At 42.9% G+C, this 72,089-nt stretch overlaps 1 protein-coding gene across 3 annotated transcripts; it reads left to right on the top strand.

The window, feature by feature from the left end:
- The first annotated feature begins 34,360 nt into the window (after positions 1 to 34,360).
- Positions 34,361 to 66,430, top strand: Cep78 (centrosomal protein 78). Of its 3 annotated transcripts, none has more exons than XM_050159999.1 (16): positions 34,361 to 34,752; positions 37,221 to 37,393; positions 37,485 to 37,557; positions 38,665 to 38,768; positions 43,441 to 43,615; positions 45,772 to 45,885; positions 48,451 to 48,515; positions 48,830 to 48,941; positions 51,925 to 52,060; positions 52,399 to 52,444; positions 53,761 to 53,886; positions 59,524 to 59,601; positions 62,955 to 63,121; positions 64,299 to 64,467; positions 64,879 to 64,926; positions 65,813 to 66,430. In XM_050159999.1, the coding sequence occupies exons 1-16, from the start codon at positions 34,500 to 34,502 to the stop codon at positions 66,362 to 66,364; spliced, it is 2,391 nt and encodes a 796-aa protein (XP_050015956.1). In that variant the 5' UTR covers positions 34,361 to 34,499; the 3' UTR covers positions 66,365 to 66,430. The 3 variants fall into 3 exon arrangements, with proteins under 3 accessions (XP_050015956.1, XP_050015945.1, XP_050015967.1); XM_050159988.1 differs by having other exon boundaries at positions 53,758 to 53,886; XM_050160010.1 differs by lacking the exon at positions 64,879 to 64,926 and having other exon boundaries at positions 53,758 to 53,886.
- Positions 66,431 to 72,089: the final 5,659 nt, after the last annotated feature.

Here is a 72,089-nt window from a genome sequence, read left to right as displayed (position 1 = left end):
TTCTCTGTATTTCATCTCATTCTTTAGGATTGGACCGAAACGACATTCATTTGGGGAATTTCCTCAGTTAGGCGTGTCTCCCTGCACTTTTCTACTTGGTTCCATCACTGCTTAATATTGCACATGGCCATTTTTACCTCGATAGTGTTTGTCAACATAGGAATCATACCTGTAAAAATACATTTGCTTTCTTTTATTTTTCCTGACTTTCCCAACAAGATTGTCAAGTCCTTGAGCTCAGAAGCATCTTTATATTGTCTATTGTTGTATTTCAGACCTCGAGAGGGCCAACATTACTGTCACCAACTCAAAAGCTGACCCCCCCCCCACACACACACAAAAGTGTCATCAATGTCACCATACTGGGCACAGCAGAACATTTTGCTGCTAACTGTAGCTGAGTATCCACTGACCAGTCTGTCTCTATCCCTCCCTCTACCCACTCTCTTTCCCCTCCAGAAAGCACCATTCTCCTTTCAACTTCTGTAAATTCAACATTTTATATCCCATATATGAGGGACACGATGTGGTACTTGCTTTTCTGTTCCGGGATGATTTCATCTGACATGATGGTTGGTCTCTGAGTCTATACACATTGTCACAAATGGAAGGCCTTAATGTGGTGATATTTTATTTGTATTTTAATAAATAAAGCTTGCCTGAAGATCAGAGTGCAAAGCTAAGCTACTAGAGGCCAGAGAGTGGTGGCACACACCTTTAATCCCAGAACTCAGAAGCCAGAGGCAGGCAGACTTCTGTGAGTTCAAGGCTCCCTTGGGCTACACAAGATCAATCCAGAAACAGATCCAGGTGGTGGTGGCTCACACCTTTAATCCCAGGGTTTGGGAGTCACACACCTTTAATTCCAGCACTGGGGAAGTGGAGACAAGAGTGATAAAATGGGCAGAGAGAGGAATATAAAGGGGAAAAGACAGGAGCTCACTGAAGTGTGGAGTCTGAGGTTTGGTGAAGACAGTGCTGTCTGGGTAGTCTGAAAATTGTCCCTTTGGTCTGAGCATTGGTAGAGGTAAAAGGTCTCTCTAGTGGTTTACTGCTCTGCTTTTCTGAACTTCAGCTTGAATTCCAATATCTGTCTCTGGGTTTTTATTACTCATGCTACACCTTAATTCTTTTTTTTTGTGTGTGTGGCCAAATAGTATTTCATTATGCTAACACCTGTGCCCCAGCTTGTCTTGGCTTTAATTTGCATTTTTTTTTTAATGTGAAACAGTATGTAGTCTGTCTCCGTAAGTTCTCATTTGCCAGTTGTGTACCTTGGGGTGCATTGTCTCTTCAAATATGTTGCCCATTGCTGAAACATTTGTCTTAGTACTGAGTTACTAAGGCTTAACATGCGTACTAGATACAAATCCTTTATCAGGTTACTGTCTTACATGTTTTCTCCCAATCTATGGCTTGACAGTTCATCTTTTTAATGTTGTCCTTTGAAGACCAAATAAATTTCAGTTTGATGAATGCCACCTGTCAACTTCTTATTTACACAAGGATGCTTTTGGTATCACATCTAAGAAATGTTTGCCCAGCCCAAGGTCACAAAGATTTTCATCTCTTTTTACTGCTGAAAAGTTTATAGTTTCAACCCTCGTATTGAGGTCTATAATTTTTCTTGGGTGAATTTTTGCTTTGTTATGAGAAAAAGGAGTCTGAGTTGCCTTTTTTTCCACATTAGATGTGCAGTTTTGCCAGCCCTATTTATTAAAAAAGAAATTCAAATCTTATTGTTTACCTTGGAGGCCATTTTCAAAATGCATGGGCCATAAGCATGTAAAATTACTTCTGGATTCTCTATCCTAACCCACTCATCTCTTCCTGTTTGTGGTAGCACAACACGGTCTCCATTACTGGAGCGTTATACGGAATTTTCAGTCAAGCCACATAGGGCCTCTGACCTTGCTCCTTTCCACAGTGGATTTGACTGTTTGGGGTTCCTTGTGTTCTCTGCAAATTTTATGAAAACCTGTTGGATTTTTATAAAGATTGTGATGGGTTAGTAGGTCAATGTGGAGGGAATTAGCAACTTGCTATTAAGTTTTCCCAGAGCACAAGTGTGAAACATCTGTACTTATATATTTAAGTCATATTTAATTTCTCTCAATGGTCCTTCATAGGTTTCATTCATTTGGTAAATATAATTCCCAGTATTTTGAACCTTTTTGGTAGTATTTGGAAAGAAATTGTTTCCTTAATTTTGTTTTTCAATTGCTTGGTTTTTGCTTATAAAACTAAAATTTCCATAGTACGATTTCCCTTCATTCTAATACGAATGATTATCACTACAGTGAGTGCTGGGAACTGTGCCCAGAGAAGGGAACCCTTGTACACTGTGGCTGGGAATATACATTGGCATAGTCACTATGAAAAACAGTGCAGAAATTAAAACAGAACTACCATAGATTCTGGCAATCTCAGTTTTGGGTATATCGCTAAAGAAAATGAAATCAGTGTGTCGTGTCGTCCCTCACTGTGGCACTATACACATTAGCTAAGATATACAAGCAACCTAATCTTATCGGTGATGAAATAAAGAAAGTGTGGTGTAGGCAGAGGCTGTTTATTCCTGGGCACCCAGATCCGAAATAATCACACAGAAACGATATTAATTACAATACTATTTGGCCAATAGCTTAAGTGTATGTCTAGCCAGCTCTTACATCTTAAATTAACCCAAAGAGAATTGGTAAGACGTGAGTTCCAGCTGTGGACCCCACATGGTCCTACTTTGCTTTCTATAGCTCTGATAAACACCAAAGCCAAAAGCATCTTGGGGAGTAAAGGGTTTCTTTGGTTTACACATACTGATCACAACTCATCAAAAAAAGAGTCAGGGCAAGAACTCAAGGCAGGAACTTGAAGGCAGAAACTAAAGCTGAAACCATGGAGGAATGCTGCTTACTGGCTTGCTCCTATGGCTTGCTTAGCCTGCTTTCTTATAGCACCCAACACTACCTATGGCTCCACCCCTAGTTGTCTGAGCCCTCCCACATCAATCATTAATCAAGAAAATACCCTACAGACTTGCCTACAGGCAATTTGATGGAGTGCTGGAAGCAAAGACCTGTATTTTGAGATCTGCATTTTGGTTACAGCCATCTTAAGCTCACAAATTAAGAAAAGTATTTACCTCTATCCCCTCTGCAGGGTCTAGGGAATCAACCTGCCATCCTATCTCTAAGCAGAGACCTGCAGACACCAGGCTCCTGAAACTCATTAGCATTTTCTTTTGTTAGTTAACAATCACAGACCCTCGGCTTTTACTTATCAGCTGGGGATGTCCCTGGACCGAATTCCTGCTGACCTGAGTTTCCAAACACCCTTCCCCCCCCCATTGCCCATTTGCTATATAACAGCTTCTGAGGAAAGAATAAACGGAACAGCTTGATCAGAAATCCTGTCTTGCCGTCATTTCTCATGTCTCTTGCCCCTTCATTCCTCTCCCCTATGTTTATCAGGGATCACCAGTTCATATCCCGCTGAGCGGGATAATTGACCTCTGACCTCTACATGTGCACATGGTATGTGTATGCCCATACATACCTACATAGATCAAACACACACACACACAAATAGTTATAAACCTGATGCACACTTTCCAGTACACGAATTACTAAGTATTAATTGTAAGCAGCATAAGAACCTATCACAGTCTAGCAATTGAAAACATCACACTATTATTATTTCTGTCGGCTTGGGCAATGGGTCTGCACAAGCTTCATCCGGATCCTCTGCTCAGGGTGCCAAAGGCTGTAGTCAAGCTGTCAGCCAGAGCCACGGGTCATTTGGTCTGGGATGGTTGCAGGTACATCAAGTAGCACCTGTGTGAACAGCATAACAAGTTAGTATTTCTATGCAATCATCAAGCATTAATAAAAATGAAGTGGTCAATACCAGATTCTGCATCAAGCATGAGCCTTTTACAAATCTTTTGGAATAATGCTGTTGCTGTTGCTGCTGCTGCTGCTGCTGCTGCTGCTGGTGATGGCAATGAGGATGTTTTTTCACAGTCCCAGCTGATCGAAAACAAAATCCTCAGCAGATTAAATTTTTGGCAACCTGGCTTGTGTTTGCCTCCTAAGGCTGAAAGATTTCAGAAACGTCTATAGAGATTGTAGAAAAAAAATGTGTATAATATCCATGTCTGTCTGTTAAGGCCTCATCTTCTTTATCACTGTGCCCTTGGACGGCATTAATGTGAAAGCCAATTGATGTACATTAGGTTCTGTGGATAATAATAATAAAAAAAAACAGTAAATGAGAGAGCAGGGCTGGGGCAGAAAGTGTATTTCTCATCACCTCTAGAAGGGCCGCATTGCAGTGTAGGCACGCCTTAGTAAATGGGCACACTTCGTATGAACCAATGTATCCTCTGTACCATCATTAATACGGATGTGTTCACTTGTTTACAAAGTAGAACTGCTTGATTTTTTAAAAATGAGAGCCTTGCTGGGCTTACTGTTCTTAAGTGCTGTGAGCGCATGTCTCCTAGGAATGTTAGAAGTTTCCCCCACAAATTCTCACCAATATGACTGCATAACTAGGAGCTGAACAAAGATGATACCAATTGGCAGGTCAACATGGATGGGGTGCGGGGAAGGTTTCACAAGACCTTGACCCTACACAAAGAACTACAGGCAGCTAAGGGTGGGAGGAACAGTCTTCCCCAGGGAAGAGTGCACCGATTGGCTATCCAATACCAAATAGCCCTGAAAACATACATACAGGTAACATTATACAGACTGAGCAACTTGTATTTACAAATTCAGGAATATATTAGCTAATGAGAAATTAATTAATATTAATGAAAAAGAAGCCAAAGGGGGCCTATGGCAGGATTTTGGAAGGAGGAATTGGAAGGGGGAAATGATGCAATTATATTATCATCTCAAAAAACTTTTTCCAATGAAAAATGCTGTATTACTATTCAGAAGTAGGCTTTTTTTTTTCACTTGAAAACAGACACATTTCCAAATATATAGAAAATATCATCATTCTTTTAAGAACTGCATAAGAATTATTTACTTATTATTTATTGCATACGATTTAAAGTATGAACCTTCCCCAATCTGTTCCAAGTTTTTCTTTTGTTGGGATTTTGTTGTTCTGTGAGAAGAAGGGGTGTTGCTAGCCTTCCTAACCTTGTCTCGTGAGGAGAAGCACCTTGTTGGTGTGAGTGAGCGGTCTCTGATGGACAGCGCACTGAGCCGGATTTCCTGTTCCCTGGACGTCCACACTGATGCGCTTTCCCATGCTTCTACTGTGTTGGCCAGTCTTACTGGCGAGTGGGAATAATTTCTGTGTTTGAGAAATTCAAAAGGCACCTCTCTCTTGCCTTTTGAATTTGTTTTTAGGTTTTTCATCAAATAGTAAATTGTTTTCAGGTTTAATATTGCCAAAATTTTTAATCTTTTAAACATGAATTTTAGTGTTTTAGTGGTTACTTTGGCTTTTTTTTCTCCATTGTTTTTAAATTTTTCAAAGTCACATAGGTAGTCTTGGCACACTAATCCCAGCAGATCTCTGAGTTCAAGGCTACTCTGGTCTACAGAGTGAATTGCAGGACAAGCAGAGCTACACAGAGAAACCTTGTCTTGAAAAACAAAACAAAATTTCAATGTGTGTAGCTGGTGTGGTGTTACACATTTTTTTTTTTGTTGAGCATTTTCCCTACAATTTCCCTCTTGTCTTTCACATAGCCTCCAACCCTGCCCTGCTTTCTCTTAGGAATTTAGTTTCTACTTTCATTTTATATAGACATACAAGTTAGGATCCACATACAAGAGACAGTGGATACCCGGTTGTTCCATCACCACTTGTTGAAGAGATTGTCTTTGCCATGATGCTTTTTGCTCAGCATTGATTTGACTACTTGGGATCTTCTGAAACTCCCATATGAATTTTAAGATTCTTTTTTTCAGTGAATAGTGGTATTGACTTGCGTAGTTGGTTCTTTTGTTTTGTTTTTAACTCTCTGGGGACTTGCCACCCAGCTCCCAAATAAATATACAGAGAATTATTCTTACTTAGGAATACCTGGGCTTAGCTTGGCTCGTTTCTAGCCAACTTGATTTAAATTATCCTGTTTCCCGTTAACTACATTTTGCCTCTGGGCTTTTTAACCTCTCTTTATTCTATATATCTTGCTTTTCTTCTTACTCCATGGCTGACTGGCTGGCTGGGTGACTGGCTCCTGGTGTTCTCTCCTCCTTTTCTTGCTCCTTTTCTCTCTTATTTATTCTCTCTGCCTGAAAGCCAGCCTATTTCTCTCTCCTGCCTAGCTATTGGCCATTCAGTTCATTATTAGACCAATCAGGTGTTTTAGACAGGCAAACTAAGAGTTTTACTGAGTTAAACAAATGCAACATAAAAGAATGCAACACATTTTTGCATCATTAAACTAATATTTCACAGCATAAACAAATGTAACAAATTTTCAACTAATATTCCACAGTAAAACTGTGATGAAAAATTGTATGAAATCTTGTATGTAGATTGATTTTTTTTTTTTAAGGAAACCATTTTCACAGTTTCAGTTACAATCTAGAAACATTGAGGTCCTCCCAGCTTCTAGTGTCTTCCACCAACCAACCAATCTAGAAACATTGAGGTCCTCCCAGCTTCTAGTGTCTTCCGTACCATTTTTTGTCAGGGTTTCAAAGTTTTTCTTGTAAAGACTGTTCATTTCCTTGGTTAGGTTTATCCTGGGGTAATTTTTGAAGCAAATGTAAGTGAGATAGTTGCCCTAATTTTTTTTCTCAGAAGGTTTCTACATTGGGTATGGTAATTTTGTAACTCTCAACTGTCTTAAAGTTGCTTATCAAATAGAATTTTTCGGTTGGAGACATTGCATAGGAAACTTTATCTGCAAATAAAAATCCATTGACTTCTTACTTTCTTATTCATATCCCTTTATCTCCTCTTATCTTACCTCTGGATTTCTGGTTATCTACCATATAGTTATTTTTACTTTTATTTTATGTGCATTGGTACTTTGTCATGGGTATCAAGTCTCCTGGAACTGGAGTTACAGACAGTTGTGAGCTGCCATGTCCTGGGAATCGAACCTGGGTCCTCTGGAAGAGCAGTCAGTGCTACAGCTCAACAACTTTCTCAGGAAGAGTTTCCTGGGGAGCAAAATCCCTCTGGGTAAGAAACAGAGCAGCTGGCCTGTCTCTGGGAGGAGACTCAGCTTTGTGTGGAGGTAAGGAGGCAAGGGACCAATCATTACTTAGAGGCATACTTCCACCTACAGCATCCCATCCACGTGTAAAACCCAACCCAACACCCAGGGCATGTCGGGGTCTCTTGCCACTCTCCTTATCAACCTTATCCTCTTGGGCAAGGAGAGACCACGGTTGTTTCTTCCATTTCCGGTTTGGATTGCCTGAGATGTCAGAGGAGGACAGGCTTCTTTCCGGCTCTTCCGGGGCGCTCTTAGCTGTCCAGGCAAGTCAGGAAAAGCTGATGAGCCCTTCAGAGCCCAACAATATTCTAATGCTGTCAGGCCTCCCCCAGACTTGGAGAAATCCCCCCACATCAACCTCTTCATCGCTATCCCTCAGAGCTCTGAGAGAATTTCTTGCATTTAGTTATTGTCCCCAAATGCCCCTGAAGTGAGTCACAGCAAACAATAAATTAGTCCAAGGTTATGGGTTCTTTCAAGCGGCCAAGATGCCTTCTATTTTCTTTTCTATAGTTTTATTTTTTATTGACACATAAATTCTCTAAGTTTATGGAGCACAATGTGATGCTTTATTACGCAGATACCCTGGCATAAAGAAATCTTATTCAGATGTCTCCATGGAGTTTGCACCGTAAACCTAAAGAGGAGAAAAAATTCCCCAAACTTGACAAATGTAAATTTTCCTCTAATTCGCTAAGGGGAAATTAATGTCCCTAAACAAAATTTCTCTCCTTCACTGAACTCCAAATCTGACATAGATCATAGTCCGCTGTCCTTGCCATCTTCCTTTCCTGCCAGTCTTGGGTCACCCTCAAGGAGTCCCAGCTCCCCTTTTCTGCAGCTGTGGTCTGAAGCAGCTTCCACTAGGATAGGTGTGGTGGCCGCAAAACACTTCTACAATTGGACTAATCCAGACCAACTCATCTGACCACTCCAATGTTTTGAAGTTGCTAAGCATCAGCAGAACATGGCAGAGCTTTCCCGGATTGGCCTATACACAAAAAATTATGACACTTCCATGTCATAATTCATCACTGAGGGAAGTCAGGGGCTCAGGACAGGAACTGAAGCAGGGTCCGCAGAACAGTTCTGTTTACTGGTTTACTCAGCTTTCTTTCTTATATTGCCCTGGACCACCTGCCTAGGGGTGGCATCTCTCTGGGTGGGCTGGGCCCTCTAACAGCAATCAGATGGGTCACAGACTTGCCCAAAGGCCAATCTGAAGAAGGTGCCTTTTCAACTGAGGTTCCTTCACAAATGATTCTAGCTGGTCTCAAGTTGACAAAAACCAACCAACCCCACCTGTTTCACAGTCTAGGTGTATTGCCTGTAAGAAATGCACCTGTTCTGGCAGATGCTCAAAATCCTATTGAGGACTTCAAGTAAACCCAAGTCCTGGAGACAGAGTGTGGCACAACCTCCCAAGTTTCCTCTCAGCTCTTGATCTTGAGTTGTTTTCGTTTTCTTTACAGCAATCTAACAGCCGAGGGTCTCCATGTCTGTTTAATGGTCGTTGTTTAAGATCAGATCACCCTCCATTCCAAACCTTGAACCCCAAGCCCCTATGGTTGAGGTCATGAGCTAGGCTCACTTCTATGACTTGAGTTCCTGCAGAATCAAGAGGCCCCATGGTGGTGGGGACCAAGGTGGTGAGGGTTGGTGTCGATGAATTAGAAGACCTAATTCTAATGAATTAGAAGACAAGCCACACAGATCCAAGGCTCAGTTGCTTAGTCATCTTCCTGCATCCACTCCAAAATCAGATAAAGAATTATTTGGAGCCTCCAAGTGCTATGGATTGATCTTATTTATTTGCTTTTGAGACAGGGTCCCACCCTGTAAACTTGACTGTCCTGGAACTCAATATGTAGAGCAAGGTTGGGGGGAGAAGGGGGCTTGAACTCACAGAGACTGCCTGCCTCTGCCTCCCAAGTGCTAGGGTTAAAGGAATGTGTCAGAACACCTGGCTCAAGTACTAAGAGTTTAAATCCTGAATGTTGCAGAAATGAGTGTGCTGTGGTCCTCAGAAACAAAATCATGTTTCCTGTTTGAATTACTGGTCCAAAGCCATGGCTGAGTCACACAAGCAGGGGAAACAAGATCACTGCGGGGAAGAGTCAGAAATCTTTAATAAATAAATAAAATAAAAGAACTTTTGAAAATTGATCCACTTAGCTGGCTTAAGCCGGCTGTACACAGAAGCTCTTATTCTTTTGAGATGAGCATTATCCGACTCAATGCACAAGAACCTCAGCCTTCATCCTTATAGAGTACTTGGTCCCAAGGACCAACTACGTATAAACATCTCCGGTAGCCCACATTTAACCAACACAAAGGAATTTAGGGGAAAGAGACTTGGCACGCCATTGTGAAGGTATTGCTTCCCAATACCAAAGGATCCTTCCCTGATGCTCACCTCTCCTCTCTGTGAACCTTCAGATTAAGTGGGTACAGGAAACAGTATCAAAATAAAATGTGAAGAAACCTTTAATAGTAGCAAGAATCATGTACAGCTATAAACCTACACCCATGCATTACGCTGGTCTAAAGGCATGACCGTCTACTTTAGGGACTTTGAAAGACTCATATAGAGAGGATAGCCAGATGTGGTGGTGCTCATCTTGAATCCCAGCACTCAAGGGTAAGCAAAAGTAAGTCATTCTCTGTCAGATTCAAGTCAGCCCCGTCTACGTGAGAAAGTACCAGTCCAGTCAGGGCTATACAGTGAGACTCTGTCTCAAAGAAAGGAAAGGAAAGAAGGAAATGGGCCAGTATGATCACTCAGCAGGTGTTCATCGTATAAGCCTGAGCCAGATGCCAAAACTCACAGAAAGGTACAAGAAGAGGAACAACTGAAATCTCACACAAACACATAAGGCACTAATAATAGTAACAATATTAAAAAGAGAAGAGCCCCGAAAGGAGAGCCTAGTTTCCCTAGAAACTCATGACACTGCAGGCATACTCCCCGTTGTTATAGCAGGTGTATCAACTGATAATAACAGAACTATAACTGATGGATAGATTATAAAATGTATATGCATATGAGAAGATCATGTAAGTAAAACTTGCTAATGCTGACCTAAATTTGTATATTTCTTCAGGCAAACATGGAAGGTTTTGAGGGAAGTGCTGGGATATCTTGGTCTATGGATAGAGGTTATGGATTCTGAACAATGTTGATACTACTAGCACTCTGTTGGAGACACTGCTTAGTGCCCTACTATGAAAGATTTGGGTTCTCAAACACATCCAGCCTCAAAGTTTTTAGATAGGGACTCTTGTTCTGAGAAATATTTTTTGCAGTTATAGCAAGAAAGTTTCTATCAAAGTATGTAAGTTCTGTGTTAGCATAACTAAAATTTGGTTAAGCTTTTAAGCTGAATAATAGCTATTCCTCCCCTAACAATAAACACACACACACACACACACACACTATAATGCTATCTTTTAAAAAAGACTACTAGATCACAACTTCTCAAGGTATGACCTGAGAACCACCAGAACCAACTCTGAAATCCTGAAACAGATCTGGAACCACATGGGAATGTGTTTGGTTGAAGCCTAGAAGCTGAGGTCTGTTGTAAGGAAGAGGGCTGCTTGTTTGTCCTGGCTGCCTGGCTAGCTTACACCTAAAATAACCACACAGAAACTGTATTAATTAAAACACTGCTTGGCCCATTATCTCTAGCCTCTTATTGGCTAACTCTCGCATCTTGATTTAACCCATTTCTATTCATCTGTGTATTGCCACGTGGCAGTGGCTTACCAGGAAAGATTCAGCATGTCTGACTGGTGGCTCCATGGCAGCTCCACTTCCTCACAGCATTCAGTTCTATTTTCCCCACCTACCTAAGTTCCACCCTATCAAAAGGCCAAGGCAGTTTCTTTATTCATTAACCAATAAAAGCAACACATGAACAGAAGAAACTCCTACACCAGAGGTCCATCTTCCTCAGGACTTCTGAAGTTCTTTATATGTATCTCTCTTAAGTAGTTTACCCCTCTCTGTTTTCTGCTTTAAGTACACATGTACTTTCTATATGCATTGACAAAGAATAAACATTACCATTGCAAAAGTGAGGAAGAGCCAGAGAGCAGAGAGCAGGGCAGCAGGTTGATTCCCAGGGCCCCTCATTTCCATGTCTAGCATCTGGGGGTCATGATGGAGTCATCTGTGCTCGCAAGACTTGGGTAGTTCTTCCCTCCTGCTCTGTTGTTTACAACCTACGTGTTCTTTGTCTTGGGCTGGTTCAGTTCTGTGCCTAAGGCTTTCCTCAGTGGATGTTCAAAGGTCCTAACACCTCCCATGATCCTGCTTTCTCCATTACACTTCAGGTTGCACCTTCCTAGCTTTGTACAATGCCCTCTCAGGTCCTACTGTGGGAACTCTGATCCTGTTTTCCATTGGTTTGTCTCAGTGGCTTTCGGGAACCTTGACATAAATTCTGTGACCTCCATGGTTTTCATTTTACTTATCTACAAACCCCATACCATCTGAATGACCTTGCCAAATTTTATAAACAGTTTGAGATAGAGCCTATCTGCCTTTGAACCAAAATTACTGGGACCTCTTTATGCTGTCTTGGAGAAAACATTGTTTTTGAGCAGGAAACCCCTTCAGCATTATTCTCAGGTCAGGCTCTCTCCATTCAAATGAATTTCCATGTCTACAGGCTGGAGCTTTGAATGGGTGGGGTCTTGACATTGGGGCACCTTGCTCATTGTTCCAGAGGCAGTGGAAAGTTTCTCTTTAATTGCACAATAGCTTTAAAAATTATAGGTTCTTTGTCTGCACCCTCCTGGCTTACAACTCTAAACTTGTCCCTATTCCTTCTTTTATGAGACTTGACAGTTTTCATGTCGTCATGTGCTCTCTCTCTCTCTCTCTCTCTCTCTCTCTCTCTCTCTCTCTCTCTCAGCAAGTAGTAACCATGCCTGGGACTGAATGACATGCTACCTTGAAATTCATTTGCCAAGAAATTAGACCATTACTTTCTAATTTATCCTGACTCAAGTTCTCAAGACATAATCATAATTAATCCGGATTTTGCCAGAATGTAATGTTAATTACTGTGGTCCAGTTTGTCAGAGTACTTGACCTTCTCTGAAGCCTCACGAGTCAGGATCCACTGTCTGCTTGTCTCTAAGCATTCTATTCTTCCAAGCTCCTTCCACTAAATTCTGCTTACAGCAGCCTATGGTTTCTGTGGCCTAAGTTTGCAAAAATCCTCTTATTTTCCCTTCAAACCAGCCCCAAAGACTTAAAGACCACACGGTCATGTTTATTACAACAGGGCCCCATTTTCAGGATCAGTTTTCTATGCCATTAGTTTCCTTGCTCCTGTGGTAAAACACTTGACAACAGTCATTTAAGAAGGAAGGTTTTGGCTCACAGCCTGAGGGTATAGACCTTCACAGCAGTGGAATCATGGCTACAGAAACACGAGGCATCTGGTCACATTGCGTCAACACCCAGGAAGCAGAGAAGCAAATGTTCAGCTTGCTTTCTCCTTTTCAGTCTGCAGTCCCAATCTGTTGGAAGGTGTTATTCCAAATCTAGTCAAGTTCATAATGAAAGAATAACCATCACAGAACCTATCTCTTCTCCTTTGTAGGAGTTGCAGGTTATGAAGGTTATGTCTCCCTCTACAGTCTGTTGTTTTAACATGCTGATTTCTTTTGTGGGTGCTAGGAATTAATTGGTGTGGTCCTCTGGAAGCGTAGCCAGTGCTTTCAACCTCTGAGCCATCTCTCCAGCCCCTTAGCATGTTGATTTTTGTAGAGATGTACACTCACACACACAATTATATTTATGCTTCCTTGCATTATAATCTGATACAATCCAAAGGGAACTAATTTGTTCAAAAGACTTCTATTCAGATAATTAGTTTTTAAAAATTTGTTTATTTTATGTGTATGAGAGTTTTTCCTGCATGTATGTTTGTGTACCACATACGTGCCTGATGCCCAGCAGAAGTCAGAAGAGGACAGTGGCTCCACTGGAACTGGGATTACGGATAGTGTGAGCCACAATGTGCAAGCCAGGAATCAAACCCAGGTCCTCTGCAAGAACAAATGCTCTTAACTGCTGAGCCATCTCTCCAGCCCTGCAAAGAACTGTTTTAATCGGTGCTTGAAAATGAAAAGATTTCATAATTTCTTGTCATAAAACAAAAATCAATTATGGAAACACTCCTTTGCCATGATACTTGGTTAAAACTGGAACTGTCGAGGTTGCAGAAGTAGCCTGCCGTGTGAGTGTGAGGACCCGAATGTAGCACCCACATAAAAGCCAGGTGTGACATTGCTCACTTGTAACCCTGGCACTGGGGTGCAAGTGGGAGTGGAGACCGGCAGATCCCAGAGCTTGATGACCAGCTGCTCCAACCAGCTGGGGAGCCCTGGGTTCAGGGAAGGAGACTAACTCAAAACAACAAGTGGAAAGCGAAAGAGGGAGACCCAGTGGCAACATCTGGCCTCTGTATGCACGTGTGCACACATGCACATACACTTGCAGACACTTGTATACAACATGTACACACACATCACTGCACATGCATCGCAACACACCCCACCCTATACACACATTTTTAAAACTTGGAGTTGTTTAAATTTAAGGAAACCTCAAACATTGTTATAACAAAAATAAATAACATAATACCTACAAAGGAGGGTGCAATGTATCTAACAAGATACTTATTTTAAATTAACAAGGAACTATATAAATCAACAGGAAGAGAAGACTTCTATGTGCAGCAATCCTAATATTTTAGCTATGTTGTTATCTTGCTTCCTGGGGCTAATACCAGCCCCACAGAATTATTGTTACACCCTCCTCATATATCACAGAGCCAAGAAAACATGATGGAAATGCAAATGTAAAGAACTACTTAGCTACATAGAATTACATACTAGTCTGCTTTTGTATCCTTCTTTCTATTGTCTCGATATTTTATTGACGCTATAACTATGAAACGAGCTGGTTCCATATCAGACAAAGGAAAGTAGGGACTACACAGGATTTGTTAAAGTATACGAGGTAAGCATAGTTCCCCTCATTTGTTGGTTTGAATATTAACCCTCTTCAGGGCTGGCATGTTTCCTTTCCCGCTGAGTCTGGTTGAAGGCTCTGTGATGTCTTTCTGGCTGGTGTTCTTCTGAGAAAAGAGTCCAGGATCAGTGTGGCAGCACATTTCTCAGTAAAAATAGCCTGAGAACACTTATGATTAGGTCTCCTGGAAAAGACTTCCATTTTCATCCTTGACATTTATTCCTAAGGTATCAGTCTGGAGGTGGTAGGTAGTCCATTGGCCGACTCGGGGCTGTGGGAGTCCATTGGCCGACTCGGGGCTGTGGGAGTCCATTGGCCATCTCGGGGCTGTGGGAGTCCATTGGCCATCTCGGGGCTGTGGGAGTCCATTGGCCGTCTCGGGGCTGTGGGAGTCCATTGGCCATCTCGGGGCTGTGGGAGTCCATTGGCCGTCTCGGGGCTGTTCTCACTATTGATTTTGGACCTTTGAACAGCAGATGTTTTTAAAAGTCACATTCCAGGACCTGAGGATGTAGCTCAGTGGCCCTGTGCTTGCTTAGCATGTGTAAGGCTGTGGGTTAAAACTCTACCACTGTCAACAGAGGAAAAGGACGCCCACACTTGTGGGCTGGGAGGAAACACCGTGTTTGCATTGCTATCCTTGACATGATGCTAAGGAGAGGCCATGCCAGGGTCACCGAGCACAGAAAGGAAAACCAGTCTTGTGGGAGCCATCCTGAGATTCATTCATGCATCTTGTCATTGGTTCTACATAGAAGCAGCAGGAATCATTCTGGGGCCCTCTCTGGAAGCAAAGAACTACTCCCTGGGAAAGGGAATTTAAATGTGGCTCCTATAGAAAGCACATTAGCATAAGTAACCCACAATTTTAGATTAAAAAACTATCCAGAGAACAAAGGGAATAAAGTATAGAATAAGAAATCCAAGCTACAGTAATAGGCATCTCCCCATTTTCCTTTGCTTGTTTTCTCCTTCCCATGCCCACAATTACTTCTCAACTCAAAAGCATCACAAATCAAAATAATATGGAAGGAAACCCTATTCCTGTTTGTAAATAAATAAAACACCCAAGATGGTAAAAAAAAAATACCAATATTCTTGAAATTCAGTTGTAAAACTACCAGAACAGTATGTTCTGCTTTATTAATAAAGACCTAGCGGCTGTTTTACTAAGCCATAACTCTAGAGTATATTATATCCTAGCTATCTACAGCATTGTATGTGCTGCGAGCCTGTGACTCTCCTACCTGTATCCCAGACAACATTCTCCCACCATTACTATGAAGTTTAATATGCCTGCTACTGTGTCAGGCTCCCTGAGAAGGGGGAGCATTGTGAAGCTTCCTCACTGTGCTGGAGAGTGTTTTGTCAACTTGACATAAGCTAGAGTTATCTGCATGGAAGGAAACTCAACTGGGTCAGATTGGACTGCAGGCCAGCCTGTGGGGCATTTTCTTGGTTGATGATTGATGGTGAGAAGGACCAGCTCACTGTGGGTGGTATCATCTCCTGAGAGCTGGTCCTAGGGCATGTAAGAAAGGCAGACTGAGCAAACTGTGAGGAGCAAGCCAATAAACAGCATTTCTTCATGGTCTCTGCATTAGTTCCTGCCTCCAGGTCCCTTCCTCGAGTTCTGGCTGTGATGGAGTGTTACCTGGGAAGTGGAAGATGAGATATCTTTGGTCATGATGTTTTACCACAGCAATAGCAACCCTAAGACAGTGACTGTTTTTGTTCTTCCGGAATGACTGAACGTCTGAAGGGACTAGGATAATTGAGTTCTCTGTGGGTGTGACCATTCATAAGAAGTGCCGTGAGACTTCTCAGGAAATAATTCCATACTCCTCTGATCTCTTGCTCAAAGTTCAGTGCCACCCACAAGTTGCTCCTGAATTAGAAAAATCTTTGCGTTTACGACCTATACTGTTAAGAATGTTGGTGCCCTCGTGTGACCTACAAAAGTTAAATCTTACCACAGAGTGTGTGCATTCTTAGGAGAGTTGGGAACTGGGGGGATGGTGAGGCTCTCTCCTGGGATTGGGATCACATTTATCTCCACCACTGACTATCCATCATGAATGCGGTTTGCAGATATCCCTCCAGGGCTGACTAGTTACATAGGTTTTCTCTTGTGTTAACAAATGATTCCCAATGAGTTCTAAAATCCACGCTTCATGTCTCAACCAACCAAAAATACAAGAAAAATAAAGCGTGGAGACTAAGTTGATGGCAGGTGCCTGCCTCTCAAGCCACCTTTCACAATAATCTTTGGAGGGTTTTTTTGTTTTGTTTGAGACAGGCATGCACCACCACATCATGCTATCTTTTCTTTTTAACATGTGTGGGGATTTCACCCTTATGTATATCTGTGCACACATGTGCGCCTAGTATCCTTGGAGCAGAGGACATCAGATTCTCTGAGACTGATGTTACAGACAGCTGTGAGCCACCACATCGGTGCTGATAATCAAACCCAAGTCCTCATCTTTCTGCTGATGGAAACTGTTCTCCATTTCCAGGTTCCTTTACAATGCTATCTTTTTGCTATGACTATGTATGAATTTACAGTTTGTAAAGTATCTTTATCCCTTGATAAAGAAATTTGCTCTAATTTTTTGAGGATGTGAACAAAAGAATGAGTGAACCGACTAGGTTGCTCAGGACTTTATGACCCTATGGCTGAGGCCAGGAACCCCGGGAAAAGGAAGAACCAGCCCCTACCTTGAATGTGCTAAGGACAAGCACGCCACAGTGGTAAAATGCATGTATAGCTTTCAAGGGGGTGCAACGAATACTATATAAAGAGTGAAAGATGACTCGGGTAGCTGGTGAATGGCAGTTGCCATGGTTGCCACATGCACACCCCTCAGCCTTATGCCTGACACAGAATCATGGCCATGTGACTGGCACAAACATTGCTTATGTAAGTGGGAAGTTCCTTGAGAGTGTTTCCACTGAGAAATGAAGATGCAAAGCAAATGTCAAAAAAAATATCTAAAAAGGACAAGAGAATCCATTTATCAAGAAAAATAGAAAAGAGACCGAGTACACAGGGTAACCAAAGGAGAAACTGGATTGTGGGGACAGATGTTGGTGTGCAGGGAGGGAGAAGAAAATGATTCTAGAATGAAGGAATGATCAGAAGGAATTTGCATGTAGTCTAAGATATGTCATCCACAGCTTACGGGGCTAAATCAGTATCTGATTCCTACAAGAAGATTCAAATGCGAAGAGACAGTTATGTTTAGAAGCTGACTGATGAGGAGGCTGTGGGCAACGAAGTGTATTTCCTGAGGACCAGATTCGTGCCACCCATGAGAGACAGCTAGCCTGGAAGCCACAGGAATCTTCACAAGAGCCATCTGGGAGAGGAACAGAACTTGAGCAGAAGGAAGCTGGTGATGAGTTGCCAGGTGTTTAGGCATTGCCGAAGGAGCTGCAAATGGCCAGAAGGAAAGACATCCATTTGCCTGGGTGGAAAAAATGAAAAGCGGAGGATCCACAGGCAACGGGGATTTTCATGAGGATCCACTGAGAAAAGGGTAATGCAAGGAAGCCATTCATTGATGATGCCAATCAAGTAAGAACTTTTCTGCCTTCTCCATTTCCCCTCCCACCCCCAGGTTTTAGCCTGAAGGGCATGAAGATGACCTTAACCGAGACATAGAAGAAGATAGGTGCCAGGTGGCACAGGGGAGAAGCTGGCAACGTCTTGACATAATACAGGGCACTAAAGGAACCTTCCATGAGGACAGAGGAAGCATGAGGGATTAGGAGGACAAGAGGATGAAGTTTTCATGTTTACTAGCACGTGGGTTACACAAAGGGCGTTTGACTGTCTGTACTTAGTCATGTACGCATTGTCGAGCAGACACCCTGCTGCACTGCTGGAGTCCAGCTCATTTACCGTCTGTCCTCAGTCATTTCATCATCGAGCAGACACCTGCTGCACTGCTGGAAGCCAGCTCTGTGTTCAGTTTACATCATTTTGCCAGTTTCACTCTGGCGATGACACTCTAAGGCTTTCTCAGGCAAATCTAAGGAAGAACGAAGCCTCCACTGGCCTGACTAAAATTCTTTCTGTTTGTGGCTTTGCTTTTGTTTTGTTTTGTTTTTGAGGTAGGGTCTCTCTATGAAGCCCTGGCTGTCCTGGAACTCACTATGTAGACCAAGCTGGCCATAAACTCAGAAATCTTCCTGTCTCTGTTTCCCGAGTGCTGGGATTAAAGGCGTGCACCTGATCTAAGAACAAAATTCTTTTCTGTAGAGGAAAAATGACCCCGTGATCTCTCATATCACCCTACTCTTATTAATGAAAGAAGTCTGCGGAGGTGTCCTGGGGGCAGTAGCAGGACAACTGACTGTGTCAACAACTAAAAGACTGGGCACATGCTGTAAAGTGGTGATGGCCCTAAAGCCAAAGTGCTGGTCACCACATGCTAATGTCCCAGTACAGACCTGTTTCCATCCAGAAGAGTACAGTCTAGTGGGCTCTCCTTCCCTTGTAAACGCACAAGGTAAACAAGGTAACCGTTATAGAAGATTCTGCTCCAGCCAGCAGGGAGTTCCACCAACTTCAACGATACCTTACTTGTGTAACAGCAGCCTTTATGTTTCTGAGGCCCAGCCTGTCACAGCATTTTGTTTTAGAGACTCAACCAGACTAATGGAAGTTTTCTTATGACCGGATGAGTGAGAAAGGGGCCTGGGTACTTAGAGAAGGCTGGGGTTCGCTGGTCTTTCGAGACCTGGTGATTTACATGAAGAAAACTAGGGCACTTGCTCCCTGAGCACTGAGACATTGGGCAGCGCTGCTCCTTCTCTGCTCTGATTCCCTGGACAGAGCCTCTCAGCACCAGCACGGCTAGCATTCCGGGTGGTCTGGATGTCTGCATTCGTGACTGTGGACAGAGAGAGGGCCACTGTCCTGTGCACACTGCACGGTTCTTTTTTTTTTTCCCCTTTTTTTGTAGCATTTACTGATTATACCTACCAACTTCCAGTAGCACCAACATGCACAGAGTTACCACAACCAAACCTGCCTCCATGGACTGGGGATGTACTTGCTACTTACTGTGTGTAAAGCCCTAGATTCAACCCACAGTAAGTCAAGACAAAAACCTCCCAAGACAACCAATGTCCCCTGGGGAAATTGGCCCCCAGTTGAGAATCATGGATGTAAGTGGAGAAGCTCTGAGTTGATAAGGGTCCTAGTTAGGTTTCCCTTACTGTAATAAACACCAGGACCAAAAGAAAGTTGGGGAGACAAAGATTTATTTCATCTTATAGCTTGCAGTCAATGAGGGGAGATCAGGGCAGGAACTCCAGGCAGGAACCTGAAGCAAAACTAAAGTACGGCCATGGAGGAGTGCTGCTCACTGGTTTGCTCAGCCTGCTTTCTTAAACAACCCAGGACCAGCTCAGGTGTGGTACCATCCACAGTGGGATAGGCCCTCTCATCCATCAAACAACCTGCCAACATCATACTAAATGGAGGAAAACTCAAAATATTCTTAAAAAGATCAGGAACAAGTCAAGGATGCCCACTCTCTCCACTCCTGTACAATACAATGCCTAATGTCTTAGGGCAACAATGAAAGAAAAGAAAATAGCAATACAAATTAGGTAAAGAAGACAAAGTATCCGTATTTGCTAATGATATGATTCTATACATACAAGACAGGGAAAGACCCACCAAAAAACATGTAGAGCTGATAAACACTTTCAGAAAAGTAGCAGGTTAGAAAATAACCACACAAAATTCAGTAACCTTTCTCTATACCTAAACCAATCATACTGACAAAAAAAATCAAAGAAACAATCCAATCCACAATAGCCACCAATAAAATAATAAAACAAAACACTCGGGAATAAACCTTACCGAGGAAATGAAAGATCTCTCAGTGAGAAATGTAAGGCACTGGAGAAAGAGTGAAGAAGACATTGGAAGATGGAAAGATGTCCTGTGCTCAGGGATTGGAAGAATTAATCTTGAGAAAATGGCCATCCTGCCCAAAGCAATCAGTAGATTCAGTTCTATCAATCAAAAACCCAAGGCCATTCTTCACAGACTTAGAAAACAAAATCTCCAAATTTATGTGGCAAGATCAAAAGTTAAGGATTGTCAATGCAGTCTTGACCAAAAATGATACTACAGCAGGTATCACCCTACTTTATCTCAAATTATAACCCAGACTCACAGTATTGAAAATACACGATGCCAACAGAAAAACAGAAAGATGTAAGTGGACTAAAATAGAGGACCCAGATTAAGCCATACAAATACCTGATTTTTGACAAAGATGCCAAAAAGACACACTAAAGAAAAGATACCATCTTCAAGAAATGGTGCTTGGAAACCCATACTTCAACCTACAAAAAATACGACTGGACCCCCTTCTTGTACCCCACACAAAATTCAGCTGCAAATGGATAAGAACCCTGGAAGTCTGAAATTGCTAGAAGATAAATAGGGTATAGGCCCAGATTCATCTTTTCTTAGTAAGATTCCCATAGAACAGGCAGTTAAAACCAACAATTGTCAAGTAAGAGCTCATGGGATTAAAAGTATTTTATGTGGCTGGTAAGATGGATCAGCGGTTAAGAGCATTGGCTGCTCTTCCAGAGGGCGTAGGTTTGGTTCCCAGCACCTACGTGACAACTTATAGTTGCCTGTTACTCTAGTTCCTGGGGACCTGGTGCTTCTTCCGAACCCTGTGGGCACCAGACATGCAAGTTGTAAAGATATATATTCAGGTGAAACAGCCATACACATAAAGATAAAGTGAAGCGGTTGGGCGGTGGTGACACACACCTTTAATCTCAGCACTCGGGAGGCAGAGGCAGGCGGATCTCTGTGAGCTCGAGGCCAGCCTGATCTACAAGAGCTAGTTCCAGGACAGAGAAACCCTGTCTCAAAAAACAAACAAACAAATAAAGTGAAGCAACAACAACAACTTTAACCTTCTATACAGGAAACTCAATTGAGTGTAAAGGCAGCCCAGAAAATGAAAAAAATAAATCTTTGCTGGCTGAACATTTAATAGACTAGTGTCTAATATATATGAAGAATTCAAAAATTAAAAAATAAAGAAAACAACCCATTAGGAAGTGGGATATGGAACTGAATGGAAAGCTCTCAAAATAAGAATACAGTGGAGGCCAGGCAGTTGTTGGACACACCTTCTTCAATTCAACATAGGAGGCTGAGGCAGAGGCAGGCAGATCTCTGTGGGTCTGAGGCCAGCCTGGTCTACAGAGAAAGTTCCAGGACAGCCAGGGATACACAGAGAAACAGTCTCAAAAAAAAAACCAAATAAATAAATAGATAGGTAGATAGATAGATGGATGGATGGATGGATGGATAGACAGATAGACAGACAGACAGATAGATGATAGATAGATAGATAGATAGATAGATAGATAGATAGATAGATAGATGATAGACAGATAGATGACAGAGATAGATAGATAGATAGATAGATAGATAGATAGATAGATAGATAGATAGATAGATAGATAGATAGATAGATGATAGACAGATAGATGACAGAGATAGATAGATAGATAGATAGATAGATAGATAGATAGATAGATAGATAGATAGATAGATAGATAGATAGAATGGATAATCAACATTTAAAAAGCACTCAACATCCTGGGCTTCCTGTTTGAGAGTGTAATCTGAGGTCACCTGAAGATACCATGGTGCACACCTCTAAATCTAGCCCTTGGGCAGTGGAAGCAGAAAGATCACTAAGTTTGATGCCAACCTGAGCTAAGTAGTGAGAACTTGCATCAAAAATAGAATTCAGGGACCAGGGCTATGTTATAGAAATTCCTGGACGACTAATCTGTTTTCAGTCCAGTCATCCCCTTTCTATCCATGGGCTTGGTTCCAAGACCACCCCTCACCTATTCTATCCACCCCAAACCCAAATCCTTGGATGCTAATCATATAAAATTACCTTTAATAAAATGGTAGTTCATGTAAAATGGTAACCTGGACATATCCTCTTACAGACTTCAAATCATCAAAACCTAATACTATGGAGACGCTGTGCGCATGGTCGTTGTGCAGTGCCATGGAGACGTTGTGTGCATGTTTGTTGTGCAGTGCTGTGGAGAATCTGTGCGCATGGTCGTTGTGCAGTGCTGTGGAGAATCTGTGCGCATGGTCATTGTGCAGTGCCATGGAGACACTGTGTGCATGTTTGTTGTGCAGTGCTATGGAGAATCTGTGCACATGGTCGCTATGCAGTGCCGTGGAGACACTGTGTGCATGGACATTGTGCAATTCCATGGAGACGCTGTGTGCGTGGTCGTTGTGCAGTGCTGTGGAGAATCTGTGCGCATGGTCGTTGTGCAGTGCCATGGAGATGCTGTGTGCATGTTTGTTGTGCAGTGCTGTGGAGAATCTGTGCACATGGTTGCTGTGCAGTTGTGGAGAATCTGTGCACACGGTTGCTGTGCAGTGCTGTGGAGAATCTGTGCACACGGTTGCTGTGCAGTGCTGTGGAGAATCTGTGCACACGGTTGCTGTGCAGTGCCGTGGAGACGCTGTGTGCATGGTTGTTGTGTAGTTCTTCTGAAAGAACAGTAACTAGGAAGAATTAGCTCAATATAGAAACAATTCTATCCTGGAATCCTTTTGCTCTGCAGTTGTTTGGATCTGCAGGTACAAGGCTGTGGCATGTAGACCTACGGTGTAAATTCTAAGTATTGCCTGTTTCATAACTGCAGTAAGATTTATTCATTGTATGTCGGGATTCAAATTTAACTGAGTGCCCAGTATTCTTATTTACAATATTTGCTCATTCTGTTTGGAACTGAGGGTGGGAGACACTCCAGATTTAGATCTTTTTTTCTGTCTTTGGCACATCATACACAGATGTTTGTAACTACAATGCTAGAGACATTCTCTTGTAAATAAAATTAACATATACCAGGACCAACCACTGCAGAAACATACCCACTTTACAAAAGATAGGGTTTTTGTTATTGTTTTGTTTTTCAGTTCCTGGAAAAAGCTTGCTTAACACTACAAATCTACCTGTTTTGCAATGTACAGTGACCAGCAAAAACAGCTTTTTGTTCTGAGCAATCACCGTAGCCTTGCTGTCTAATGCTGCTGTCTCCTAGGGAGCTGAAACCACGAAGTCTGGTTTAAAAGTTCCTAAGGAAGAGGCTCCAGGCAGCGGTTTCCTTTGTTTTAGAAGGCTTATTAAATGTCCTTGGTAAAGGAACACTGCCGCCTAGTGGCAGAATCACGTATTCTCCCAGACTGGAGGCAAACACAAGTGGAAGATCTGAAGGTGTGGGTTTTGGTTGCTTCTGCTTAGCATTCAGTCTGTTAGCTTTAGCACGATACAGGGAGGAACAGTTTTACCAGCAAAGCAGAAATAGTCCTTTTAAAAACATCTCGGGGGTGGGGGTAGGAGACAGGCAGAGAGATGGTTCCACAGGTAAAGGCACTTGTCCCAGAAGCCTGGTAATGTAAACTACACACATCCTGGAACCACACACACACATACACACCACACCACACACACAACACGCAAATACACACACACCACACACATGCACACAACACACTACACCACACCAAACACACACACATACCACACCACACACATACACACACGCCACACACAAACACATACACACACACACCACACTACACCACACCAAACACACACACATACACACACGCCACACACGTACACACACACCACACTACACCACACCAAACACACACACACCACATCCCCCCCACATACCACAACACACGCACACACACACACACACACAGGGATAGTGATGACGATGAAGCACAGTCATATGAAAGAGCCATTCCCTTCCCCATGCACTGAAACTAAAAGGACAGAAACCTAGCAGGATTTGAAAGAACATTCTTTCAACTAGAGCCCATGTGGACAAAATTCACGTTTACTTTAAAATTCATAAGGCGTCTGAATTCCTGAAGCATACACAAGGCTCAGTAAGTTACCAGCAAAGGCTACTCAGCATCGCATCTATAAAAACGTGAAGGCTCAGAAGCTTGCCTCCCGAGGATCACCTGCGTGTTTCCTAATCCAGAAAGTCCTACAGACTTCAAATGGACCCACCTAGGGCCTCAGCTGCATAGTCAATGTGCACTTCAGTACTGGAGATATATTTTGCACCAGAGAAAAATATTTAGTTACGAATTAAAACATTCGGCATTGAATTTTTTTTGTTGCCTTTTGTTTGTTTTCTAAGGGGTCTGTGGCTAGTTAATAAAAGAAACTTCATGCCAGCTTGTCAACTTCGTGATCACTCTTGGTTCTGCGCCACCTGCTTTAATACACATGTCCTTGCGAGCTGTGGCTACAAGGAGTCCGTTACCGTCGTAAATATTTACTGTCTCTCACTAGAAGCAAAGGAATGGAGACTCCAAGCAGCGTGGCTGTACAGTTCGTTGCTGAGCAGGAATGTATTTTGCAAATTCCACTTCCGCCAGGGAGCAGTGAGATTATTTCCTATAGGAAAACAAAACAAAACAAAACCAGTTTTGAACTTTCTGTCAATCTGAAGAGTCTCCAGGTGCTTGCTGAGCTCTTCCCAGCAGTCAGACACTGAGCTTCGCATGCTTATATAACAGTCAGGTGTCACTGGCATGGTTTTAATGCATCCATGCAGCCCTACCTGTAGTCTCAGTTTACCCTGTTCAGGGTGGCACTCTGTCTACGACCATAAAGAAGTGGTCTATTAGTCTGCACTGCCTGGAAGGTGCCTGACAAATGGCGTTGTGTGCCTGTCTACCCTGGCACACAGTCATCCTCCGTCCTCAAAATGCAGTCAAAGCTGCTTGTGAAATGGAATCTTTCAGAGTGAGCCATGGTCTGAAAAACCACTGCTTTACACAACGTAGAGTGAACACAGCCTGACGTCAACAAAACTTGAGTTTCTGGCATTCCCCTCTTCCCTAAACCCAGAGAGTGTGTCTCATAAATCTACTCCAACCCTGTTTGCTGAGCCTTTAACCCTCTCATGCATTACACACTTCGGGCCATGTTAGAAAGGAGACCGGTTTCTTAGCAACCTTTAGAGATGTTAAACTAGAAAGCCACAAGAATATATATGCCATTGTAAAGACACAAACACAGTTCTCTCATAGGGAAGATCATGCTGGTCCTATTGGTTCTCTCTCTCTCTCTCTCTCTCTCTCTCTCTCTCTCTCTCTCTCTCTCTCTCTCTCTCACACACACACACACACACACACACANTCTCTCTCTCTCTCTCTCTCTCTCTCTCTCTCTCTCTCACACACACACACACACACACACACACATACTTAGTCACTGCTTTGTTTCACATTTGGTTAGCTCTGAAATGTGTTCCTTTGCTGAGTCCATGAACACCAGTTTTGCCTTGCTGGGGTCTCTGCTGCTGGTGTGGGGTAGAGTCATGTCCCACAGATGAGTGCTGACACCATTGATCTCTATTCACGCACAGACTTAGGAGCAAAATAATGGAATTACAGTTTTTAATTCCCCAAGCTTTAGGGAGGTTGTATTAACAGCATCTCATTACTGGAACACGCCTCAGCCCCCACCGCCTTATGGGAGACATCTGAAACCCTTTGTGGTAGATTTGTTTCATAACAGAGCCCAGGATCTTTCAGTGGTTTTTTTCTGGCTCTCCCTGTCTTTTCTCTAGACAATGTAGGAAGCAGATTAGCTAGATGACTGTGTGTTATCTGCTTCAACTCAACTTGAGTAAAGATGTAGCCGAGTACTAAAAATTCTTAGTGACTTCCTTTGCTAGTGAGCCGTCTCTGTACCCTCTGGAAGTCCAGTCAGTCATCCAGAAATGTAGCTAGCGGTCACACTGGCTGTGTGATCCAAGCTAAGGTCTTCAAACTCTCCAAGCATTTGTCTCTAAAATGGACACGGGGTTGCTGAAGTCAGGCTGGTTCCTGCTCTGAGTCACTCCATATTGTGTAAAGCAGTGATTTTTCAGGCTGTGCCTGGCCTTGAGAGACTCCATTTTACAAGCAGCTTTTGATACCACTTTGAAAATAAAGGACCATCTTCTCTGACATACAAATTATGTACTCCTGGGAGTAGAAAGCATGCTACCCTAAAAATTCGCTTAGGTGAATTAAGACTATAGGGATACATGAGAACTGTCCAGGTTTGCTTTCTATTGCTTTGATAAAGGCCACAATAAAAGAGACATTGAGGGAAGCATTTATTCGGCTTACACGCCCCAATCACAGTCTGTCATTGAGGGAAGTAGGCGTGGGAGCTCATGCAGGACAAGAATTGAAGCAGAAGAGACTAAGGGGACACTGATTATTGCTTTGCTTAGTTTGGTTTTTATACAACTCAGAGCCTCCTGCCTGGGCATGACAACACTCACAGTGGGCTGCCTGCCCCTGTCAGTCATTAATCAAGACAATGCCCCATTGGTTTGTCTGCAGGCTAATGTGATGGAGTCATTTTCTCAGAGAGGTTCCCTCTTCCCATGTGACTCCCGTTTGTCTAGTTAATGAAAAATTAAAAATAAGGTGACATACATGTCAGGAAAACCAGACCCGAGAACTTACCAGATACCTAAGTTGAGGAAACGGTGTGACCTCCTCACCTGGACACCTAACACTGTGATGGCAATGCCCTCCATGACCTGTCTCATGACATCAGTGTCTGTATAAAGGACCAACTCCCTTGAGACTTCAGCCCAACTTGGCCTCATTGTTGCTGTGTTCTATCCCTGTGTCCACCCCTGAGGACCTCACCCCGTCTGTCCTTCCATTCATTTTTCTGGCCCTGTCCCTGCCCTTTGCCTCTGCAGCTGGACTCAACTCTTCAGCTTTGCCCTAAAGCTGTGATGCAGAGTTCTGAGAGGAGCAGCTTCTTACAGGTAGCTAGTTTGGGTTCCTTCCTCTATCCATTTGGACTTTGTTTACATCTTTACCTGTCTACTTCTGGAACCTCTTGAAACCCTACTACAGTCTTGCTAACCCTTTGCGTCCATTCTGCAGCCCCCCCCAGACAAACACACACACACACACACACACACACACACACACACTTACAGTATGATGTGTGATATGAGTTAATCATTAAAGATTAGAATAAAAGAACTCATGCCTGCCCCAACTAGATGACCAAGAAAAGCAGGATTATGGAAACTTGCTGTGGGTTGCACCATGCCTATAAAAATATGTCCAAGTCCAGCTACTGCACTTGTTAATGCTGGGTGGATGCTTTCTAGTGTAACGTTTAATGCTTTAGTGAGCTTTGAGTATGTTTCCAGAGGTAATACTTGATATAAGGATACATTGTTATTTATTTTTCACGAAATTTTTCTTTTCAGGAAACAGAGAGAAGAAAGGAGAGATGATGGCTACGGACTTTGTTTGGTCAGCCTATCTACTTATTCCTGTTTTTATTCATCTCTTCCTGTGGATTCAGCTTGCATTCTCAAAAAGGTGAAAAGATCTTTATGGGGTTTATCACATTTCCAAATAGCTTTGAAACCATGGTAACACTCAAGATGCACTTCTCTGAGTTCACCCAATGTTAAATATCTGCACATACTGTAGATACAGCTTAGATCTGCGCAAGGCTTATTATTCATTGGCAACTTGGCGGGTGCTAGAATCCTCTAGGAGACGAGCCTCTGCGTGTGCCTAAGGTGTCATCTACATTACATTAGCTTCTGGGCATGCCAGGAAGGGGTTATCTGGAGTAGGTTAATTGGGGTAGGAAGAGCCATCTTAACTGTAGGCTGCAGCATTCCATGGGTTGGGGCCCTGGACAGAATAAAAAGGATATAACTCTGCCCCAGACTGTGGTTCCAAATGGGATCAGCTGTTTCAAATTCTTACCACGGTGACTTCCCTGCCATTGAACTGTGAGTCCAAATAAACCCTTACCTCCTTAAGCTGTTTGATCAGGTATTTTTGTTACAGCAGCGAAAAAAGTAACTAACACAGTCTGTGGTATAGCTGGGCCATTGGCATATGAACAGATATAAAGCCAGCAGCGGCTTTTACAGCCTTGGAGGAATCTGTCCACTTCTTATGCTTCAGTAACTACAACACAAGAACTCACCTCTGTGCTTCACGAACATGGACCAGCCAACATATAACTATGGCAGCCAAAGCTTGCCTCACAAGCCCCAGAGAGAGATATGTAAAACAGACATACAAATGACCCAAAGCACGGAACAAGAGCCAGCCCGCCAGAGGCCCAGTATCCACTACAGCTAACCTGTAGACCCAGGGAAGAAATACAGTTTGTTGTGTATGTCACTGAAATTTTTAGGTGGTCTGTATCATTGTTGCAACATCTTCCAAATCACTGTTACACAGGTGGCTGTCACCATGCCTGTTTCGAAGCAACTTAGAAAATTTGAGATTTCTGAAACTCTTGGCATTCCCCAACACGTTTCACTTGGGTAAAAGTTTCTCTGCATATTTTGTGTGCCCTAAAATATCTTCCAAAGCTTTCGGTCTGATTAAAAGTTATCTCCGTTCATTTTCTCCCTGTCTGTGTTGAAGATGTGTTTTATGCCTCTGGGAGATGGAACAACAGTGGCAGTGATTGTGAGTGGCAGCGATCCCCAGGGGAAACTGCAATCAGTTTGGACATTTCCCCCAAGTGCTCAGCACCTACGCACCCAATGCTTCAAAAAGTCAAAGGAACAAAGACATTTAATAGACACTGCATCATGCTCTCTCCACTCGAGACAGAAAAACTGATCGAGCGGGGGTAGAAAGATGCTCTTAGCAGCTATCTGCACCCCTTATGAGCTTAGATATTGTATTGCTATGAAGCACTACACCATTTACACATAGGCCTAACTACAGAAACTGGAAAATGATAAAAAAAAGAGACAGAGAACATATTCTCATGGAGACGCCCTTATCTACTAATTACCAGATACTGATCGACCATGCCGATTGTACATTGTACACATTCTCATGGAAACCCCATCATCCACTTGTTACCAGATCTGATCTACCATGACGATAGTACATGATGCAGTGCTGAGGACTGCACAGAACAGAGGTACCAGCCTTGGAGAGTTCAGATCCAGAGATAGACAAGACAGATACCTTACAGAAGTTTCTTACAGATCCTAATTTAACTGTTTGCAAGTTCAGTGTTGAGACTTATTTTGTTGGATTCATGGAAAAGTTTTTTTTTCCCCAGAGAAAAAGGCAATCTGAATGGTGATGAGAATGATGTGTATCGTGATAGACAGACTTGAGAGAGAACAAAAGTATGGACATTAAGGTTATGGGATTAAACCAGCAGCAGCATGATGTGGGAGTGTCATGTATCAATCTGTTGATTTCATTGGTTAAGCAATAAAGAAACTGCTTGGCCCTGATAGGTTAAAACATAGGTGGGAGGAGTAAACAGAACAGAATGCTGGGAGGAAGAGGAAGTGAGCTCAGAGGCCATGCTCCCCTCTCCCCGGTAGACGCGATTCAGCTCCAGCCCAGGATGGACATAGGCTAGAATCTTCCTGGTAAGCGCACCTTGGGGTGCTACACACATTATTAGAAATGGGCTAGTCCAGGTGCGAGAGTTAGCCGAGAAGAGGCTAGATATAATGGGCCAAGCAGTGTTTAAAAGAATACAATTTGTGTGTTGTTATTTCGGGTAAAGCTAGCCGGTGGCAGGAGCTGGGTGGCAGAATGCAACCCGCAGCTCCTATTACAACAGCAGCAGTAACAACAACAACAACACATCAAAGACAGTCCTGGAAAGGTCTTAGATGGCAACCTTAAGAGCACTAGCATGCTTCCCCCCACAGCATCCCCCCTGCACCCCAGCAGTAAGAAAACATCTACTGTAAGAAAATATCTTTTGGCAATAAGACTGTCAACTTTCTAGAAATGCGGACGTCACTTTACAAGAATGCAGTTGTTGTAAAAGGCCCCAGAACTTCTTGGCTTCGGATTCAACATGACCAGCTGCCTCAGGCTCCTCTGGGGGCTTCACTTACATCAATGTAGAGCTCAGTCCCCTCAGAAAGAAAAAGAGTTTCTGGCTTGGCACATGGTAGAGAAGTGGAAAGGAACTGGTCACTTGATACCATTTGCCGTCAGGTACAGGGCATACTCAAGGGTGTCACACTGGGCTCCGTTATGAGATGCAGCCTGTGTATGCTCACTGCCCCAGCAGCCTGACTATTTAAGAGAATGGTCTCTTGCTGAAATCCATGACCTGGGTGAAAAGTACATTTTTAGGGATCTGATGACAGGTGTGGCTTGTTAGTATCTTAAACCAGAATAATGTGTTAATCCTTGAAGGAAATGATATTGAATCTATCTCAAATCCAACTGCTTGGACTTGGCAAGCCACAACAGTTTTTTTTTTTTTTAAAGAATAAAATAAGAACATCAGGTAATTCTTGGATAGTATCTTAGTTAGGATTTCTATTGCTGTGAAGAGACACCATGAGCACAGCCACTCTTTTAAGGAACACATTTAATTGGGGTGGCTCACTTACAGTTTCAGAGGTTCAGTCCATTATCATCATGACGGGGAGCATGGCAGCGTGCAGGCAGACATGGTACTGGAGTGGCTGAGAGTCCTACATCTTGCAGGCAACAGGAAGTTGACTGAGACACTGGGTAAAGCTTAAACAAAAGGCCTCAAAGCCCGCCTCCTCAGTGACACACATCCTCTAACAAGGCCATACCTACTCCGGCAAAGCCACACCTCCCAATAGTGTCCTTTAGGGACCTTTTTCTTTCAAACCACCATGGTACCTGTTTTTGAAAAAAAGGAAGAGTATAGCAGACCGTAGAATAAGACCTAAATTATCATTGGGTGTGGTGACAGATGCCTTTAATTCCAGCACTCTTGAGGCAGAAGCAAGCAGATCTCCATGAGTTCAAGGCTGGCTTGGTCTACATGGTAATTTCCAGGACAGCAAGGCCTGTCTATATAAGACTCTGCCGTGTCTTCCATCCTCCCACCCCCATAAAAGGATCTAAGTTATCAGCTATAAATACAAGTTTCCAGATTATAAAGCTAATTTGGGATATATGTATGATGCAATAAAAGACTTCTATTTTAACAAACAAACAAAAAGTACAACTAGATTACATTCTGTCGGGAATAAGGGTCCTGGCAGGTTCTGGAAAAAACAGAACTCTGGGAGGTCAAGGATAAGGAGCGCCTGGGTATAGGAAGCCAAGCTGCCATCAGGAGCAGCCCTTGCTTGTGAAATAACAAATGGTTCAGCTAAAGTGATGGTGATGCAAGGAGACCGGAAGAGCAAGGGAGATGCTGTTAACCAGAGCTGCCCGGTTATTAACTGGGTTATTAACTGACATATGAATTCAATAGCTATTGTCAGAAACTGTACTCACTGCTGGGGATTTGAGAGTGAGCGAAACAGATGTGATCCCCTTTTCATAGACCATAGACTCATAGAGTCATTTCATAGACTCATTGCACTTGGGATCATTTCTGTGTTCTTTAGCTTTTCAGTTGGATGCTTTCATTCAAGCAAGAGGAGAAGAGAGACTGAGAAGGGACTGACGTGGTATAAAATATTAACTTCAAGAAGAAAAGGGAGAGGGAGCCGTAAGAGAGTGATGGACATTACGAAAACAGATGAACTATTTTATGCTCATACACAAAACCCGACACGGCAAGGGAACTGGAGTAGAGTACCACACATCAACATGGATGAGCCTAGCAAAGAGAACACCACACAGGAGAAAACTTGATAAAATTTGTGTCCAAATGGCAGCGATATTAGGACATGCATTGCAGGGAGGCACAGCAAGCTCAGAAATCTGGCTATCTCAGCGCCGGAAAAGACTAGTTGTGCTGAGAAGAAAAGTTACATGGGCTCCCCCATAGAAGTGGTGATGTTTCATTCCAAACTAGTGGTGGATAAATGAAGTCACTATCTATTTTAACTTAGATGTTGCACAGAAAAGCAGTTGGCCATTGATAGGGAATTGTAGGGGAGTAGGTGCCTATGTGGTGTGTGTGGTGTTGGCAAAAGGCTGGAGAACTCAGCTGGTGGGAAAGGAATGTTGTGAACATAGTGTCTAAAATTTGATGGAGGATTATCATTATTCTAGAGACTGGATACATCAGGCCAGTTCTTAGGATTTAGGCTAACCTCACAATTCTTCATTTTCCACATCTGTAAAGCAGATATGTAACAGTCTATTCCTTGTAGGGGAAAAGTGAAACTCTCTGTATTTAAACTAATTAACTGAGTGTAGTGGTACCTTCCTATGTTCCTGGAACTCAGGAGGCTGAAAGAGGATGACAAAGTCCTGACTAGGCTACACAGCAAGACATTGTATCAAAAGTAAAAAAAAAAAATGCAGAAAATAAGGTCACAGACATAAACAGTCCTAGTTACCCATGTTAGCTATCATCTTCATCGTTCGTGCAATAGGAACAAAAGTGAAAATAAAGTTATGGAACACTTCACAATTTGCCAACGACAGAAAAAAAAAAACCCTGAAGCCATGATTAATGAAGGCTCAGAGAGAGAAATTGGGGTTCAACCTGAAGGTTAGAAAAGCAAAACAACCAGCCACTGGCTCTTACCTCAACCTCAATCCGAAATGGTGATCCTGCCTCCAGGAATCTCAGAATAAGACTGTGACTGAGAGCTGTCATCTCCCATTTTATAATCCTCTCTAGGGCTGGGATTAAAGGCATGCATCACTAGGATCAGAGGCATGCACAACCCGGTTTCTATGGCAGCTAGTGTGGCTACCAGGATTAAAGGTACGTGTAGATACTGGGATTAAAAGTGTATTACTATTACCTGGTCTGTAAGGCTCACCAGTGAGGCTGTTTTACCCTCAGATCTTCAAACAAGCTTTATTTATTAAATACAATTGAAAAGGCACTACAAAGACCCGACAACATTGAGTTTTAAAGAAATGAACATGGACACAAAAGAGTTTACAAACACAGAACATTTAGCCAGTCATTCATAACACCTCTTGCCTATAAACAGCAAATCAAACTCAAACCTCGACAATTTATCATCTTGTTTAAAAGTGTTCCAGAGAAATGGTTTAGCACTTAAGAGCACTTACTGCTCTTCCAGAGGACCCGGGTTCCATTCCCAGCATTTATGTTGCACATCTACAAAGTACCTATAACTCCAGCTCCAGGGAATCGGACTCTGTCTTCTCGACTCCCCAACCACTTGCGCACACTTAGCATACATTCACACAAGCATACAGACATAAAATATAAACATTTTTTTTTAAAAAAAACTTTTTTAAAAGTAATGGAAATGGGGGCTGGAGAGACAGCTCAGCCCTTAAGTTCACTTGCTTTTCTTCCAGAGTCCCCGAGTCTGTTTCACAGCACCCACACTGGACAGTTCACTACCACCTGGAACACCAGCTCTGGGAGAATCTGATGCCTTCTTCTGGCCTCTTAGAGCGCTTGCACACAGAAAGCATACAGGCACATACCCATAAATAAATCCTTAAAAGGACTGAAACAAACTGTTGAATTTATTACCCAGAGTTCACTTTGTTTCTGCCCAAAGTAATTTATTTTAATGCACAATTAAATAACATGGCAATGCCTAGGCATATAACTCTGAACTTAACCACTGCTGAGTGAATTCTAAATTCTCTTTCAATAGTTACAAGGCTGAACACTACCGACTCTACTAAAATCATTAAATGGTCTCCCTGTGATACAGGAGTCACCTTCAAGTACATTTACAGAACTAACATTGAAAACCAGTATCAATGGAAAATACTAAGCTAAACTCCAGTTTTGTCTAACCCAAAGTTGAGAGGAAACGACTGAAGTCTTCTGGTTTGCATGCGGAGTTGGGAAATTCCTCTTGTGAATTCTCCCGGTGGCGAAGCATAAGCAGTGGAGTGCTTCTAAGAATCTCCTCGAGGCCAAACCCCCGTTCTCAGATGCATCACGCCATCCGCAACTCATTTGTGGTACCCATAGTTATTGCGCCTTCACTGCATCTCTGCCGGAGGGTCGCACAGACGGTGACGCACACCCCCGGTGGGCGTGACTTGCGCTCTGACGCACAGTGAGCGCGCCGACGCACAGCGCGGTGTGCGCGCGCCGCCCGCGGGAGCTCGCAGGTGGCTGAAGTGGCGGCTGTGGCGCGCAGAGCGGGCAGAGCGGGCGGAGCGGGCGCCAACCGCCCGGGGCTCGGCGGGAGGAGGCGCGGGGCAGCTGGTGGTGTCTCCCGGGCCGCGGCGGTGTCATGATCGACTCGGTGAAGCTGCGGCGCGATAGCGCGGCTGACTTCTTCTCGCACTACGAGTACCTGTGCGCGCTGCAGGACTCGGTGCCGCTGCCCGCCGTGCGCTCCTGCCTGCGGGACGGCGTGCTGGACTTCAATGCCGACCGGCTGCGCGTGGTGGACTGGACGCCGCTGCTCAGCACGCTCAGGGTGAACCGCGACTTGCCGCTGGTCGCCATCAAGAGCTCCTTCCAGCCGTGGCTCGGGGAAACAGGTCTGCAGCCGGGAGATGCGAGGGTTCGGAGGGAGTCCGGTGCAACGGAGCCTGCGAAGCCGGCCTCACCCATCCACAAAGGAGTTTTTGCCGCCGCCTCCTTTTCAGGCAGTTGGCTGGGAGAGTAGCTAAAGAAACAATAATAGGGCTCGAGATTGACCCTTCTCGCAGCGAGGATTACCAACTATGTTCCCCGAGGGGAATATGCAGGATAATTTAATGACTTAACCATTAATGCTTTTGCCACCATCCCCCCCCTGCCCCCCCCCCGTCTTCTTTGCTTTAGGGTTTTAAATTTACAATCTCTTCATTGTAAGCCTAATACGGAGAAAGAAGAGAGTTAAAAAATGGAAAGAAAAGTGTATAAGAAAACAAACAAAAAACCCTTCAGGGATGTGTTTTACGATTTTTAGGAAATTTTATCTGAGTGTGCAGCCTTCGTGCATGTGCCTGCGGAGTCCGGAAAGGCGTTGGAATCCTGGAAGTAGAATTACACATGATTGTGAGCCTCCATATGGGTGCTGGGAATCGAACTTGTATCCTTTGCAAGAACAGCAGTTAGTCTAAGGCTGAGCCATCTATCCAGCCCAAGGGACTGTTATTTAGTCTTTCTGGTGCTTCTATGGTCATTCATGAACACTTGCCCAGAAGCCAAAAAGTTTTATCATCCTTTATATATGGGTCTGTACTAATTTTTTTTCTTAAAGTATTTGTGAATCTTAGTATCGCCACATATGCACACAAAAAAAGCAGAAGAGGTGTTGGGTGTCCTGGTCACTTTCCACCCATTATTTTGAGTGTCTCTTGGACTTGGCTTGGCTGGAAACCAGCAAACCCTAACCGTCCACTTCTCTCCACCCCCTGCCAAACTGGAGTTACAAGCCCTGCCCTGAGGCCTAGCTTCAGTGGGTACTGGGATCTCAAACTCCAGACCTCCAGATTGTACAGCAAATGCCCTTCACTGTTGGGCCTGCCTCACAGCAGCTTTTCACATACCCTTTTATTTTTAGATTTGCAAATAATTTTGTGTATGTATATGTATGTGGCATGTGTGTGCTTACGTGTATATGTTTTTGTATCTAGACACATGTTCTCATGTGCATGGAGGCTAGAAATTGACATTGGATATCTTTCTCTATTGCTTTCCAATTTATATACTGAGACAGGCTTGTTTTTGTTTTCTGAACTCAGGGGACTTGCTGCTTCCATTGTCTGGCTAGCTAGTTTGCCCCTGGGATCATCTCTTGTCGCTTCCCAGGGATTACTGGCTTTCCCCTTGCAGGTGGTGCAGATTTGGGTCCTCACACATTTTCCTTGCTTGCGCTTTTATCCATTTGATAAAAAAAAGCCCCATTTTTTTTTTTAAAGAATAGTATCATGTAAGGTGTTAGTGGTAACATAGAGTTTGAATTTCATATTTTAAGCTCTTAATACTCACACATCTGAAAAGCAGTGAAACAAGCCTGTCGAGAATTCTTAGGACTAAAGTGCATTGCGCATGTCAGGTGTCTGCAGGTTACCCACTGAAAGGGGAGGTGTGGAGAAGCCTAGCCCTTTTCCAGGTCTGAGATAACACCGTTTGTGATCCTTCTTCAAGGACAGCTTTGTACTTCTGAGGAATCCTTTGATTACCATCGTAATAACCCAAATTAAAGGAAAGATGAGTGGTATCGTAGAACTGAGGCAGGCATACCTAATCCTGCCCATTATTCTCTGCTGAATATAAGGAGACTGGACCGTTTCTCTTCAGACACCCTTTGCTGCTTTCCCAGTCTTGTGTGCAGTGGGTCTAGGCTGTAAATTTTAACCTCTTAGACGCCACTTGTTTACCTCTCAGCTGTGTCCGCCTGTGCTGTTGAAGAAGCTCCTGACTGGCTTTGCTGCTCCTGGACTCGGTTTCCCTCTGTGCAGCCGACCTCACACAGATCCAGTACCTACTGGTGCAGTGTGTCCTTTACAAAGGCAATCTGTGGGGTTCAGGTGCCTCTCCCTGGTTCCCTTTGTGTAATTGGCCCAACAGTGGGGCATGTTTTTCTAACCATTCTCTAAGCCAGTGGCAGCCTTGGTCCTCACTAGTGTTGTGAAAGCCAACTTGCCTTAGGCTGTAAATTTCCCTCATTTTTCTATCCTGAAGGGGCTAGCCCTCGTACCTGCAGTATTTATACTGTCCAGCAGGTGTCAGGCTTGGGTCCCTTTGCACAGTTCTCTCCCCCTCCCTCTTTATTCTATATACAAATTGAGGGTTTTTTGTTTGTTTGTTTTGTTTTGTTTTTTTTAAAGACATCCCTTAGGTGCAAATTCTTTGCCTCCATGAGAAACCATACCATGCACCGTTTATGTTTCTGTATCTCATGTGGTTTTGAATTTCCTCTTTAAGGGCATGGTTCATTTCTGTACCTTAGCCCTGAGGAGTTTAATACTAAAATTGTGTGGCTGACGTCGCTGATCTTACAATGAATTTGTCTTAGGTTCTGATACACACAGAGCTTGCAGAAATCGGGTTCCTGCGATAAGATCCAAGGATGTGAGCTTCCAGTTGTGTAAGGCTCTGAAAGGCTGCTTAAGCACATCTAGTGTGCTCAGAAATCTGGAGCTGAATGGGCTGACTCTGAGAGAGAGAGATCTGGCTAGTCTAACAAAGGTGAGCCTTGTTCATGTGACCTGCAGACATTTGATCGCTGATTTTGGTGGGAAAATACTCAATTCATATTTTACTTTTTTCCTCTATTAAGGGATTGAGTAAATCGACATCCTTGGTGCACCTGTCTCTTGCCAATTGTCCAATTGGAGATGGAGGTTTAGAAAGTGAGTCAGGCCATTTAACTGTAGCTGTCATGTTTGCTGTGTGCTGTGATGACCTCTGTCTACCTTTTGAGCTCCTTCATCCTGAGCTGCCTCCTATGCCTGCTCAGATGCTGATCTGTTCTCACTTCTGCCGGGAAAGCTTATCATGCCTAAGACTGTCTGAACTTTATTTAAGGTTGTGAAATGCCATAAAACAGGCAGTTTTGTCGTCTTTAGTATTCTGTTGTTTGTGTTTGCTCGTGGTTTATGATTTTCCTTTAAGAAATATTTGTGGGAGCTGAGCAAGATAGTGCCTACCTTTAATCCTAGCACTTGGGAGGTAGAGGTAGGCAGCTCTCTGCCAGCCAGGTCTATAGGGCGAGTTCCAGGACAGCCTGGGCTACACAGAGAAACCCTGTCTCAAAAAATCAAAAACTGTTGTGAGGAGGGCAATAGTAGGGTAAAGAGAATTGAAAGTCATGACCATCTCCAAGTAAAACAGCTGTAATGCAATTGTTTTTTGTTGTAGTTTTTTGTTTTTTAACATTTATTTATTTGTTTACAATATTCTGTCTCTATGTGTGCCTGCATGCCGCAAGAGGGCATAGGTCTCAGTTTAGATGGTTGTGAGTCACAATGTGGCTGTTGGGAATTGAACTCAGGAATCCTAGAAGAACAGCCAGTGCTCTTAACCCCTGAGCCATCTCTCCAGCCCCAGTTTATTTATTTATTTATTTTTGAGACAAGGTCTCAATATGTAGCTGGCCTGGAACTCACTGTATAGACCAGGCTGACCTCAAACTCAGAGAGATCCACCTGCCTCTGCTTCCCAAGTACTGGAATTAAAGGCGTGCACTACTGTGCTCAGCTTTATAATACGATTGTAGTGTCTGTATATCAATAGTCTTCAGTTTTGGCAAGTTAGTAGAATCAAGGCTTTGCTGTAATATAGATCAGTGTTTTGTTATTGATAAATTGCAGCCAGTCTGTTAGTCTCTGGGAGAGTTGTAAAGTGATTTTAGGAACACATGTTTAAACTAGCATAGACTGAAGACCGTGAATAAACCAAGATTGAGCAAGTTGATAGGCACTTGTTCTTACTTGTGTGTTGTTTTTTTTTTCCTTTAGTTATTTGTCAAGGCATAAAGAATTCTGTCACTCTCAAGACTGTCAACTTCACAGGATGTAATCTGACATGGCAAGGAGCCGATCATATGGCCAAGATCTTAAAGGTGACTGTACATTCAGCCTTGAATGGCTGATGTGATTGAAGCACATTAATACCTTGGTATGGGGTTGCAGTGATTTTTCTTTTTTCCACACAGAGATTGTAGTTTTAGTTTCATTGCATGATATGTAAGTGTTGTTTAGCTTGACATTCTGACACTTGAAGATACTTATTTAATCTTAGAAATAAGACTTTAAAGTATAATGCTGTGTGATAATGTTCTTATACATGTAAAGATCTGTCACTCATATTGGTTTAATAAAACACTGATTGGCTAGTAGTCAGGCAGGAAGTTTAGGCAGGACAGCCAGACTAGGAGAATTCTGAGAATAGGAAAGGAGAGATGCAATTGTCATTCAGAAGCAGAGGAAGCAAGATGAGAATGCCTTATTGAGAAAAAGTACCAAGCCATATGGCTAAACATAGATGAAAAGTATGGGTTAATTTCAATTGTAAGATGTTGGCAGAGGCTGCTCGTTTGTTCCCAGCCTCCTAGAGCCAAAATAATCACACAGAAACTATTAATTAAAACACTGCTTGGCCTATTATTTTAGGCTTCTTATTAACTAAAATTAATCTTCTTAATCTTAAATTAACCCATTCCTATTATTTTGTATTTTACCACAAGGCTCGTGGTTTACCAGTAAGGTTCTGGGGTGTCTGTCTCCTTTGGAAGCTATATGGCGTCTCTGACTCTGCCTTCTTTTCTCCTTCATTTCTGCTAGGAATTCCCGCTCAGCCACAGACCCAAAACAGAGTCTTTATTTTATTTTATTTTTTTATTTTTACTTTTTTTGGTTTTTCGAGACAGGGTTTCTTTGTGGTTTTGGAGCCTGTCCTGGAACTAGCTCTTGTAGACCAGGCTGGTCTTGAACTCACAGAGATTCTCCTGCCTCTGCCTCCCGAGTGCTGGGATTAAAGGTGTGCGTCACCACCGCCAGGCAGCAGAGTCTTTATTAATCAGTAGTAATAAAACATATTCACAACATGCAGAGGGGAATCCCATATTAGTAAGAGATAGTTAGTAATAAGCCTGAGCACTAGGCCAAACAGTTTATAATTAATAAAAGCCTCTGTGTGTTTATTTGGCACTGAATGACTGTGGGACTGGGCAGGACAGAAACTTCCATCTAAAAGGGCGCCCAACACAGGGTGTTTATTTTAGACAAAAGGGGGGGGGGCTATAGATACAATAGGATAAAAGGGTAGATTATTGAATCAACTCTGAAAAGAAAATGGGGAGGATATAGATAAGATAAAAAGGTAGATTATTGAATATACTTTAAAAAAGCAACTACTAGTTTTAAATATTTTGCATTAGATTGGACTTTTATATATTACATACAAATTTTGTATATTGATACAAATTGAGATTTTTATTAGAACATACTGTACATACATTTCTAATCTTGTTCAAGGTATTGTACCTGTATAGCTCATTTAACAATGTAATGTAAATTTCTAGTCTTTGAAAGTTATTACCAACTGTTTAGAATAATATGGAAATGCAGGTTAGTAATTAGTCACCTATTACAATTGAACTTGTAGCTACAGTAGGTATGTTTTCAAGGTCAAGCAGAGATATTTTAGATAGACAGGTCATCTTCAAACACTTCAGAGATCTACAGAATATGGCATTTAAGATGTTTTAGTAACATAGACTCTTTTTTTTATGACAATGAGACATGCCTGCTCCTGGCAGCATCAATCTGCTTCAGAGAAGATAACAGACATCAAAGAAATTCCACATGGAGTTAGCTTTCTTTGTGGCAAAAGTAAACCACTGGGCCAGAAAACACCCTTGTCTCAATTGCTGACAGTATGCTGTTCTAGTTGGGCAAGCAGGACACAAAAGAACATTGTCAAGACAAGGAAGGATAGACTTTCAGACGATCCTGCTTCACAGAAAAGTCTAATATGCCCCAGTGTTGCAGAGGAACTTTGGGTGACTGTCCAGGCAGCCAGCTGTTTCTGTCATTCCTCACATTTTTTTGGAAGTTGCTTGCTCACTCTCTGCTTACTCAGTTAATATTATTTCCTTCTTGGGTCTCTGAGGGAGTTGAAGACTAGTGTTCTTTGTTTACCTCTGCAGAAAGCAAGTTATGATAGAAAGTAAATTAGGTACAAGACTGGACTTACCAAGATAGGATAGATATGGAATATTTTTTCTGAATTTATCAAATACAAATGGACTAGAAATTGTTGATGTATTTATTGCCTGTATATATTGTATATAGTTATTGTACTTACTATATATAGTTTTTCTTATATTAGTTATAGACTTTTTTATTTTAAAAATAAAAGTGGAAATATAGTGAGTTTGATTTATATTTTAATAAATAAAGCTTGCCTAAAGATCAGAAGGGCAAAGCTAAGCTACTAAAAGTCAGGCAGTGGTGGCACACACCTTTAATCCCAGGACTCGGGAGACAGAGGCCTATGGGTCTCTGTGAGTTGAAGGCTACCCTGTGCTACACAAGATCAGTGTAGAAATAATCCAGGTGGTAGCAGCTTACACTCTTAATTCCAGTACTAGGGAGTCACGCCTTTAATTCCAGGACTGGAGGGATTATAAAATGGGAGAAGAGAGAGGCTTAGTCTTCTTAGGCTGCTTAATCTGCTTAGTCTGCTTAGTCTGTGGTCGCCCAGCCTTAGCAGAGGTAAGATTTCTCTAGTGGCTTGGCTGCTTTGCTTTTCTGGTTTTCGAGTTGAACCCCAATATCTGTCTCTGCGTTTTTATTGTTTGTGCTGTGGTATAATATTTTATAAATAATACTCCTTTGTTATTTTAGTTGTTGAAGATGTTGTAGCCCCCAAAGAAACTTTATACTATTGCAGTTTCCAATCGCTGATGTCACTCTAACTACTGTAATTTATAAACTAATAAGAAACAGTACATACATTCTTTGTAGTTCTTATAGCTACTATTAGGACTAAAGTTATTTAACAATTTGATATGAGGCCTTTTTTGTAGGCTTCTTTTTTTTTTGTTGTTTGCTTGCTTGTTTGGGTCTAGTGGGGGTTGAGACAGAATATTGCTATGTGGTCTAGCCAGGTTGGACTTGTGCTGTCCATGCTGGCCTGGAACTTGCTGTAGTCCCCTTCCTTCAGCCTCCTGGGTGCTAGATTAGAGGTGTATGTCACCTTGGCTGGCTTGTTTGTGTAGTTTGGTAGCAAGGATAAAGACTAGAACTAAGCACTATGGAATGAACTAGCCCGTCACATAGTTTTTGCAAGTGAGGATGCTAAGGAACACAGCCCTGTCTAGTGGTCTGCATGGTAGTTTGCTACTTCTGCCTTAGATCAGGAGAGTTGAGTAGTTGGTTTGAGACCCACGGAGCTGGGAATGTTTACTTTTAGACCTTTACAAAGTAAGTGCTTTGACCCCTGTGATAAATAGTGGTCAAGAGCGTGTATTCTGTTTTCTGGTGTGGCGATTGAATTTTGTAAGGTTTTTGTTGTTGTTTTGGTTTTGGGGGAATGCTATTTGTTTTTATGCTGGGCATTGAACTGAGATCTCACACTTCAGGCAAGTGCTCTACCACTGAAGTACATCCCAGCATTTTTTGACTTTATTTTGAGACTGGCTCTCATTAAGTTGCCTAGACTGGCCTTGAACTCACTCTTTAGCCCTCACTGGACCTGTAATGTACCTGCCTCAACCTACTGAGTAGCTCAGATTTTAGCCCTACCTAACCACTAGCCTAACTAAGTGTGTGGAGGCTGAAGCAAGATGGCCTAAAGGAAAGCCCTGACTCATTTAGTATCGTGTGAACATGGACGAGTTAATTCACCTCTGTAAAGTCACAGTTCACTCTGAGGGTCTCGTGTGCTGTGGCTCCATGCTTTTTTGTGGTTATTCTTAATAGGAAAATGGCATTGACATGACTCCTTTTAGTGTCATGTCACAGATGCTTTGCTCTTTTGATGTTCAGGCAGGGAGGTGTTTTTCCTTTTAACATCAATGACCCATACTGGCAAAATTCACCTGGTGAATATAGAGAATTAGCTATAGTCTTAAAGACTACAACTGTGACTAAAAATCAAACCATTTTTCCTAATGCCTGTCAGACTCTCCTTGCTTATTCTAGGACTCTAAAGATAGTATGTGTGCCCTAAGAAGTACCCAAGAGCCATTGGGTTAAAAGATGATGTTGCAGCCTCCGAATGTATCTTTTTATTGTCTGAACCTTGTACCTGTTGACCTGGCTGTTCAGCAGTAGAACACTTTGCTGGGCGTGTCGAAGGCTTGGATTTAATCCCCATCACCATACATAGGTCCTGTTGTTTCTGTGTACATAAAACATACGTAAGATATTTTTATAGTTTTATGTAGCCTATTAATAACCATGAGACACATTAAGTGCTTAAATTGTATTGGAAGCCCCAAGAGGACAGAATAGAGTTTAGAAGGATAGCAATGTTAAACTAGTTCTTTAATGTGACAGAAAAGGAAAATAAAATTTTTGAGAGTTTAGTAAATTGTCAGTTTACATAACTGTTGAGTAACAGTCACCCATTCTCACAACTGGAACTCTGTGCTGGGACCGTCTAAGGGCAGACTGCCGGCATATTTGTACTTGGGGGGGGATGGTGCATGTAATCAGCTGTGGCTAGTTTCCCTTTAGGATTCCTATTTCCTTCCAGCACCTGACTCCCTACTGTTATCTTTGAAGTACCAGACCATGAGAAGGCATGAAGAAACCTGGGCTGAGAGTCTTCGCTACAGGAGACCCGATTTTGATGGCATGGCTGGGTTACGGCGCATCACGCTGAACTGCAACACACTAGTTGGTGACCAGGGTGCAAGTGCTTTTGCAGACTCTCTTAGTGAGGATTTGTGGCTTAGAGGTGAGTTAGATGTGCTTCAGAAATTGAAAATCCTCTAGTAGCTTTTATTGTTCTTTTAATCTAAAGCCACATATATTCTCCACAGAAAACAGTGTTTCCCTGTAATCAAAACATCTAGAAGTAACTGCTGTTCATTTAGGCATATTTTCAGCCTTTAAAAAAATAGATGTGTCTGTCCACCTAGAGATTATAGTAATAGTTATAGCAAACTTGCTGTTTTCTAACCCTACTGTCTTGTTTACAGGTGTGTGTGATCTAGTATATAATAGATGACATGTATTTATGTGGAGTGTTTGTTTTAGACAAAGTCTCACTAGGTAGCCCTGGCTAACTTGGAGCTTGCTGTGTATATCAAACTGCCCTCAAATTCCCAGGTATCTACCTGTCTCTGCCTCCTGAGTGCTGGCTGCTATTTAAAAAAAAAAAAAAAAAAAAAAACCATACAACTAAAACAAACCATGTATTATTTACTTAGGATGTGGTTCCAAGTACATGTCAAGCCACAGTGCACATGTGGAGGTCAGAGGACAACTTGCCAAAGTTAGTTCTCTTTTTCCACCGTGTGGGTTCCAAGGATGAGACCTGAGGGGTCCACTTGACAGCAGGTGCTTTACTTGCTGAGCCATCCTGGCTGCCCCAGGTTTCATTGCTGTGGTTCATTTGATGTTCTAGTGAAATGTACTGGTTATTAATTGTTTGGTTAGTTGGTTCTATCTTCGGTGTCGAGGGTGTTAGTTTGGGCTATTATGGGGCACCATGAACTGGTATTTTAAACTGCAGAGTTTATTTCTGCTAGTTCTGGGGCCTGGAAAGTTCTGGGTCAGGCACCAGCAGACCAGTTTTAGAGTCAGCTCTCTTCTGCTTGTGCAAGGCTGCCTTTCTTCCTTTTTCTTAGTTTACTCTGCTTTTTGTTGCTGTGATAAAAGACTCACTATCTTAGTCACTGTTGCCATGAAGAGACATCATGACCAAGACCACTCTTATAAAAGAAACATTTAGTTGGGGGGTTGCTTATGGGTTCAGAGGCTTAGTGCATTGTCAGCATTGTGGGGGGGAGCATGGCAGATGTGATGCTGAAGAAGCAGTCGAGAGTTCTCCATCCTGATCTGCAGGCAGCAGGGGGAGAGAGAGAGAGAGACACTGGGCCTGGCGTGGGCTTTTAAATCCTCACGGTCCACCCCTAGTGACACGCTTCACCCAACAAGGCCACACCTCCTAATTCTTCTGAACAATTCCAGTCCCTGATGATTAAGCATTCAGATAAATGAGCCTATGGGGGCTATTCTTATTTAAACCACCACACTTACCAAAACTACTTGGGAAGGAAAGGTGTTTTTCCACCTTATAGCTTACCTCCTTTGTAGAGGGAAGTCAAGGCAGGAACTCTTTATTTATTGTATGTGGTGCTTTGTCTGTGTACCACAGCCATACCTACTGCTCACAGAGGCCAGAAAAGAGCACTGGTTCTCCAGGGGCTGGACTTGTACACAGTTGTGAACTGCTTGTGGGCGTTGGCAATGGAACCTTGGTCCTCCGGAAGAGCAGCAATACCCTTTTTTCTTTTTTCTCTTTTTCTTTGTTTTTTGAGACAAGGTTTTTCTGTGTAACAGCCCTAGCTGTCATGGAACTAGCTCTGTATAGCAGGCTGGCCTCAAATGGCCTTGAACTCACAGAGATCTGTCTGCCTCTGCTGGGATTAAAGGTATGCCACCACCATCCAGTGAGCAGCAATACTCTTAACCATCTCTCCAGCCCCTCTCTTTTTAAAAGTGTGGTTTTCTGAGATTCCTTTGGAATTCAGGATTATGAGTCCAGGAATTAAGTGCAGTGTTTACATTGCCACTGCCATCCTTGCTAATCATGAAATGAGAATCACTGGGTGATGTTTTCTCTTATGTTGTAGGGAGGGGTGTTTGTTTTGTTTTGTTTTTATGTAGGGGTGGGGTAACATGTAACATCACTGTAGCACAACATAGAAGAGTTTTTTTAATTATATGTTTTCATATGCTTTTCTGATTTTCTTTCTTTTTTTAATGCCCAAGATTTAGAATCTGCTGTGAGTAGTCTTGTTCAGGAATGTCCTAAGCATGAATGAGAACTGTGTGTGTGTTAGACTGTGTGCAGTCGGCAAGTGACCCGTTGTCTTTCATCCAAAGCTCTTGACCTGCAACAGTGCGGCCTCACCAGTGAAGGAGCCAAGGCTCTGCTGGAAGCCCTAGAAACCAACAGAACCCTGGTCGTTCTGGATATAAGAAAAAACCCACTTATCGGTAGGTCATCTCTTTAAAATTAACAAATTCCCTAACAAAATGAATTTGCATATTGAAAGTTTTTTAAACTTAACATATTTATTTTCTAGTTTTGTAATTTTGTGCTTTTAGATAATGCATTGTTTTAAATGAGTTGTATTTCACAATTGTTTTGGTGGCTACTTATTCTAAGTGAGCCTAGATAGTAAAACTGATCCTGTCAAGAGCACTCTCCTCACATCCCCTGAATCTCTGAGTTCTTGGGAAGAACATTTCATTTGTTTGCTAATTTGTAAAGAAAGTTTGATTTTTGTATGTGTCTCAACACTGGTTCAGATACTAAGCATATTACAGTGTGCCAGCTAGACAAAGTCTGGCTCTCCATCAGTGAGGGAGTTCAAATGTATTTGTGTAAGTAGATAAGGAACTTTGAATGCTAGGAAGTGCAAAGAGAGTTTAAGAAGACAGATGGGGAACCGATGCTAAAGTGGCTGGCTGAGTGAGGAGAAGAACCTGATGTGGATGCTCTGAGGGAGGTGCGCTGCAGAACAAGGATTCAGTCAGTGTATAGGTACAAGATGGCGGGATGTGTAGTGATATTTTGTTTGTGTTTTAACAGATAAATAAAGCTTGCCTAAAGATCGGAGTGCAGAGCTAAGCCACTAGTCAGCCATAGAGGCCAGGCAGTGGTGGCACAAACCTTTAATTCCAGGACTTGGAAGACAGAGGCAGAGGGATCTCTGTTAGTTCAAGGCCACCCTGGGCTACACAGAAATTGATTCAGTCTAAAAGAGAAACAGAGCTCACACAGAGGTGATTCCAGAACTTGGGATCCCACACCTTTAATCCTAGCACTAGGGAGGTGGAGACCGGAGCGATATGTCTGTGTGGAGGGAAGAATATAAGGTGGGAGGAGACAGGAGCTCAGTGCAGTCTGAGCAACAGTCAGTGTTACGATTCTGCGTGAAAGGTATCTTGGCACTATACAGACAGCTTAGGTGAGGAGTTTATTGAGAGAAGGGGAAAGGAAGAGACTGGCCGTTGGGGGCAGGCGCAGTAAAAGAGAAGAGAGAGAGAGACAGGGATGCAGAGAGAGAGGGAGAGAGGAGGAAGAGTGAAGTATGTGAAGTTTTCCTGTTTAAAGAGGCAGGGTATTACTGCCCCCTTTACACAGGCATGCTGGGCATGATGCGCTCTGTCAGGTCTTCAAGGGGAGAGGCCTTGTTCCTCTAGATGTTAATAGGCAATCTGAGGCTGCAGTCTAAGCAGGCAGTCTGAGGACAGGATGGCCCCTTCGGTCTGAACATTAGTAGAGGTAAGAACTCTGTTACTTCAGATTTTACCCCCTGATAACTGACTGAGCTTTTATTATTTTATTTTAAAGATTTTATTTATTATGTATACAATACAGTGTGCTGCCTCCATGTATGACTGCAGGCCAGAAGAGGGCACCAGATCTCATTGTAGATGGTTGTAAGCCACCATGTGGTTGCTGGGAATTGAACTCAGGACCTCTGGAAGAACAGTCAGCGTCCTTAACCTCTGAGCCATCTCTCCAGCCCTCTGAGTTTTTATTATTAAGAACAATTAGAATTCGTGTTACATGGATGGATGGATGATTTGAGGAAAATTGATCTGTAAATTTTTTTATTTTATTTTATGTATTAAAAGTATTAGAATAAGCAAGGCCGTGGCTTTAGTAAGAGCACTTACTGAAATTGCCGATGACCAAAGTTTGGTTCCCAGCTCCTATGTCAGGCTGCTCATAACACCTGTAACTCCAGTTCCAAGAGATCCAGTGCCTTCTTCTGGCCTCCATGGCCACCTGCATACACAAACAAGCAGACAGACAAACATATGAATAATTAGTAAATGAACCTTTAAGAAAGAAAAAGAAGGAAACCTGAGGGAGAACCTGATGTGTCGTGTGCTCAGATGGCTCAGGGACTTATACTGTAGGTCTTCGGTGTGAAGGTAAGGGCATGGCTGTTCTAAGTGAGCTGACAGCCCTACGAGGAGTAGAGATAGAAAAGGGCGTACTCTGAGTAGTATTTCAGTCAGGGGCCTGGTGTGAAGGATAGTAGTGGGGCCAGGGAGAAGGAAGGGGAGTGGATAGGAGCCTAGCAGAGAAATCCAAGACAGGGATTGTGGTTGGCTCATGGAGACGAGACGGAAAGTTGAAACAAGGAGTGAGAAGATTTGCAGATAGATTAGGTGTTGGCTATGAAGGAAATAGCTGTTTTCAGATGTCCTTGACAAGGTGGTGCCGCCTTTTACTGAGAAAGGGAAGCTGGAGAGGAGCGTCTTTGAGGACATTTATGACTTCGGTTTGACTGTATTAGTTGTCTTTAGTACAACCCTTGGTTTTCTGTGCAGAGGTTTCCAAAGCCACTTCAGACATTAAGTGCTGGTGGATGTAGGCGAAGTGTTACAGTGAACTAAGTTAGTGAGGGACAGGAATGCTCAGAAGCAGAGGTGAGTGTGTGCTTTAGATTTATGGGAAAGCAGTGGCTAGTGGGCTTCTTTTCTCATGGGTGCACTCGGTCACTGGAAAACACCTGAACCGTCTCCTTTCTTTCACTTTAGATCACTCTATGATGAAAGCGGTGATCAGAAAGGTCCTCCAGAACGGAAGGAGTGCCAAGTCAGAGGTATAACTCGTTTCAGTCCTTTGAAAAGAATTTCTCTGTAATTCCAAGTTTCTTCTGTTTCTAGTAAAGTGTCACGGTCCTTTTCTGCTATCTGAGGTAAAATCAAGTGGCTTTGGAACATTGGTGGCACATGGTGAGCACAGCTGCCTCCAGATCAGATGGCTTTTCTGTTTTGTTAAATATTGTGTCATTAATTTAGAATCTGAGAACTGAAAATTACAAAACTTTATTAGTGTAGAATATCTTCCTCATGTCCAGTTAAAGTGGAGTCCTCTTGTGACCTGTGGCTGATGTCTCCTGGCTCTCTCTTCCAGTACCAGTGGATAACGTCCCCCTCAGTGAAGGAACCGCCCAAAACTACTAAGCAGAAAAGGAGAACGATCGTCCTAGGAAGCAGTCGGAAAGGAAAAGCTACCATTAGAATTGGTATGTGTTTGTCCTGGCTTTTTAGTGTCACGAAAACTTAGACCTAGCGTGTGGTTAGGGCACTAATGTTAAAGTCTCATCTCTTGTGTAGTAACTGGTATTGACTGTAGCATATTCTGAGGGGATTACAGGTAAACATCACCATCCCAGCTAGGAAAACATTTTTGTCTTAGCGTTTCTATTGTGTGACAAGACACCATGACCAATAGCAGCTTAGGCAGGAATGGGTTTATTTCAGTTCATACTACAACATCATAGTCCATCAGTTCATACTACAGCATCGTAGTCCATCATCCAGGGAAGTCAGGGCAGCAGCTCAAGACAGGAACTTGGAGGCAGGAGCTGGTGGCACAGGCCATGGAGGAATGCTGCTTACTGGCTTTGCTCCTCATGGCTTGCTCAGCTTTCTTTCTTAGATGCTCCAGGACCACCTGCTCAGGGGTGACACCACCCACAATGAGGATAACTCTGCCCCGTCAATCAGTAATTGATGAGTTGATGTTTCTTCTTCCCAAATGACTCTGGTTTGTGTTGAATTGACATAGAACTAGCCAGCACCATTCTCTACTTTAGCTGCAAAACCCTGCAGCTCTTTTAAGAGGTCCTGCCACGAAACATTTAAACAGTGTTGATGAAAAGCTGAACGCATGCTTTTCGGTTTTCAGCTGTAGCAGGAACAAAGCTGCGCTGGAGAGAGGGAGCTGTGGCTGCAGTTTATAGGCCACTGAGTAAGAGGAATTATATTTCTTGGCTTTTTTGCTATTTACCTTAGTTACTTGAAGACATGGATGTGAGCTGACCAGTGTCTGACTGTGTAGGGTTTGGTGAGGACAGAGCTTGTATGTTAATTGTATCATAGTTACGTTGGGAGTGTATGTTCAAGGAGTCAATTAGAACTTTTACTATAGTGTTTTTCAGCTGACAAGATACTTACAGATTTTTTTTTTAGTTTTAATTAAAATGTGGTAACATTTTTCCGAAAATCAAAGAAATAATATCAGTGTACTGCTGTAGACGGAGTGTTTGTTCTGTAAAGGTAATTAACTTAAAGACAGAAATGGAAGCACTTGGGGGATAGAGGCAGGAGAATCAGAAGATCAAGGGCATCTTCAGCTACATAGCAAGTTTGAGGTTAGCCTGGGCTACATGAGACTCTGCCTTATAAAATAATAGTAATAAAATGAGCAATAGCACAGGATGAACAGAGTTCCTGTAATTTAACAGCTACATTAATGCATGCAGAAAATGGCACAGGACTGACTGTGGTGATTGTCAGTGAGTTACATGTATGCCATATCTGTCTTAGGCACTGAGAGGGTGTGAGTGAAGGCAGTCGCCAGCCAGCCTCATGACCTGGCTCCATTCTCAGGACTTGCACGGTGGAAGGAGATTACTATAAGTCGTCTTCTGATCGCCACCTAACTTTAAAAAAATAAAATATATGCCCTGTATATGCTTCCTTTAGATGACATCCCAGTACTGCTGAAGGAGTTCTTAGATAGAATAACAGGTCAGAGGGATAAGCACCATCGTTCTGTTTTATTTTACTTTTATTATTTTTTATTCTTTTAGAAACAGGATCATACTAAGACTGGTCTAGAACTCTTGTTCTCCAGGGATAAGATTAAATACAACTGTTTTAGTTAAACCTTTGCTATTTGTTCTCAGTGATATCAGAGACAAAGACTTAAATGTGAACTTTAGTATCTGATTTGTTCTAATGTGTTAATATATGGGTTTTAGCTGCTGCAAGTATTTCATGTTTAACTCTTAGCGTTAACTTTAAGGTAAGCCCCTCATTTCATCCTTCTATCTGATTGTGTGTGTGTTCTCTAAACTTATGTGTGTCATGAGTTCTAATAGGCCTTAATAATAAAAGCCCAGAGTCATATATTGGGGAAAATGCTGAGAGATCAGAGACAAAGGAGCAAAACCACAGGTACTTTACCTACTTAACCTCCCAATGGAAGAGACTGGGAGACTGAGTTCCTGCCTCCTCCCGCCTTATCAGTTCCTCTCTCCACCCAGCCATATCACTTCCTATCTGTTTATACAGACCTCCAGACCTCTGTGGTTAGCTAGTAGCTAGCTCTGCCCTCTGATCTTCAGGCAAGCTTTATATGTACAAATAAGATTTCCCCTTTTTATCTAAAAATTAAAAAAAGAATGTTATAACTAATATAAGAAAAACTATATACAGTAAGTACAATAATTATATATATTATATATAGGCAATAAATACATTAACAATGTCTAGTTCATTAACAATTGGCAAATTCAGAGAAAATACTCCACATCTACTGGCTCATCGCTTCCTCTCTCTACCCAGCCATATCACTTCCTATCTATCTGTACAGACCTCCAGATCTCTATAGTTAGCTAGTGGCTAGCTTCACCCTCTGATCTTCAGTCAAGCTTTATTTATACAAACACAGTATCACCACACTGGGTACTATGAGGGCCAGTCCTCAGGGAGGAGGCTTCCAGACCAGTGGTCACTTGATTCTTCCACGTCCCGTGTCTGAGTTACATGATGTCTTTGGAGGCAACCAAAGGCAGTGGCAGCAGCCTTTTGAGAGTTTGTTGGACTACCCTGACCAATAACTCACAGTGAAGTTTCTCATGCTTGGTACTGGGGTGTTCATAATAAAATATTATGTATGTATTTTGAAGTAGAAAAAAAAGGTATCACCACACTTGTGAGGCCTGAAGGTCATCAAAATGAGGACAACATCCACTCGGTTGCCTTCAGCTCTTCTAGGCAGGGATCCCTGTAATGCACACACTTTTAAGGCACAGGCAGGAAGGTCATGAGTTGGAAGTGTAGCCTGAACTAACTATACAGGGCAAACAAAATCACTCCCAGTGTAATAGCCTTGGCCTCGTAGTCGGTCGTTCATCTGTGTTCCCTTCGGAGTGTGTGAGTGGCAAGCTGTAGACTCCAGTGCATCCTGATTTTCTCTTATTGCTTCCTTGGACATAGGGTTAGCTACGAAGAAACCCGTGAGTAATGGGAGAAAGCACGGGCTCAGTAAAGACGGCTATGCTCCGGATCCTCTGCCGCCGGGCGTGTCTGGTTTCCTGCCGTGGCGCACTGCAGAACGTGCAAAAAGAAACAGGTAAGGTGTTCTGCCCTTGCCTTAGCCCTGACAGCCATCATGTGGGAGCTTCTCCTGCTGATTTCGTGAGTGGAAAGGATGACTCATGCATAGCTTCTGCCAAGGAGTGCCCTAAGGAAAGACCACAAATAGACTATATCCACCATTCCCTGGGAACCAACATGTCTAAGGAACCTGTCACTGCGGCATGCTGCTCAGTCTGCCCAGGTTTTTTCCATAGGTCATTTTGAGGTATTTAGTACTCTGGATCTATATGGCTAGTGCATATAATACAAGTAAGTGTAATCATGTAGTGTGTATACATCAAAATATAACTTAACTTGTTGGTATCCTTTTAGGGGTTTTCCATTAATCAAAACTCGCGATCTGTCTAATCATCTGAAGGTATGTATTTGTCATGTTTCTAACGATAGGGGATTAGAGTAGGAGATGTGCAGGGTCAAGTGAATAGAGCATTGTAAAATAGTTTTCCTCCCTGAAAGAAATGTATTTAAAGCTTTCCGGATACCTGTCCCAGCGCCACATATTGGGAGGCCTTCTATGTAGATACTATTTCTCCAGGCACCAAATGAGCTGGCGCTCACAATAGGTTTGAATACTGTTTCTTACTGTCATGGGATGGCCACTCAGAAATGTTCCAGTTTTCAAGAAATGTTGCTTTGAGGTGTGTGCATGCATGTTACACACACACACACACACACACACACACACACACCACATGTTAACGTTAGGTCACAAACATTCCCTGTCCCATTGCCTCAGTTCTGGATCAGGCTAATTCTGTCATAGTGATGCGTCCTCCTGTAGTTGCTCATGGAGGTCACAGATTCTCAAAAAAGGAGAGGGGAGCATCAAATGTACACCCTGTGTGTCAGCTCTACTCTGTACACACCGAGATGTTAAAATGTCACCTCATTTTGTCACTGAAGGTTTGTCCCCGCCCTGTCAGTCTGTACACTTTCAGTAGGCTGTTAGCTAGAGGGAAACTCATTGAAGCTCGACAGGAGAGTCATACTGTTACTACACTAGTTCGGGGTGCGGAGAAGTGCAGATGAGGTTTTCTGGTGGTTGTAGGTATGTATGTGATTTAATTTTTAAAACCATTCTAGTATTTACCAATTACAGGTAAGTTCGTTGCCTTTATATTTTATTCATTCTCTTCCTCCTAAAATTATACTTCCATACTCTTCATGTCTCACATTAGAGAGTAAATTTGTCGTCCACGGTGCAAGAATTGACCTGAAAAGAAGTGTTTATCCTGGCTCTTCACTTCATTTTTCTAGGAGGAATTTAGCAAAGTAATATGGGCAATGGCAAACAGTAATCAGCCATATGTGATACAGGATTCTGTAGTAACAGCAAGAATAAATTAGTGGTCAGGAGGTGGTGGCCTACACCTTTAATCCCAGCACTTGGAAAGCAGAGACAAAGTCAGATAGATTCCTGAGTTCAAGTCCAGCTTGGTCTGCAGAGCAATTTTCAGGACAGCCAGAGCTACATAGAGAAACGCATCCTGAAAACCAAAAAGAAAAAAAAGTTAGTGGCAGTTTTCTGTTGTTACTGTGTTAGGTTAAGGAGCAGTGAAATCCATTTATAGGTAGTAGCTTGATATTTCAGACAGGTCGATATAATTAGGTGGCCTCTGGTGTTTGGTATTCGGCTGACGGCATTTATAAGTCATGTCCTCTTTATTTAAGCAGTCAGATTTCCCTGTGACTGTGACAGTAGAGAGTCCTTCCTCCTCTGAAACTGATGAGGCTGAAGATTCTTCAGACAGTGTCCATGAAACATCTCAGAGAGCCAGCACAAGACAAGAAACGTTACAGGTATGCAGCTCTTCCGTTCAAGGTACAGGAGACCATTGCAAAGTAACAATTGTCAAACAGGTCCAGGCAGCTCGTTGGACTCTAGTGTACTCAGTGGTGAAGAGGAGTAAGGGAAGATGACAGTGCGTGTACTCCAAAAACTAAAAATAGAAACATGGCACCAATTTTTCCTCTTCTTAGAATCAAAATGTTAGCTGCAAGGAGAACTGTAATGATCAAAAAATAATCTTAAGGAAATTGAGTACTGACATATAGTCAGCCGATTCAGTGCTGTGTGTGTAAGTCTATGTGCACACATGCACACATATGCACATGCGTCCGTACGTGCATGCATGCCTGTGGAGGAGTGCATACACAGCCTTAGCGTCGCTCCTCCCTTGGCGTCCACACTGTGTGGTTTGGTTTTGAGACTAAGTCTTTCACTGGCCCGGAATTTGCCAATTAGGCTTGGCTGCCTGGTCATGAGCCCCAGAGGTCGCCCGCTTGCCTCCTGGGTGCTGGGTTTTAGTGTGCACCACCACATCCGCCCTTTTTCTGTTCTGAGGTCCACACTTAGGTCCTTTTGTGTGGGGGGCCTGACTTGGACAGGGCTGTCTCCTCAGCCTGGCACTGAGAAAGTTGATAGTGCCAGCTGAGCTTGCTTATCATGTGGGAAATATGACTTTGTTTTTAGTAGAAGTGAAATTAAAAAGGGGTTCTTTTGTTTAGAGACAGAGTCTTACGTAGCTCAGCTGTCCTTGAAGTCACTGTACCTCGAGCTGGCCTTGGATTCCTGGTCTTCTGTTAGCCTCCCTTGTAAGCAGTCCCTGGCTTTGGAAAAATTTTTGCTACTGATGCTGATATTCCCCTTTCACAGTAAAAACTATGTGGGTTTTTTGTTTGTTTGTTTTCTGAGACAGGATTTCTCTGTGTAATAGTCCTAGCTGTCTTGGAACTTGCTTTGTAGACCAGGCTGGCTTCAAACTCACTAAACTCTGTCTACCTCCCAAGGATTGGGATTAAAGGCATGCACCACGTCCATCCAGCTAAAATTTGGCTTCTAATGTCATTCCATTTTTCTGTTTGGGTAGGCCATAGGAAAATTAACTTACATAGCAAATTTTTGCACTTAACGCACACTGTTTATATGCTGATTTGTACTTAGTTGTGGGAGACCTTGTCTTCAGGAAGGGCTTGGCTTTTCCTCTATGTTTTGTGATTCATGTGTAATTAGGGGAGGTTTGAATTCAGAGCCTCACGCTGTTCAGCTCACATACTGCCAGTGAGCTATGCCCCCAGCCCTACAGTGACTGCATAAAACTAGTCCTGTCTCAGTATAGAACTTCAAAACCTAGACATGGCTCTCCATCTGTTACTTACTTATTCATTGGCTTAAAACAGCAGAGGTTGAGTTTCACATTTCTGAGAGCCAAGACATCCAAATCAAGGTCCAGCATGTATGTTGTGGTGAGGGCCCAGATTTCTAGTTCATGGATGGTACCCTCTCAAAATGTCATTACATAATTGAATGGCACTTACCTAACTTTTTTTAAATATGATTGTGGCAATCGGTATTTGATTTAGAAACATGAAAGCTAGCTAAGGGATACAGCTGAATCGTAAACCCCTTCCCTGGCAAGCACATAATGCCCTAGGTTCAATCCAAAGCGTTCCCCACCCCAGTGATGAATGCCACAAAAAATTTATTTATATAGGGAATTCTTAAAGTAATCTCTTAGAAAATTATAGATCGTGTGGACCATTTGCGAACACATTTCATCTTGTGAGTTCAGCACGTACAGTTTGTGCCTGAGTGGTTTATTGCTAAGATGCACAGAGAAGTAAAAGTTCTCGAGCATCGAGCCCTCCCCTTGTTCCATGTGTTGTGCTGGTTTCCTTCCCCAGGGGTCTAAGAGAGCGCGGTTTGTTCTGTGGGCTTGTTCTGTGTTGAAATGCTACAGATCACACTTATGCATGTTCTAGGCAAGCTTTCTACTGCTGTGGCCCAACCCAGGGGATGATGTGGTAAAGGTATCTCTAGTCAGTGAGGACAACAAAGGTTAGGAACTGGTACTGGGCAGTGGTGTTCTAAGGTGGTACTGGGCAGTGATGGTCTGAGGTGGTATTGGGCAGTGGTGGTTTTAGGTGGTCATCATGGGAGTATGTCTGATGATCTTTTTCTGTGCACATTTTAGTATATCAGTATTTTGTGGCTAAAAGCCCGCCTTAGGTGTGGCTGCCCAGGAGTTCCGAATATGTGAGTGGGAACAGACTGATTATGAGCTGTCTATCTTAATTAAATTCACATGTTCATTCATTTTGCATTGATCAACTATATATTCCAAGCACTCTTCTGAGTTTGTGTCTGGGTTAATTCACTTAACCATCCTGTATTTATCTCTATGATATATATGAAGAAGTCAGGACCCAGAGTTATAGAGTTTTCCAGCTAATGGACTAGGACTTTGCACCAGAGTCTTCAGTTTTTAGGAAAAATAATGAAAAACCAAGCCTTAACTACTAACTAGTAGTAAAGAAATGAGACTGAAGAAAAGAGCATGCTGCCGCCTGTTTATTTGAAGAAATCTACGATCTAAACACATCTTATGTGGCCAGGGCGTCTTTGTTCTTTATTTATTGCCTGCTTGCTTTGTTCTAGGCACGAGGCAATAGGATAAAAGTTTAATAAAATAATTTCTCTCCTTCACACATCTTGCAGCTCCCAGGGGAAGGTGAGCTAGTAGTCACAGTAGACGTGCCCTATCATAGTGATAGGCCCTATTGCTGGTAGCCGTGCCAAATCCTAGGACAGTATCAGAAAGCTTTGGGATACAGGTATTTCAGGGCCTTAGAAAATGTCTGTGATGCACACCTCTAAATCTCAGGAGGTTGAGGCAGCAGGGTGGGGAAGTCTAAGGCCAGACATAGCTACATAATGAGCCACTATCTCAAGAAGATTGCTGAGAGAAGGAGCACTTCGTCCAAATGTAACATTGAGTCTGATTTGCCCACTAGGGGGAGAAGCTGTTTTGTGTCATTGCACTTGGCTGTGCTGTGGAGAGCCGGTCAGAAATGGAGATGTGGAGACTGTTGTCCGTGACTGGGTGGGACTTTGGGGTACTGCCACTATTGTGCAGCCACCCATGTCCCTTTAACCCCTTGTTTGTGTCCTGTAAGCGAGCCTGGTGAAAGCATTGGCTTGCAGATCAAAGGCAAAGTGCAGTTTCCTTTCTTTAGCTGCAGTGTGTTAAAGCCGTTTTGTGAATCCTAAATTAAATACAGGAGTTTATGATGTCTTTTCCCCTTTACCATAAGAGCTAGGTTAGTTTAACATGAAGGAGTGGGATTGTGCTAGTTGGATGGCTCAGAAGGTGAAGGTGCCTACTGCTAGGCCTCATGGCCTGGGTTCAGTGCCCAGGATCCCCACGGTGGAGAAGTGATTTCTGACCTCCACGTATGCACTGTGTGTGACACACACACACACACACATACACACCATGCCATAAAATGTACTGAACATTTTACTTTTAGAAAATGTTAATTTTGTCTTTGGAAAGAGGGCCGAGAATTTAAGAGCGTGTATTGCTCTTACAGAGGGCTGGAGTTCAGTTTATGTCACCGTTGTCACTGGTTCCCGTTCCCCCGAACTCCAGTGCCAGGGGATCCAGTGTGCTCTTCTGCCTCCACAGTCACTGTACACACATGCAGGAATCCACCCCTGCACACATACAGAGTAAATGTTTTTTAAAGATGAGTCTTTAAGGAGATAAAGAGTTGGACATTATTATTGAAGGACTATTTTAAAACAATCTGTTGAGAGGAAAACAACTGTGTGCACACACTTTTGGATATTTTATATCTCTTTAAAACTATAACATTACTTTTTAAAAGATTTTTTTATTTTATGTGTATGAATGCTTTGCATTCATGTATATATGTGTACCACATGTGTGTCTAGTGCCCAGCAAGACAAGAAAAGGGCACCAGCCCCCTGGAACTGGAGTTAGAGTTGTGAGCTGCCTTGTTGTGCTTCTGAGCCATCTCAGCGGCCCCAAACTAAACTTTTAAATTAAAATTCTGTGATTAAGTAAATGTTTAGAAGCCTCTAAAATGTAAACCCAGGGCCTGGAGAGAGACTTGGCGGTTAAAGCCCTTGCCATGAAAGCTGAAAGACTGGAGTTTGGGTCCCAGAAACAGCGTAAATGTCAGGTGTGTGTGATGGCCCTCCTGTGACTCCAGCCTCAGCTGTGGAGAGGGACTCCTCAGAGCAAGCCGACGAGCAACACTACCTATGTTCGTGAGCTCTACGTTTGATGAAGAAACCTTGTGGGACAGGGACTGCTTCCTGCTCATGAATTCAAAGCCAGCCGCACAGCTGACAGAGGCTGTGTTGCTCTGTCTTCTCTGCCGGAGCCGATACCCCTACTTTTCCTGTCGGATGTTGATGGTTAAGTTAGGGAGTGCTAGAAAACTGAGAATAATGCTTGCCCTTCCATAAAGTGCTTTAAAAGTGTTTGCACTTTTAAGGATTTTTTTGTTGTTGTTGTTGCACTTACAAGATTCAGGTATGTTAAGAGTGTTATAGAAGCCAGGTGATGGTGGTTCACATCTTTAATTCCAGCACTCGGGAAGCAGAAGCAGGCCAACCTGGTCTACAAGAGCTAGTTCCAGGACAGGCTCCAAAGCTACACAGAAACCCTGTTTAAAAAAAAAAAAAGTTATAGAGCCAGTTGGTGTTAGCACATGCATTCAACCCTAGCACTTGGGGAGGCAGAGGCAGGTGGATCTCTGTGAGTTCGAGACTAGCCTGGTCTACATAGCAAGTTCCAGGACAACTAAAGCTATACAGAGAAACCCTGTCTTGAAAAACAAAAAACAAAACAAAACAAAACAAAAGAGGATGTTACAGAGTTTTCCATTATTCTGAGGAACCCAAAAACCCATAAGTAAGAAAATTTCCTCCCATGGCTTTAATTAAATATTGGGGATTGACTAACTCTTTTATGTATATGCTTTTTATGGTAAAAGCTGCAGCTCAAGTTAGAGTGGGACTTAAGTGAGTCTGCATTGTGATGATTTGATCCATTCTATTAATTAACTGTGCTGGCTGGTATGTGTACAAGTAGTGACTATGTCATCCTACTGTCTGAGGTTACTTCCACCTCTGCCACTAAGTCGTCTGTGGACTGTGTGTTATGATTCCAGCCACACAGCGTGCCTGGCACTTCCAGGTTCCAGGGCCATGCATGTGTGCACAAATACTCAGGCAAAATACTTAGCCGCCCCAGGAGCCTTTAAAGGCCCTGCATGACCTACGTGTGGCATGGTTGCATCACCTATATATGATGCAGCTACATAAGTCCTTGTGTGCATACGTGAGCTCCACCATGTGCGTATGACGTAGCTACTCAACCCTCTGTGCGCATGCGGTAGGCAACCTTAAAAGCTGGATGCACCATCTTCAGCCTTCTCTTTCTGCACACCGACTTCCCAGTCCTGTTCACATGTCTTCTCTAATAAACTGCTACGTGGGTTTGTTGTGTGTTGCGTGCTTTATGGTTCATTCTCACTCATGCCAGGTAATTTCACTGTGTAGCTGGGGTTGTTGAGGACTCAGAGGACCTTACTTACCGTATTTACTCCATCTCTTCGTGCTAGGAGAAACTGGAGGAATGCCTAAAGCAGCTGAAGGAGGAGAGAGTCATCCGGCTTAAAGCTGACAAGCGAGTCAGTGAGGTACGTCTTTTTTCTCATATTTTGAGAGTTATTTGCTGGTTTTGTTTTTAAGTTCTAAGCTTCATCTGGAAAAACAAGAAACCCAAGATAGCTAAAACAGCCCAGTACAATAAAGGAACCTCTGGAGGTATCGCCATCCCTGACTTCAAGCTGTTCTATAGAGCTATAGTAATAAAAAAACAGTTCGGTAATGGCATAGAAACAGTTAAGTGGATCAATGGAATTGAATCAAAGACCCTGACATAAACCCACACACCTATGAACACCTGATTTTTGCCAAAAGCATCTTCAACAGATGGTGCTGGCATAACTGGATGGTGACCTGTAGAAGACTGCACAGAGATCCACATCTATTGCCCTGCACAAAACTCAAGTCCAAGTGGATGAAATCCTCAACACAAATCCAGTTACACTGAACCTGATAGAAAAGAAAGTGGGAAGCAGCTTTGAACACATTGCAGCAGGAGACAACTTTCTTAATATAACACCAGTAGCACAGACACTGAGATGAACATTAAATGGGACCTTCTGAAACAAAAGCTTCTGTAAGGTAAAAGACACTGTCAGTAGATAAAAAGGCAGCCTACAGAATGGGAGAAGATGTTCACCAACCAGAGGACTGATATCTAAAATATAAAAAGAACTCAAGAATGTAAACCTCAAAATACCAAATAATCCCATTAAAAAAAATGGGATATAGACTTATAACAGAGAATTCTCAACAGAAGAATCTTGAATGGCCGAGAAGTGTTCAACATCCTTAGCTATCAGGGAAAGGCAAATCAAAATGACTCTGAGATATCATACACTTGTCCGAATGGCCAAGATAAAAGAATGCTAATCACAACCTGTGTTGAAGAGGATGTGGAATAAGGTAAGCACTCTTTCGCTGCTAATGGAAGTGCAAACTTTTACAGCCATTTTTGAAAATCAGTATGGCGGTTTCTCCAAAAACTGGGAATCAATCTACCTCAAGACCCAACTGTTGTAGAATATTGTTTTAAGGCATGTTACTGTTTTATGCTCTGAAATATCTGTTTGATGATGCAAAGATATGTTTGATTATATAAAATTCACCTGCAGTTCAGAGACTGAGTCGTCAACTAGCTGACAGGAAATTGTAGGTGGGAGTCATGTGGAGAAGGGCTTATAAGGAGGGTAAGAGAAAGCACAAGGACTTCTCGGGAGACGCAGGGAGGTGAGCTGGGTGAGCTACTACTCGGTTATTCAGCCTCTCCAGATGCAGGATTCTACCTCAACCTTTGACTCTTGAGTTCTTTAGCAGTACAGAGGTTTAGTTGATTCCCATGGGAGGCCTGACCCCATCTGAAAGGAGATGGAGGAGGAGTTGGGGGATGGGGGAGGGAGTCAGAGGAGAGGAGGGAAGGGAAACTATGGTTGGTATTTAAAATAAATTTAAAAAAATCATGGCATGGAAAAATAATGATAATAAACTTTAAAATACTTCAAAATGGCCAGGTGTGGTGTATTGTGAGCTGAGTTCACCATCTTAGCCTTGCATTTATTTAGTGTCGTGTGAGTATATTCCAAAAAGTATATTCTAAAAATGTAAGAAGCTTGCCCCCCTGTAGACTGCCACATATGCAACGTATTTATAAGACTTAACTGTGTGCATAAGAACAGAGTTGGTGAGGCTGTCTACTTACAGTGAGTTAGGAACGCAAATAATCTAAAAATCGTAAGAGCATGGGCTTGTGATACATGGCTTTAGAGCTTGTACTTGGGAGGCGAAGGCTAGGGGATTGTGTCTGGCCAGGCTCAGTTGTTTCGTTGTTTGTTTTTATAGACAAATAAAAATTAGAAGTCTGAGATAGTGAAAAGGCTCCTAAGAGTGCCATGGGAAATAAAGTCTATACTTTGAGCACTGAACTACCCCATTAGAGAAATCTGCATTAAACTAACGACTTTTACAAGTAGATTTCTTTTTCTTTCCTTTTTTTTTAAACTACAAAGTGAGTGTAAGGAAGACTCCTCAAAATGTATGTTTTATAGGACACGTGTTTATTTTTAAGTATTGAGCACTGTGTGATAACAGGCAAGGGTACACTAAGAACATTTTGCCTTTCTGAGAAATGCCAGGGTTGGGACTGATGTGAGGTTGCATGAGTCGATGAAGAAAGCAAGAAGCCATAGAGAATTGCTCAGGAAAGTGCAGAGTGGTAGCTGTGCATTAAAGACTTCGTGTTTTTTAACATTTCTCTATTTACTATGCATACAGTGTTCTGTCTGCATGTATGTCCATAGGTCGGAAGAGCGCATCAGAACTCATTACAGATGGTTGTGAGCCACCATACGGTTTCTGGGAATTGAACTCAGGACCTCTGGAAGAATAGTCAGTGCTGTTAACCCCTGAACCATCTCTCCAGCCCTCATTAAAGACTTTAACATAAGCACAGTAAATATGCTTGGGAGACTGGCAAGATGGTTCAGTGGGTAAAGGCACTTGCCTCCAAGCCCAACAACCTGAGTGTGATCTCTAGTCCCTCCACGATGGAAGGAGAGAAGTAACTCTCAGGAGTTTTCCTCTTGACTTCCACATGTATACTGTAGCACATGTGGCCTATGCGTGAACACATATACATTCATGTAGAAACATTGTTTAGCTTGTGTCTTGGTTAGGGTTTATTGCTGTGAAGAGACACTCACTGCGACCATAGCAACTTGTATAAAGGAAAACATTTAATTGGGACTGGCTTACAGTTTCAGAGGTTTAGTCCATTATTGTCATGGTGGGAAGCGTGACAGCGTGCAGGTAGATGTGGTACTGGAGAAGGAGCTGGGAGAGCTACATCTTGATCTACAGGCAACAGGAAGCAACTGTGACATTGGGCGTAGCTTGAGCACAGGAGACCTTAAAGCTCACCCTCACAGTGACACACTTATCTAACAAGGCCACACTTCTTAGTAGTACCACTCCCTATGGGGGCCATTTTCTTTCAAACCACCATAGCTTGTTAAAATCAATCCTTAATGAATTAATTATAGGAGGATCATAATTTTGCTTGATCAGACTGTTGTATTTTCTAATGAAAGGTGGCCCTTAGGTGACTGTTTCTCTGATACAGAATGATCCAGTCTGAATTTAAGCAGTTGGGAGTTTGACTGTTGGAAAGTTACCAGTAAGACAGTAACTTTATTTTCATCTACTTGTTATGTAGGAAATGTCAACGGGTGTCTCCAGGTGAAGGTTACCGTGTTATGATTATTGTCTTCATTGAGGGTTAGATTAATGATCAGTTAATTACATTGCTAAATGTTTTTGTTTAGGTGCTGAAAAGTTTTCTGTAGATGACTAAGAGAAATAACACTGCATTCTCAACCTTGTTTTGTAGCTAGAACATGAAAATGCCCAGCTAAGAAATATAAATTTCTCCTTGTCTGAAGCCCTTCACGCACAGTCGTTGACAAACATGATCCTGGATGATGAGGGCGTCTTGGGCAGCATTGAGAATTCTTTTCAGAAGTTTCACGCTTTCCTGGACCTCCTTAAAGATGCTGGGTATATCTGTAGGGTGGGCATTCTTTCTTCAGTGGTTTTAATGGTAGCTTGCTAAGGAACTTGGCATTTCTTAGCTTCCATGACACATGTTACTATGTGATTTTCAACAATATGTTTGATTTGTTTTTTAATAGAGAATTTGTTTTAAAAGAAATACAAAGTGATAAACTTTCTCATTAGAAATCCATCATAAAGAGGTGTTGAAGAGTAATTGGTCTTGATGAAGATTAAATTAATGTCATTGGGCATATGAATTCTATAATTTTGTCTGCTATAAATATACCCCTTGACATGGTTAAAAAAAGACTAACTTAAGGATAATTTTTATTAAAAGTATTTAGAATATATAGATTTTTGCCTTTTATTCATTTTGTTTGTTAAGTAAGTTTGAGTCAAGTTTTTTTTCCCTTTAAGATTTATTTACTATGTGTACAGTGTTTTATATGCACATATGCCTAAAGGCCAGTAGAGGGCACCAGGTCTTATTATAGATAGCTGTGAGCCACCATGTGGTTGCTGGGAATTGAACTCAGGACCTCTAGAAGAGCAGCCAGTGCTCTTAACCTCTGAGCCATCTCTCCAGCCTGAATCAAGTTGTTCTTGTCTCTAGGCTTTGGGATGGTACAGGGGTGCTGTAGACACAGGGGCAGGTCAGTGGTTCTCACCTGAGAATAGGAGGGTCAAAGGAGGGTCACAGTCAGGCACCTGTGTGGTGGAGGAAGGAGGATCAAGAGTTCAGAGTAACCCTGAACTACATAAACATTTGAGTCCAGCTTGTGCTTTATGAGTCTCAAAATCAAATCAAAAAGAAAGCTGAAGATAGTTGATGGAGCAGTGTTTTAGGGGAGTAGGCCAGGGCTAAGAAAGAGGGTCATATACATGGAGATGGTAGAGGTTGAAGCTACTGAAACTGTTTAAAATGAAGGAATGGTGGTTGCTGTGAAAATCAAGTGGTATTTAGTGTGTTGGTGAGGTGAATAGGAGTGCCGAGAGCATTGGATGATCTCATCCAGTGGTCTCAGCATGAGCGAAGGCGGCAGTTGGCCTGGGGCTGTTGTCTGAAGTAGGTTCTTGGCTTCAGAGGTTTTAAATCTTGGTGTTCATTTGTACATGTATTTCATGCTTGCAGGTGTTGTTCCTAAGTGATTGCCTTTTCCTCCTTTCTTCCTCTCTGCAGACTTGGGCAGCTTGCCACTATGGCTGGTATAGATCAGTCCGATTTCCACCTAATAGGTCGTCCTCAGATGAATTCTACTGTTAGTGCAGCTGTGGAAGACCAGAGAGCCCTGGAGGAAGAAAAGCTAGACCCGAAACAGACTCCTGGGGGACAGGTACAGAATATCCAAGTAAGTGGACCCAACAGACCTTGGCTCAAGTCATTAGCAAGAGTTCCCCAGGGCAGAGAAAGGAATGTTGGTCTGTCTCTAGCGGGGTTAAGTTTGTGTCCATTTCCTGAAATTGCATCACTGTCAATAAAAAAATGGGGCCAGGCATGGTGGCGCATGCTTTTCATCCCAGCTCTTGGGAGTTAGGAACAGGCAGGTGTCTGTGAGTTTGAGGCCAGCCTAGTCTACATAGTGAATTTCAGTCAGCCAAGGCTACATAATGAAACCTTATCTCAAAATTTAAAAACAAAAAGGACAAAACTGGAAGGTTTTTGATAATTTGTACTTAGAATAAGTTATCTTTAGTAAAGAAAGAAAAATAATAGGAAATTAAAGTTTGTTAAATGTCTGTTATATTCATGTCTCGTCTAGGTCTCTATCTGTATGCAGTCAGCTTACAATGAAGGGACACTGATGAAGGTACAGGTACTGGTGCAGAGAGCTCTAAACAGTGATCTAGACAGACCTAGCAAGCAGTCTCTCATAGTTGCTCGGTTACTGGATGGGGTGGGCCGGCCATCACAGGACCCTCTGATGTGTTTTCTCCTGCCTCACCAAGAGCCCCATTAACCAGTCTAAGACTCATCTGAGGAGCTGCTGGCTTGAGAACTCGGTCATGTCACACATTGGATACTTCTCACATATACGTAGAGGCTAGAAACTTGGTTTCTTAGAAATGATTTTATTTAGTTTTTTAAATGTGGAAAATGGAAGGTAATTATATAAAGCACAAAATTCTAAAAATACTGCACAGCTAACTCTGGAGGTGTGTGTGTGTGTGTGTGTGAGAGAGAGAGAGTTTTGAGTTGCCAGTCACATGGCTTTGTATAATTAGGAAAATGAATGACCATAAAATCTTCTGAGTGGTGGGCTGACTGCTGAATAAGATCACAGTTACAGGACCAGAGAGGTAGCCTGGCTTACGAGAGCTGCTGCTCATCTCTAGGACTTGAGTAGACTCGTCAGCACCCATGTTGGGTGGCTCCCCAGCACCTGTAACTATAGCTCCATGGGAGCCTCTGCAATCATGTACACGTCACACACATGCATATAACAACATGGGAGCCTCTGCAGTCATGTACACGTCACACACATGCATACAGCTCCATGGGAGCCTCTGCAGTCATGTACACGTCACACACATACATATAACAACATGGGAGCCTCTGCAGTCATGTACACGTCACACACATACACACCACCTAACTGACAATAATAAAAAGTAAATCTGGAAAGCTCAGGAACAGCGAAGTTTCCAGATCTTTAGCGGCTCACTTTGTTCATTTAAGCTTTGTTTCCCCTGCAGTTTCAGAAGATTAGAAGTGATGCTAGGATTCCTTTGCCTCTTGACGCCTTCCAAGTTCCCGTTTCTGCACGAGAGGCAGCGGTGGCCTCCAGAGACAGCCTAGGAGTCCCAGCCCCTGAGCAGCAGGAGGGCCCTGCAGCAGGCCTTGCTGCTAGAACAGGCTCTCCTTTAGCAGATGGCACCTCTGGAAGCGGGAGTCAAAGGGAAGAAGCCGTGTCATCCAGACACAGCAAATCTTCTTCAGAGAAAGGCAGTGTGGCGAGCAAGCGCTCCACTGAGAAACACTCTGGGAAGGACCTGCTTTCCAACCCTGACTCCCCTGTGAACTCAAAAAGCAAAGGAATCGGGGACAAAAGGTCTTTGCTTAATGAGCCGACTAAAAGTGAATCTTTGAAAAAACACGTTTCTGTCAAGAAGGAAAACAGAATAGTGACTGTCTCATCCAAGACAATCAGAAGTAAATCTAATCCTCTAGAACATTCTGAGAGTGATACTGTTGGGTCTGATTTTGAATTTCAGGAAAGTATCCATTCATCGGCACACCTGACGTAGGTCTAACCTTTGAAATTATGATTTTATCTTCAAATTTTAATAAATTTTCTTACGTTTTTACTATAATGTGTGATACCTTAAATACAGAGTCGGAACCACTATAAGGCAATTTAAAAATTCTATGCTATTATTTAAAATCCATATTTTTCTTTTCCCTCACATAATTCATTTGGCACATAGTTATGGAAGGCCTAGTTTATAAGACACTTTCTGGGTGTGGTGGCTTCCAGTGATAAGATTTTACCTTCATGGAAATGCTACTGTGTGGAGGACAAAACCTCAAATCCCCCCTAAATCCTGCTGCTAGAAAGGGACGAGGCTGGTTTAGCTCATGGTTGTAGCATTTGGTTAAGTGTAGAAGCAGGAGTCACATGGCCAGAACCCGCTTCCATATCCTAACTCCTAAGCAGAGCATCAGGCGTCTTTCTAGGTCCTTCACTATGGCTAAGTTCGCAACAGCTTTAGTAAGGGTTTGCCAGGCCTTTTTATGAATGAATTGGAGGAAGCAGCCCATGAGCGGCCCGGGGTTGTAACAGCTTGGAAGTAGCTGGTCCAGTTGAAGTTTGGACTGGGTCCAGTGCCCTGAATCATTGAATTATCCTGTCTCCCAGCTATGAACAGGATAGCACAAGGGAGATGCCAAAGAAAAGCCACTGGGCACCAACAGTGCTAGAGCGGGGCTGTCAGAGGCACATTTGTCCCCTCCCCCATCTGGGCAGAGGACGTAAGAGCATGAACTGACTTCTAGGCTAATGTTCTGCCTGGCAAAACACAGCCTCTACTAGAGCCAGGCTACGTCAGCTGCGAGATGTGAGAAAAGCTAGGGCGTTCTCTTGTAGACTGCGCTGCCCCATCGTTAAGGAGGCTGTGGATGGAGTATCACAGGGACAGAGGAAAACTGCCCAAGACATCGTCTCAGCCCTTCTACAGAAGGGAAGACATGCAGGTGTCTTATACAGTATCATAGTGTTTAGTTTGTGGAGGAGGGAGGCCGTCTAAAGGGAACAAAGGTTCTGTCTTCATCTAAGAAGTGGTCACCGCACATCCTCCACAGAGTCCTTGCCTGCTGGGTAGAGTCTGGTGACTAGGGAAATGAAGAGAGGAGATCCCGGAGACGGGAGCAGCACACACTGGTACTGAGCCAACTACAGACACAAGTTTTCACCCACTGAAGCCATCCGGGTGGAGGCCGGGAGACCACAGAAGATCTTAGCACATGGGGGTAGGAAAAGGGAGCAGAAAGCCAAAATTACATTAGGGGTTCCATTTTTATTTTTAGCTTTTTGGTGCATGAGATTTCAGGATTGAGGCCTCAGATGCCCAGGTTTACATTTTAAAAACCCGTGGACTATATTAAAGTGCAGGTGAGTTTTCTTTACTTTTCTTTAATCCCGAGGGCTGGGATGAAAGGCATGTGCTGCTCCACCCAGCTACGTTTTTTTATTGTTGTTTTTTGATAATTGGGGTTTTTATTGTTTTGTTATTTAGTGTGGTGTGGTGTGTGTGGTGTGTGTGTGTGTGTGTATGTATGTATACACATGGGCTATGGAATGAAGCCGGGGCTTGGCCACACTAGATCATCAGCATCCCTTAGCTGTGTCTCATAGCCCTCTCCTACCCTCACCCTGCTCTAATTAGAAGTATATGCCAGCCTGTAATTTGGTTTTGCTTTTCACTTTTGTTGGTGGAGAAAAAGAGATTTTTTTAGATGTGTTTATTTTGTTTCATATGTTTGAATGTTTTGCCTGCACACATGTACATGCATGTCTGATGCCACAGAGGTCAGAAGAAGGCAGTGGCTCCGCTGGAGCTGTGACTAGTGTCAACCACAGTGTGGGTGCAGGAAGCTGAACCCAGGTTCTCTAGCTTCCTTATTTGCGGTTCAGGACTATCTCAGTGTGTCGCCTGGCTGTCCTTAGCTTTGAGGCAGTCCTCTGTATCTTTCCGTAGATCCCAGGGATCAAACCTAGGTTGTCAGGCTTGCCCAGCTAGCGCTTCACCTGGTGAGCCACCTCATCTGGCCTGGAGTAACTGTAAAGCTTTGTGTATATGTGTGTATGTATGTATGCTTAAAAAAAATAGTCAGGGGCGGAAGAGATGGCTCAGTGGTTGGGAGCATTTGGTGCTTCTTCGAGGACCTGGGTTTGAGTCTCAGTACTTACACGGCATCTCACAGCCGTCTAAGTCTAGTTCCCAGGGTGTGCCTTCAGTTAAAATGTGGTACCCTTTCCTGGTTTCTGCAAGCACCAGACACACACATGGTACACAGAAGTACATCAGGCCAAACAGCAGCACACTCTTTGTTTTAGGTTTGTCATCAGCGAGAAGAGATTCTCAGGTATGGACTGACTTTCAGGCACTCCACTTTGATCTCCTTGTCTGCTCACTCTAATGGCAAGTCATCATTTTTACATAGTTTTCAAGCTGACCCTTTCTGATTTTATCTGTTTCTCAGACTTATTGCTGGTTTAAGAATTCCTACTGATGTATGTAGGTCGGCTGCCTCAAAATCCTTTGGATTCTAATCTGTATGATCTACTCAGTCTGTTTTGTGTTCATGAAATGAGATCTCATGTAGCCCAAGATGACCTTGAACTTGCTTTGTTCGGGCTAAAATTGAGCTCATGGTCATCCTCCAGCCTCCACTTCTCAAGTTAGTTTTTTTTTTTTTTTTTTTTAAGGTTTATTTATTATATATACAGTGTTCTGTCTGTCTGTATGCTTGTTGGCCAGAAGAGGGCACCAGATCTCATTACTGATGGTTGTGAGTCACTATGTGGTTGCTGGGAATTGAACTGTTCCTCTGGAAGAGCAGTCAGTGTTCTTAACCTCTAAGCCATCTCTCCAGCTCCTAGGTTTTGTTTTACAAAGCAGAAATGGCACTTGCTTGCTGTGGGACTTTTACTTTGTAAAGATTTGTCACTTGTATTTTAATAAAACACTGATTGACCAGTAGCCAGGCAGGAAGTAGAGGTGGGACAACCTGAACAGAATTCTGGGGAGAGAAAAGACTCAGTCTGCAGTTGTCACTCAGCCGCAGAGGAAGCAAGATGAGAATTCCTTACTGATAAAGGTGCCAAGCCACGTGGCTAACATAGACAAGAATAATGGGCTAATTTACCATATAAGAATTAATAAGAAGCCTGAGCTAATAGGCCAACCAGTTTATAATTAATGTAGTCCTCTGTGTGTTTCTTTGGGACTGAGTGACTGTGGGACCTGGTGGAGCAGAATCCTCTGTCAACACTTGCTCATCTTCCCCTTCTTCACCATCTCCATCTTGGGTGAAGCAGCCGTTGCTGGGCACTCACCCACTTTGCCCCAGTCCCTGCTGTGCCCTGGCCAGGGGATGACAGCGGCTGCCACTTGCCATTTTTCCCTTCTCTTTCTCTTTCATTCTGCTCTTCCTTTGGTCTTACCTGGATCTGTAATCACTGTACTAGGTTTTGCTGTCCCTGAAGCTAACACGCCGAGGTCCCTGCTTTCCTTTGAGATTGTGTCCGCTCTTTGAAGTGGAGCCTAATGTGCAGCTTAGATTTTTGTTTTGTTTTTTCCCTTTTCCATTTCTCCGGCTTGCCCTTTAATTTCATATGTGTCCAATTTACAGAGTGTCTGTTGCTGGAATTCAGACATTAAGCACATGATTTATTCTTGTGCTGTCGTTTTTCTCGAATAGTTGCCGAGCTTGTGTGTGGAGCATGCAGGTGATTTAAAGGGAAGGAGACACAGAATAAAGGTGGGAACATTAAACTTTTATTCGGACAGGAAGTAAACTCCCTCCTTAAATGAGAACCCCTCTCTACTACCTCTGCTTGGCAGTTCCTGTCTTCCAAACACCTGTTGTCTATTGAGAGCAAGGAGCTCAGGTTAGACAGCTAAATGCCATTAGTGAGTTTCCATCCGGACTTGCCTGTTTAGCCGGCTGTGAGCCACAGACCTTGGAGTGGAAAGGACAAGTAGAGAGGGAAACCTTTTAGCCTTGAGATAGGAAAGAATGTTATTTTCTTACCTCCTGGCTAGCTCTGCTAAATGTGTTACCACTGGCTAGACTCTGGCCTGGGTGTTTGCAGGTCCTTGGCCTCTTATTCAAGAATAAAACAAAATAAAGGCCTACCTGGTCTGCAAAATAGTAAAGCCATGGAACAGTCCGAATGCGTTACAAGAAGACATGGGACTGAAGATGCTTAAGGGCTCCATCTACTGCCTGGGGCTTTGTTTGGTGGGGTTTAAAAGGGAGGAGTTTGATTATTAGAATCATAGTTTGTTTTTGTTTTTGTTTTTTTCGAGACAGGGTTTAGTTCTCTTATTTTGATTGACATCCTTTGTTCACCCATATGTCCCTTCCCATAATGCATCTGCTTGTAATCATATAAGCACGCTCCAATTGTTTACAGGCATAAAGTAGCAAATAAGGGATTCTCTCTAAAAGTTCATTTGGAGACAGCTTTGCATATACCCAGTTCTGGCTGAATTGGTTCTCCTAACCTGGATCAGGGTGTATTGGGAATAAATTTGAATTGTAACTGTCCAAGACTGGGCTGCTGAGATGACTCAATGATTGTAAAGGCACTTGCTCCCAACTCTGGTGACCTGATTCCATCCCTAGAACCCACATGGTGGGAGGTAAGAACCCCTGAAGTGAGGGTGCCCCCTGGGCAGTTTAGATTACTTGCTGCTCCTGGAGAGGGATCTGGTTTAGTTCCTAGCATGCATGTAATAGGTCACACAGTCTTCTGTAACTCCAGTACCAGGGGCTCTGACACCCTCTTCCAGCCTCTGGGTACACTTCATGTATGTGGTGCACATATATACGGACAGGCAGAACACTCATTAAAAATAAATCTTAAGTAAACCAGTTCTTGACAGTGTGCCGGGTTTGTTGGCATGAAGAAGAGAAGCTCCATTGTTTGGGTGGGTGTGCTGCTCACTGCAGAAACAACACTGTTGCTGGCAGGTTCTGGGCACCTCACTCAGGGATGGGTACGAATGTGCATTCAGGTCAGGCTCTCAGGATACCAAATGCATTATTAATCGAGTGCCGTGTGCACAACCCGAACGGAGCAGAGTCCCAGCCTAGCAGGCTTGAGCTGCTTCCCTTAAAGTGATTCCCTCCATCAGTGCAAAGGAGGGCTTTGTGGCCTTGTTTGGGAGTGCTGTTTGTTTTCAAAGCGAGCTGAACTTTGTTACTTTTTAATCATTACATATATTTAACATATGTGTGTTTGTGTGCCATGGCACATGTATAGAGGTCAGAGGACAACTTGTAGGAGTTGTTCTCTCCTCCCACATAGGAGTTCCAGGGCATTAGGCTTGGCGGCAAGGTCTTAACTTACTGAGCGATCCTGCCCCCATATTTTAAAAATTAATTTTGTTGCATTTTTTATATATGTTGTGCATGCACGGGCGCATGTCTGTGAAGAGATTTAACACAGATTTTAAGCACAAGGGCTATGAGAAAGGCATCCAGGAAGAAAGGAAAACATCTAAGAACATGGGTGTGGGTTTCTCAAAGGAGAGGCCCTGGTTTTGCTGGGGAGGGAGGGTACCAGTGAATCGTTCTATGTCCTGATTGGTTGCTGGGAGCATGGATCCACTTACAAGTGTTAAAATGGAGATAATGCTATATACCACAGAAACAAGTTTTACTATATAACAATTTAAAACTCACAGTCAGACCCTCTGACCTTTTACTTATGTGTTGGGATGGCCATGAATTCTTGTAGTC

The sequence above is a fragment of the Alexandromys fortis genome, unplaced genomic scaffold, assembly GCF_014885135.2.
Source record: "Alexandromys fortis isolate MF-2015 unplaced genomic scaffold, M_Fortis_MF-2015_v1.1 scaffold_10, whole genome shotgun sequence".
In the NCBI taxonomy this organism is placed as follows: Eukaryota; Metazoa; Chordata; class Mammalia; order Rodentia; family Cricetidae; genus Alexandromys; species Alexandromys fortis.
Note: the sequence above shows the minus strand (reverse complement) of the source record. Positions and strands in the feature narration are given on the sequence as shown.

Excerpts from the sequence above, each read along its gene's own strand:
- Cep78 (XM_050159988.1), top strand. The coding sequence starts at position 34,500 with ATGATCGACTCGGTGAAGCTGCGGCGCGATAGCGCGGCTGACTTCTTC. Across the intron at positions 63,122-64,298 it reads GACCTCCTTAAAGATGCTGG|ACTTGGGCAGCTTGCCACTA; the intron begins GTATATCTGTAG and ends TCCTCTCTGCAG. Across the intron at positions 64,468-64,878 it reads GACAGGTACAGAATATCCAA|GTCTCTATCTGTATGCAGTC; the intron begins GTAAGTGGACCC and ends TGTCTCGTCTAG.